This window comes from Phasianus colchicus, chromosome 3, assembly GCF_987193195.1.
Source record: "Phasianus colchicus chromosome 3, bPhaCol1.hap1.1, whole genome shotgun sequence".
Taxonomy (NCBI): Eukaryota; Metazoa; Chordata; class Aves; order Galliformes; family Phasianidae; genus Phasianus; species Phasianus colchicus.
The window spans coordinates 27,470,131-27,529,367 of NC_143438.1; the positions used below are offsets into that span (position 1 = coordinate 27,470,131).

The 59,237-nt window shown below is 38.3% G+C and overlaps 2 protein-coding genes and 1 long non-coding RNA gene across 4 annotated transcripts; 1 reads left to right on the plus strand and 2 right to left on the minus strand.

Annotated features, from left to right (window-relative positions):
* Positions 1–1,239: 1,239 nt before the first annotated feature.
* On the minus strand, positions 1,240–8,043 carry FIGNL1 (fidgetin like 1). Of its 2 annotated transcripts, none has more exons than XM_031589169.2 (2): positions 7,963–8,043; positions 1,240–6,210 (listed from the first exon to the last, which is right to left on the minus strand). In XM_031589169.2, exon 2 carries the CDS (start codon positions 6,200–6,202, stop codon positions 4,136–4,138), a length of 2,067 nt encoding a protein of 688 aa, XP_031445029.2. In that variant the 5' UTR covers positions 6,203–6,210; positions 7,963–8,043; the 3' UTR covers positions 1,240–4,135. The 2 variants fall into 2 exon arrangements, with proteins under 2 accessions (XP_031445029.2, XP_031445028.2); XM_031589168.2 differs by having other exon boundaries at positions 7,773–8,027.
* Positions 8,044–8,345: 302 nt separating this feature from the next.
* Positions 8,346–15,952, plus strand: LOC116226328 (uncharacterized). The gene is made up of 3 exons (XR_004166303.2): positions 8,346–8,437; positions 9,882–9,951; positions 15,865–15,952. It is a non-coding gene; the product is annotated as an uncharacterized LOC116226328 (long non-coding RNA).
* Positions 8,431–57,663, minus strand: DDC (dopa decarboxylase). The gene is made up of 13 exons (XM_031589167.2): positions 57,450–57,663; positions 51,810–51,923; positions 51,046–51,165; positions 46,265–46,399; positions 42,838–42,981; positions 37,428–37,494; positions 34,753–34,847; positions 32,911–32,978; positions 27,742–27,818; positions 23,756–23,775; positions 22,926–23,024; positions 15,918–16,019; positions 8,431–11,836 (listed from the first exon to the last, which is right to left on the minus strand). Exons 1-13 carry the CDS (start codon positions 57,648–57,650, stop codon positions 11,621–11,623), a joined length of 1,458 nt encoding a protein of 485 aa, XP_031445027.1. The 5' UTR covers positions 57,651–57,663; the 3' UTR covers positions 8,431–11,620.
* Between the last annotated feature and the right edge of the window lie 1,574 nt (positions 57,664–59,237).

The window sequence follows — 59,237 nt, forward strand, 5'->3', positions numbered from 1 at the left end:
GTGAGTTGTTCCCCTGAAGGCATCTATATTGGGTGCAGGCGTCAAGGTTTTGGTAGTGGGTGGGGCAGTATGGGTGGCCTCCCATGTGAAGAGGTCAGGGTTTGCCCAGTGCCAGATACTGCTGGTTCCAGTTGTCATCACAGTGAACCCTCTACAGAACACAGCTGAGCTCATCAGCTACATGTATGGTGTTTCTGGGAAAACATATTTAAGGAACAGGACAGGGGGAAACAAGCCAAAGAGAGCTCTAGGAGGAGGAAATGAAAAGAGTGAGAAACAGCAAAATGAATGCAAAGTTCAAAGAGAAAGGAAGAGATGCAGATATTTGCTCAACTGCAAAGCAATACTGTTGACCATACAGAGCCCATGCTGGACTAGATATCAGATATCCCTGAAAAAAACTGGCACGCTGGAGCCTATGCTAGAGCAGAGAGAAAGCGTAAGAGGGAAGGCACTACAGAGAGGAACCTCTGTGTGCTGACCACAACATCTCTGCTGCACCACCTGGAGAGAAGAGTGGAAGTGAAGTTGAGTTTAAAGCAGCAGGGAAGAAGCGGTTGTTAGAATGCTTGCCTTTGTTTTTCACTACCCAAATCTCTTCTGACAATAAACTGATTTTCCCTAGATTTAATCAGTTTTGCTCACAACACTAACTGATAAGCCATCTGTCATTATCTGAACCCACTACCTCCCTTTTCTGCTCTATCCCATAGGCAGGGGAACAAACAAGCAGGTGTGTGTCACGTGGCTCTTAGCAAAGCTAACCCACCAGTATCTCTTTAGTTAAAGGAACTGCTCCTAAGGCTTCTTTCAAAAGCGTCCCAAACCTGAGCTGTCATTTAAATGTAAAAGGAAAGTGTGCTAATGAGTTTGAAGACAAGTGCAAGCATTCTTTGTGTAACTGTAGTTCTCAGCATCTTCTTAGTAAACACAAGTGCTCACTATGACCAGTCTGCTATTTCCAACAAAATTATAACTTTTATAGGAAGCTTCTTTCTCTTCTTTTTTTTCTTTTTTTCTTTTTTTTTTTTTTTTTTTTTTGCTTGTTCATTTGGTGCTTTTGTTGCTGATGTTTGTTTTTTGTCTTTTTTTTTTCTTTTTTCCAATTACATGGTGGTTTGGGAGTAGTAATTTCTAATAGAAAACCAAAAATTGCATTGTTTCAATTGGACAATCTTACCAACACTCTTAGAGGCCAGTCTGTTTTTCATCCACGTGCCATTAGTAAATGACAATCATTGCTGCTTCATCAGCTTTTTCCCTACTTGTGTTGGCACAGTTTTCTATAAATGAGCATTCAGCTACAGATTTCAAAATGCTCCAAGACAATTTAGCTAACTCAAATACAAGATGCACCGACAGAGTGTAAAGAGTGTGGATTGCAATGATTATTAAAAAGAGCTCACCTTTCCAGGACTGAAATTATTCACCTTTATTTAAGAGAAACTAAGAGATTGTGCAACAATTGTTGCTGAACCACAAAACCAAAGGAGAGTTCTGCATTTCTAAGTTCAGCCAGCCAAAAAGAATAAATAATGAAGTACGTAAGTTTCTGCATACAATAAACAGGTCCATTAAAGTGGATTTATCTGCACCATTTCCCTTAAATTGCAATGATGCCCTACTTTTGTGCAATTTTCTCTATTTTTGTGAAATTATGGTACAAGAGAATCAAATTTTGGGTGGCACTATTATAGTGGGTTATGAAATACGTATTGGGCTAAAATTGGAAGTCCTGCTCACTTGAATCCCGCAGCAAAGACTGAATATTGCTAGATGGCTGAAGAGATTGCCGTACAGTTGCATCAGTACAAAGAAAAGAAGAAAGTTTCCTTTCTTCTACATGAACTTCATGGTCATGACATGAACAAAGCATGTTCATGTCGTTCAAGATGACAAAGTAATAAACAGCGTAAGCAGCTGGAGGATGAATGCTGCTATCTGGTGTTACGGTTCCATCTTTTCTCTCTTTCACAAGTTCTCTTTTGCAGAAAATAAATGCAGCAGCGCAGTATTTCTTTCCCAGTCCTTGCCATCTTAGGAGCCACTTTACTGTCTATCGTCGCATGCATTCTCACTAGTCTTTCCAGTAGAGCTCTCTATTAAAAATGAAGTTTTCAGCATAAAGATAGCAATTAGTTAAGATGATGAAGTTTTTATTACTCTTGAACAACTCTTGAGTTTTACTAAAACAGTTAAAATTCTCCAGGGTTTTCACTCAGATTTTAAAGAACATATTTTCACTGGGGTTTTGGAGACAGCAGACGTATTCCCTAAAGCACGTTTATGACTCCCCAGCGTGAGCTATAAGAGCCTAAAGTGACACAAACTGTTTATTTTTATAACCAAACCCTTCTACTTCCACTATTTCAAAAATTAAGATAAATTCACAAAGCTGAATTTTTATATCTCTGCAAAACAATCCCTAACACAGCCCATGCTTCTGAAGACACAAGCTAGAACTGATTCTTAGGGCTTATTGTGATTAAACAAAAAGAAATGCTAAACTTTCCAAATTATTCCAAAATTAAGCTTCACTCATCTCATAGCTTTCTGCAGTTCCCGAATGGCTTTAAATAATGTTAACCAAACAGCATCAATAACTTATCCCACTTTAGAAAAATCTTATGACTAGCTTTTAAGTTCAGCTTTTTCCTAATAGAAGGAAAAGTGCTTTAGAGAAAGTGAAAATAAACCCCAGATACCACCATAGCTCTACAAAAATGAAAGCATTTCACGTATTTTCAGTTCAACTCTATCCAGCCAGTAAGGATGGATTATTTGAACAAAATGGCAGAGTCTTTCTTCAAGCCCTTAGGTAAGAATACAAAATAGAAGCTAGTTAATAATTTTATCACAGTTATTAGAAAACATTTTAAGTAGTTTACTTTGGGACACAGCATTTCTTCTTCCTATCTAATAGCATAAACTCAACACTATAGACAGCCCTATTTCATTCCTTGTCTCCATGTGAACAGGAGTGAAGCTCACCAGCAGTACACCCAGGCCTCCTCACTCTCCCACTTCACAAGAACACCATGTTCACAGGTCCTTCAAGCATTGCCATGGGATCTAAGTTCATGCAATAGTCGTAGCAAATGAGCCCCCTCTTCATAGAATAGCCTAGGTTGAAAAGGATCATAATGATCATCTAGTTTCAACCCCCTGCTATGTGCAGGGTCACCAACCACCCAGGCTGCCCAGAGCCACATCCAGCCTGGCCTTGAATGCCTCCAGGGATGGAGGCAACTTCCCTGCTAACAGGCCGTACTTTGGCTCATTCCAGATGCTACTTTCCTCCCACTTGCCAGATAGTCCAACCTGAAGTTTGCTACTAATTTTTTCTAGTTAAGTTTGCGCAGACATGAGGATCACATCACCCCACCCCACACAATATAGCAAGTCCATGGCCAGCCCTGAGAGCCTACAGCCTGTGACCCTTGGCCTCTTCTAGAGTTGTTGGTACCCTCCTGGTGAGGCACGGCATGCACGCAGACACAGAACAGAAAACAAAGTCAAATGGAAAAGCAATCAGAAAGAGAGTTTAATAACCTGGGAATAGGCTACAGTGATGTGGGCAGGGTTCAGTCAAACAACACCACTATTTACATGACACTATTCTCTTTCCTCCCCCGTCCTATTTTTCCATATGAGTTTCTTCCCTAATCCACCACTGTTCTTTCCTTCCTGCATTCCTGTCTCCTTTCAATTCAGTGTGCCCCCTAGTCACTTTCCCCATCAGCTCCAGCTTTGCTACACCCCTAACCAAATTATTTAGTTCTGTTATCATTACCTGGGTACTGTCAGGCTTATATTACTGATACAGCACAGCTGGCTGTGCAAGACTGCACCCCCAGGTAGCCCAATATTCCCTTCAGTTATAGAGAAAGTTCTGTCATATTCCCCTTAACATCAGTGAAACTCATCCATCCATCCTTCACAGCAGATCTCTGTAATTCCTCAGTTTTTTCAGTTAGCTACACTTCAGGCCAGTACCTGCACATCTGGCTGCGTAAATTTAGAGGGCTTATTACAAAGACAGATAAAAACAAAAAGCAGCGTAGATACACTAAACGATCACAGGTTTAATACATGACAGTGCTAAAGAACTGTTTCTGCAAAAGCTACAGTGCAACTATCTGCCACAGCCAAATGTCTGGTTCCAGGTTTCATACAGCTCCAGGTCCTTCGAGGACACGCTAGGCCGCACGGTTCCAAAGGCACTCTCAAAGTCAACAAAAGCAATGGGTCGTACTTGCTCTGGCAGGATGGTTGTGATATCCATGGACTGAAGACTGCGAATAGGGCCCAGAGAAGCTTCACGACATAGCTGTGTCATGTCTGCCCCAGAAAACCCATCTGATTGCTTAACTATAAGTTCAATTTCCTCTTCACTGAGACAGTTGTGCTCCTTTGACATCAGACGAGTAACAATCTGCTTCCTAGCTGAAGCTTCTGGAAGAGGAATGTAGAGTCTCTTCACAAGTCTCCTTCTGGCAGCCTCATCGATTTCCTGGGGCCGATTCGTTGCACCAACCACCAGAATACGATCTTCAGAGGAGGTTGTTGCTCCATCTAACTGAACCAGAAACTCAGTTTTTATTCTTCTTGAAGACTCGTGCTCCCCATCCCCACGCTGAGACAACAGAGAATCAATTTCATCAATGAAAATCACTGCTGGCTGTTGACATCGTGCCACAGCAAACAGTGCACGGACCATCTTTTCCCCCTCGCCTACCCATTTGGAAGTCAGAGAAGAGGCACTGATGCTAAAAAAAGTAGCTCCAGACTGGCAAGCAATGCACTTGCCTATGAGAGTCTTCCCAGTTCCAGGGGGACCAAAGAGAAGAATTCCTTTAGGAGGACCACGTAACCCAGTAAAGATGTCTGGCCTCAGCATAGGCCAGACTACAATTTCTTTTATTGTAGCTTTAGCAAATTCAACTCCAGCAATGTCATCCCAGTTCACAGGAGGCCCGTGGTCCATGATTTCATGCATAATGAGTTCCACCATTTTTGGTTCTATACTTTTCAGTCGTTCATCTACAGGAAGTAAAGGATCTGTTGGCCCTCTGGCATGAGGCTTACACTGCACTCCTCCGTTTTCATTTCCATCCTGTTTTGGGACTGGAGGAACAAACTTGCTAAATGGACCCCGAGATCTACCAGCACCCAATGACTTTTTTACACCTCCATATGTTGAGACTGGCGCACGCTGTTGTAGGCTTTGAGGTTTCTTTTGCTGATCCACCCACAGCTGTTCTTTTGCAGTTCTAAAACCAGGAGCACTACTCTCTTCACTTCCGTTTCTATTCCCGGAAGAACTGTTGGCTTCCATAGTACTGGAAGCCTGGCATGGAGCAAGGCTAGAAGTGGAAGTGCTGCCTTTATCAGTCAAGCCATAAAATGCTTTTCTTTTCCCAGACCATGCTTGTACAGCTGACTGATTGGGAAGAGACAAATTTTGTCCATCACTACAGTTACCTGTAATTTTCAGAGAAGCACCATTTGTCATTTCTTTATTTCCAAACAGCGGTGCTGCCTGGAACCCTGTATGAATCTGTTCGCTTAAGGAGGCAGAAGACACAGGAAGTATATCTGAAGTTTTGGTCACAGGAGGCACACTGCTTTGGAGAGACTTTGAAGACAAGGGATGCTCAAAGAAATGTGGGCCCCGACCTGTACATTTTGATGAGCTAGCACAGCGTTCACTCTCACCGGTGCTGCTGAAAGCACTGGGCCTGGGAAGGCCTGGAGCAGCAGAGGCACTGACCCCTTTATCAGCTAGTACAAGGGCATCTGCTGGTGCCATCGGAGAGCTCTGGACATTTTTGCCAGCCTGTATCCTCTCTTGCACACACTTCAAACCAAATACATTCTCTGTTGTCAAGGCAGATTGCCACTTGTCACTGTCATTTTGCTGACACTTTGCCAAAGTCAAAATGTTTTCGGCATAGTTATTCAAGCCAGTCTCTATGTTGTCAGAGTCAATAATTGCAGAGTATTTCTCTGCGTATTTTTTAAAGAGGTTGGCAGCACAGACCTGAGAGATCTCAGAGCTTGCCCATGCATACTGAATACGCAGAATTTTGGCACGGTACTCATCAGCCTTCTGTCCGGGTGTGCAGGTGCCAGAGGCAATAGCAAAGTAACTTTTCTGCCAGTCGCTCAGGTGCACGGTGCCATGCATTGGGGCCTCCATCACTGACACTGAAACATACATAAAAATACCTGTTGTTACAAAAAATGTTTCACAGCTGCTTATTTGGCTGCTTGCCCCTTTTCAAACTGCAAATAAATGAAAACACACATCATTTTTAATTGAGCGCAGCAGAACTTGTAAGTTGCTTAGCCAGAATGGACACTTTACAAAAAGGAAGCAGCACTGTAGGAAAAGCCACTTAGACTGAGGAGCTCCTTTTCTTCCTTGTTCAAAGAAAGAAAAGAAGAATAAAAAAAAAAATAAAGAAGAAAAAAAGAGAGGAAAAGTTTGCTTCTAACCTGTGGTCTCCTGGGGAAGTAAGTAGACTGCAAAGAATGCTAACAGATGGCCAAGCAAAAACTGACCTTGTTAAATGAAATCAGCAATGCTTTTTCTCCTATTTGACAAGATACTGCACAGTGCAGAGGAGGTTTGAGTACAGGTCATTGTTAAAAAGATGACAGTGATGGCAATAAAACAGAAACAACAAAGTTATTGAGTAGAACTATACGCAAACTGTGAGGGGAGGAAAAAGTGCAATGAATAGGCTTGATTAAATAGATTTGTAGCAAATGTTTGTAACCACTTATTCCATTTAGAACGTACTAAAACCACCCCTCAGCTTTATATTTTTGAGAAAGAAAGGTCTTGTCTGCTTACAGTAATGTTCACTTTTCAATTTTATATTTTAGAATTTAAATTCCTTCTGCTGCTGTTAAGTTCAAAAAATAAGAAAGACGGCCCTTAGCTCAGAAGGGGCATTTTACTAGCTTTGAAAGGATCAGACCATGTTTTTGACGTGATTTCACAGCAGTCTCTCTCTGTGGTCACGTGCAGAAATATCTCTGATAAGGTCAGGACTCAGTAGTTTATGAAGAAGCAAAAGCAAAATTAGAGAAGTCTACTGCTGCTTCTGCAGGGTTTACACTGTTCTGATCAGCAATTCTCATATCTGCTCATAAAGCACTTCCTCAACACAGCTGAAATACATCAAATCCTATCTTCTATCTGTTCATCTCAACCTGCACGGGGTTTTTCCAATGAGAAAAAAAAAAAAAAAGAAAAAAACAACTGTTAAGGTGGAGGTCGGTATGTTATCTCTCTCAGCAAACAGGACACAAGTCTCTGCGCCCAGCAGCATATTCAAGCAGAGATTCACACCGGTAGAAGCAGCACACGAATGCAGATTAATAACAAAGTGTGCAGAATACAAGGTTGCCAAGAAACGCTGGAGAGGGGAGACGTTCCACAGTTTTTACTTAAAAAACAAAACAAAACAAAACAAACAAACAAACAAAACAAAAACAAAAAACAAAAAAAAAAAACCACTTTGCCCAGCGATTTCATCACCGAAGCACCACAGGGAGCATAACAATATGGTTTTCAGCCCAACTCTGTAGGGTTGTTTAGGGAAACCAACACAAGACAGGAGCCAACACACGCGCCGGGCCGGCAGCAGGCACCACTCCAGCAGGCTGCAGCCAGCCGCCGTGCCGCGCCGTGCCGCCCCGCTCCGGGCAGGCTCCAGGACCCGTCCCGCCCGCACCCCAGGGCAGGGGCAGTCCCTCACCGGCACCGCTCCCAGCAGGCCAAGCCCGCCCAGCCAGGACTCGCTTCTCCATCCCTGGCCGCAGGGAAGCCCCGAACCCTGCTCCTCACTCCTGAGGTGAGGAGGCGTAACGGTCACCAAGCGCTGCAGCGGGCGGAGCACAGCGCGCCGCGATACATCCGCGCACCCAGCCCGCACCACGAGCACCCACCGGCCACGGCGGCCGACAGCCGCCCCTGTAGATCCCGCGCGCGCTCTGCCTCAGGCCCCGCCCCCCACGTCCCGCCCTACCAATCGGATAGCAGCGTTCTGGCAGACGCAACCAATCGGAAGGAAGGGCAGGGAGGAAGGGGGAAGGTTCGCTGCTGCCAACGTCATCAACTCGGGCTTAGCGCGGCCAGGAGGCGGGCGCGTGGGCCTTCCCGCTCCCTATTGGCCGTGGCTGCGGCGGGCGCCCACCAATGGGCGCGGACTGCGCGCCTCGCGGTAACGCCTTCCGCGGCGCTGTGGCGGCTGGTGCCGGATGGGCCGCGCTGTGCTGTGGCGTGACGGCGAGCTGTTCAGAAGGGTTCTGCTAAAAAGGAAACGTCCCGCAGCAGCTCCTGGGTGCCCCGCAGTTGGCTCAGAGAACGAGTTAAAAGTCACTGGTGGTGAAAGTTGGGATGCCAGAGTGCTCTGAGGAGATGGTACCCCTTACGATGGGTCTGGCATGGGCAAAATGGGAAAGGTTGGGCTTAACAGCAGAGACAGACAACTGCTGTGGTTTTCTTTGCAAGCAGATTTTATTCACAGTTGCAATGGTGGGCCTCCTGCAAGCAGGAGCGTGCAGAGAAAACAGTGTTACATCTTTTATCCCCTACTGCCCCACGCTTCTCTTTCTCCCCTGGTTCCTCACTGGCTGAGTACTGCAGGTTCACACTCTTCGCGACGCTTCACTAATCATACAAATACCAAGTAAACATAAATCCTCACCACCCAAACACAGATATCTTAATTGGTTAATTGCCTTCTAACAATTGCTTTCTTAACAAACATTTGGTTGTAACTTTCGGATGTCTGTTTTACAACATAAACATAAACACAGCCTCTTGTTTAATTACCCCCCTAACATTTTGTGCCACTTTTACACTGGGTCATTGTTCTGGTCATTCATCTGTCCTTGCATAGAGATAAGCTCGGAAGGAGGACAGAAGGGAGTATCTTGGAGCCTGCCTGTGGCATCCTTACATTCCCACAGAGTGGGACAGTTCTGCTTTGTGTAAAGGCCCTGACTCCTTGAAAGTTTGTTAAATGTATTTCACTTCTGCCGGTCTAATGAACAACCTTACAGTATGTTTCCTAGTTCAGAATACTTATACCCACAGTGTTTAGAACAATTAAAATCTATTGCAGCTTTGTGAGAAAGAATTTGTTAGGTAATTCGGTAACTATGTTTCTAAAATATGTTACGAATATGTATATGGTATTCTTACTTTCCACATCAGCTATTTCTAAGGATATGTTACAGCTTAATTCTTTAGATCAACTGCCCTTTTTCAATGTTCAATGCAGAAACAACACTTTCACTTTCCATACTTATAAAACCAACATGTAGGTTTGACAGACTTTGGACAGAGATTTAAAGGAACCACACGGCTCACAAAAAAGCACCAAACATGAGATGACTTTTCCAGTTGGGTTACAGGGTCTCCACAGATGTCACTTATGTACCACCATCCCATGCTTATGTGACAGACACAGTGACAACACTGACAACCAACCATGGGCATAATCTGACACACAGAAGCAAGAGGAAACTAGACATAACAATTTCAGTGCAGTGCAGTCTGGGGTAGAATCATGGAATCATTGAGGTTGGAAAAGACCCCTAAGATCATCCAGTCCGACCATCAGCTCATCCCACCATGCCCACTGACCATGTCCCTCAGTGCCACATCCACTCACTTACTGAACACCACCACTTCCCTGGGCAACTTACTGCCACTACCCCTCATGCTAAGCATATTAACAACACCTTTCATAACTACATATTTTCATATCTCACCATCAGTAATAAAACAATCTGCCATGATGAAGAGTGTAGGTGTTGTAGCCTTCCACTCTTTTACTCTTTTTTTTTTTTAATTACAGAATCTACGTGGTTACTGAAAAGTTATGTTTTTCCTTTCTTCTCCAGTAGCTGCACTGCATCCTTTGAGAGGTGGGTATTCTACTGAAGTGCTTTGCTGAGATTTTGTAATTATTTTTAACAGCATCAATCAGAACAGACAGCATTAGCTTTTGAACACAAGGTACAGAGATAAAGGTTCACATATTAACTATTCATAAATACAGTGTTTCCCCCACCAAAAGTCATTTCACTTACAAATATGTTGCAAAGCTACAGAACAGAAACAGCAGAAAGGTCCTTCTTTCAAAAACATTCTTTTAAACAATTTTGTTCTTGAGTTGATTACATAGCCCAGATTTTTATTTTTTTTTTTTTCTGAGATGACTTAACGTCAATGTTCTTAACACGACTTAACATTAATGTTCTGCAAAGCACATGGGGGGAAGAGGCAGTGGGAGACTGATTGCTAAAAAAGCCTTCATTGACTGCAGCTTCAAATCATCCCCAGATTTCAGGAAAAAGTATATATATATAGAACTGTGAAATTCAGATTTCTGTATTGTGCTGACCGTGAGGAAATGCACTTCTGTGGGTATTAGAATTAGGAAGGGACTTTCAGAGATCATGTAATAGGCCAACAGTCTGATCACTTAAGGGGACACCAAAAATTAAAGCATGTTACTGGGGGGCACTGTGCAAATGCCACTGAACACTGACAGGCACAGGGCGTCAGCCACCTCTCTAGGAAGCCTGTTCCAGTATTTGACCACCCTCACAGTAAAGAAATTTTTCCTCGTGTCCAGTCTGACTCTCCCTTGGGATGTCGCAGAGACAAAATGTGGCCAGCAGCAGTCTGCATCCCATGCCAGCTGTTCCTGGTACACGTTTTATTTTGACAAATATTTTTTTATCAAACAATGATAGCATAGATTACAGATTATTTTCAAGTAATTACTGCTTATAATAACTGAGTTGAAAATACAGAACATCAGGTAGCACATGGATTTTGGCAGAATTCTGAAGACAGAGCATCAATATGGATGACTGAAGTGAAAAGCAATAAGCAGCATAAACAATTTGCTGAGATTTGACAAAATCACTGTCTTAGAAGGAAAATTCTAAGGAGAGAGAACCTGCCATAAGGGCAGTGAGCACTCACTCCCTCAGTTTGACTGTATAATTAAAGGACTCTTGAAGTTCTAACTTCATTTGCAAAAATACAGACCACGTGTGTCATAGCATGTTAGTGACCCAGCTCGTTACATTTGTGCTTGCCTGGTTAGAATATGACCCAAACAGTATTATAACCGGGTGACTAAGCTTCCTACAACTTGTTTTTTCCTGAAGTCACTATAATGTCAAATTATTTGGTGATGACACCTTACATTTTTATCTCTGGAGTAGAGTTTTTGTGCTGGGGGCTTAATGTCAGCAACAGAGGGAATACTAACCCTCTGTTTCCATTGCTGGGATCAGTGAATGCTCTTGATAACTAACAGGAAAGAAATGACAGCTCGAGATGCCATGGATATGTCCCTTCTGGAAACAGGCAAGATGAAAATGCAGTGCAGAGAATGAATCACTAAGGTTAGAACACAACTTGCTGGCAAGGATTTTGCTACTGCAGCTGGGCTATGTAGCAACAGCTTCTCATTTTTTTCCCCTCATAACTCAACTTTCCCACCTGCCCCTAAAATTAAACTTGGCAACACAGAGAAAGCCAGCTAATTACCTCCTCCCTGCTGCTACCTCACCACTGTTACTGCTGGTGGTGGTTTTGTTCCCATGTTTTCAGGAGCTCGGTCGCCAGCTGTGAGATGTGCTGCCAGGCAAACTTGACGTGGGTGGATTCCACTGTGCGGGAGCAAATAGCAAAGCGTAGCACAAACTTTTCTCGCAGGTGGCACGGAACCAGATGAATCTTCTTGGCCTCATTTATGCTTTCAAGAAGTGCTTTATTTAGTTCATTTGAGCCCTGAAATCATTGTAATGCAACAGATAAGGTAATGAATTTCAGAAATCTGGAATATGTAAATCCCACCAAGCAGCCAAGCCTGTCACCAGTATCATTTAGCCACTTTCTCATCTGTAAATGCTTTGCCATCAAAGGATTATACAAAAAGTTGATGGCTCTAGAGATCATTTTTTCAGCCCAAAGAGATTTATAAATTAACTGTGGTTTAGAAGCTGTGTTCACTCTATGGCATTTGCAATAGCTGGGTACTTTCTCGTGACCTAAAGTCATAAGCTAAGTAGCTTCATTTAAAATCATTGATTATTGTATCCATTTCATTACAATTTTCTTAGATCTAATTCATAGAATCACAGAGTCATAGAATGGCTTGGGCTGGAAAGGACCTCAAGGATCATGAATCTCCAACCCAGGGGCCACCAACCTCCATATGTAATACTAGACCAGCCTGCCCAGGGCCTCATCCAACCTGTCCATGAATACCTCCAGGGACAGGGCATCCACAGCCTCTCTGGGCAGCCTGTTCCAGCACCTCATCACTCTCTCTGTAAAGAACTTAAATAAAAATGCAAGGCAGTTTTACAATGAACTCTATCAACATTTATAAAACAAATCTTCCAGTCTTCACTTTAGCATGGTTGCCTTTAGAGAATCTTTGGAATATGAAGATGAAAATCTTGTTCTTAGTTAAGTAATAATTAAGGTAATGTATCCCTGGCATGAGTAAAATTAAGGAACCAAAATTTGGGTTGCCCTATTAGAAAGCACCGTAAAAAAAGTATTCATTTAAGTTTCTATAGGAAGTGTCCTTCTCAGAATTTCAGTGTTTTCTACTTGAATTTAGAAATGCAGTAAACTAACCCTCTTCCCACTGGCAGGAACCATTCTCCTTATGAATCCAGGGACACAAAGGTACAGGTGCTAAATAACTTGTAGAAAGTCAGAGGGACTCTACATGCATGCAATATTGAATTTTATCTCCTTCTGTTGTATTTAATTCTTCTTGTACTCAACTACTGAATATGAGGATTTCCTTTAGAGCAGCTGTATGCTTCTAATACCAAGTCCTAAAAGAAACAGGACTGCACAGAAGAGCAGTGATTCTTTTCCAGGTTCAGCTGATGTTGAATTAATGGTTTTCTTAGTTATCTTCATCAGCAGTTAAGAATAAAGCAAAAGATGTGATCAGTTTTTCCAAAACAGCAGTAAATTGTTTTAAATGAAAACAGTGACAGCAGTGTCTTGGGATTTTGGTTCTGATTTAGCAACGCAGGTTGAAATGCTGACTGCGTATCCTTGACAGTCTTTATTACCTAAGTTAAAGGAACCCATATGTCTAATTTTGTATATCAACAGCCTGATGCCTTCAGATTTGCTGGCAGCTTGCCATAACAATGTAAGATATACTGCGTTGATCTCTAGTGCTATAATTTTACTCTTTGGAGAAATATCTATTATGCCACCACTGCTCTTTCCATTACACTGCCGGTAACACAGAATTGTAAGAGATGCTGGGAGTTCCGGTGTTCCCTTACTGACCATTGCAGTATTAGAGCTACAAAAGAACAAATTCATCTGCAACATGCAAAAGAGTACAGTTTTTTTCACTGTAGCAGCCATGGTTCTTCTTGAAAGTATCTCCATTAGAAAATGTTATCTCAAATCTACAGTTGTGACTTGCCCTTCTTAGCCTTCTCCAAAAGAAAACAAAGCATAAGGGAGACATGGCTTCCCTTTGGCAGTAAGGACAAATAAATTCTTTGTGTGCTTTTGGATCATATTACAATTGGAACTGAACCCAAGTCAAAGCCTTGTTTTGACTTAGCATGAGCTGTAAGGGAATTTGGGTGGGAGCCTGAAATTCATGACTGAGGTTTTTAGGAGCTATTCACACAACTTTTCTTAGAGTATCATGAACATTCCTACCTAAGAGATGGACCAACATCAACGTTTTCCATGTCCCTGCATTCCCCCCCCCCGCCTGCCATGGGACAATCACTGGTGACAATGATTCCCTACTTTTTTATTGAATGTAATCTATCATTAAAATGATGATCTTTGCTTATAATATGAAATGCCTGTTGCTAACTTTTAAGCAGTACAAGCAGTAATATGATGTTAATGCCCTTGGCAGGGGTAAGAGGAAGAAGGAGAAAGGTTTCTGTATCTTTCTTCTGTTCTACTCTCGCAGCTGCACCCAGGGGCTGCTGTGACACTCAAATGTCACATCAAATTGAAGTTAGTAGTGACAAATCATCTCCCAGAGCTTTGAGAAGAAAGAAGCCAGCTCTGATCGAGTCTGTCAGTTTTAATAAGCCAGTGTTCTCACTCCCTTGGAGGAATGACTAGCTTGGCTTGTATTCATCTACAGACATGACAAGAAGGCCAAACATTAACCCTTTGGCATGATACTTGGATTCCTTCTCTGACATTTGATGAAACAGTTATAATATGAAAGTCATAGATTATTACTGCATCTCTCTTCAGCATGGAGAAAGAAAACAAAAGCTAAAAAAAAAAAAAAAAAAAAAAAAGGATATATCAAGAACAAAGGAAGGAAAAATACTGCTGTTATTTTACAGCTGTGCAGCGTTACAGTTCAAGTTTCCTGTCCCTCAGCATTACTCTAACTATATAAAAATTACACATAGATTAGGTTTGGGTTGTTTTGTTTTGTTTTGTTTTTGTACAGGGAAGACAAGTGATGCAAACACTGCTCTCTCAGCATTAGATTTCAGAAGAATCATGCCTTTGTTCTACAACTTGCCTGAAAGTTTACTAGCTAGGTATCCAGTATTGTACCTTCACTTGTTTAACTGTCTTTCCCTGTGGACTTGTTTTCTTCCTATGGAGCACCAAGGATAGGAGACCAGATGTGAATGAACCACTGATCTGATCACAAGTGACAATTCCTGTGTAGCTAAGCTCTGTTTCACCAGGACCAACTGTTTCTTTAAACTAAACACAGAGCACTGACAGCTGACTCTGAATCTGCAAAACTGGTGTTTGCTTGACCAAGTCAGCGAGCAGACTCCAACCACCTCTTGTAACTGAGCAGTAAGTGCCACAGAACCTATTCCTCAACAATTTTGAAAAGTTCTCACTACGAAAAAAAATAGATTCACATTTCCACTCATTAGAACAACCCCACATTATCTAGTATGTCTGATCCCCTAGTAGCAGATCTTTTTTTTTTTTTTCTTTTAAACACCATAACTTCAAATGAAACCATTTTCCTATTGCATTTCCCCATTTACCATTGCCTTATTGTTACTGATATGTTAAACTATCAAACGGTAGTAACTAGGGCAACTGAATGACTGAGAAAAGAATTTGAGAAAAGGGGTAATATCACACTACCTAGAAGGTGCCAAGATGTGCTTCTGGGCTTTCAGAAAAGCCAAAAGCTCATTTGGAGACCTAAACTAAAAACCACGTGAAACAGAAAACACCACAGAAAGTGCCATTTTTCTTATTGTTTGGTGTTCAGATTCAGGGTCACAACACAGCCCTTTACAGCAGCTTTAGCTGCAAGCTCCTTTATTAAATGAGTTCCTTATCTGAAACAAGACACTGATCTCCTTTTAATGTCTGATATTTTCTTTAAAGAACAACAACAATAACAAAACTTTATTACTTTATCTTCATCCATGAAAAATGTTAAACATATATAAAATTGTTTATTAAATTTACACACATATAAAATCAATAAGACAAGAAGCATTTAATGCACACACAGACACATCATAAATAAATGCCTTGGGAAATATATTAAAACTACCACCTAAATCAAAGTCCATCCAGCACAGACTACAACAGCTATTTGATATGACTGGGTAGACTAAGACTACTTGTTTGCCTTGACTACAGATTTCCATGCTCTATTATGCTTAAATTTCTTGCAAGCATTTGATTTTAAGAAAAATGTCTAAGGCTTCTTTCTTTAATCCACTTTGATCTACATAAATTTTCCTTGCTTTTCTTAAAAAATAATTAACTGTATAAACTACAAAGACTGTATTCTACTGCAGGTGATTGTATTGCTATAAAACATAATAGAAGTATGAAGTCTCAGCTGCCTTACCTTCAGTCGAAAGCAGACTAGTCCCAAGACAACTTCAGCGCAGATCTCAAATCTTTCATCCTGAAGGACTAAATGTTCAAACTGGTGCGACAGCCTGACATGCTGAGAAGAAAAAAAGTGTCTCTATTGCATAAATTTGATTCATTAAAAGAAATGATTTGCTAAATTGCTTCCATCCTTAATCTCTTTCCTCATTTCCCTCTTCTAATAGGTGATGATACTCACACACTGCCATCTGCTTATGTTAACTTATATCATGTTTATGACTGTCTGAGACCATACTGAGCTATAACAATATTGGTTGCTCAGTTTATCTTAGGGATTATAGGTCTGTTTCTTAATGAAATGTTTTATACCTTTCAGGATGCCATATTAATAGTAAACCTTTGAAAGAATTCTGTTTTACATTTTCTGCCATTCTCAGTTTTGGTTGAAAATGGCTGCACAGTCTGAAAAGAGGAAAAGGGAGGATGCATGATTTATATAGAAAAAATGACCACAATTCCAGTGGACAACAAGATGGACAGAGACAGATGGGCTTTTTAGAGTAGTTCACTTGACATGAGAATAACTGTGAGGGAGGTAACCTGCTCACCCTTTCTGGCCTGGGTGCTCAGGTCTCATTGAAAAGAACAGTGGTGACAGTAAAATAAAGAAAACAGACAGCACACCTCAGCCTGATATACAGTTACATCAGATACCAACCTAGATCTATTATTCCAAAACGTACGAAGACTGATGCTCTTCCAAAAATCAAACAAATACAAAAAATACTAACAGGCATATTAACAACCAGCAAGGAAGTTCTAATGTCAGTCAGTGAAGCTTGTAAACGTATACAGCAGATTTTGCTTCCTCCCAAACAGAAAATGAATATAAAAGCACTTTGAACAAAAGATCCCACATTCACATCAGGTACCTGCAGTATTATATATATATATATATTTTCAGCCCCCCCAACAGGCTGTCATCAATTTCATGCTCATTATCCAGAAAAAAGAAGATAACAAAAGTATCTGGCTACTAGAATTTATTTGTATGTCTGTAGTAGCTGATCTACATAGAAAATTATCACAGTTTTCCTATAAACAAAAAACAAAACAAAACAAAAATTAAACAACAGTTCTAACATTTTTCCCTAATGTTTATTTCTTACAATAGAAAAACACTGTTTCTATGGAATAAGAACAGTGATTCAAGGTGCTCTGCCTGGGATGCCAATACCCTCTGCAACCAGCCAGTCCTACTGCTGTTACCACTTACTCTCTGCTGTTTGTTGCATCCATCTTTCATCTCTCTCTAAAATTAGACTGAGCACTCTTTGAGTCAGAAGCAAGAACAATAGCATGCCCAATCCCTTCCAAGGTATTTGAATGTTTTGCTAACATAAATAGCATGGTTTTACAACTATGAAATTTGACCAGAATATACATCCATACATTTGTATGCATAAGTGCACAGGAAGCATATATGCAATATGCACAAAAGCTGCAACAATCTTTTACTGTCTCCTCCTTCCCTCATTTCTATAGCATTGGACAAATTATGCCTTTGCAAAATTCCACACTGCATATACCAAGTCTTGGAAATCAAGATCATAAGAAATTTCTGTTCAATATGATGATAGTTTCACAGCTGTTTATCTGAGTGCAGCCACCAAGTGAATTTAATCAAAATCTGCCTGTCGATAACTGAATAAAAGAATAATTTAAGGTTTGGCTTACTGCAGGTAGTTTTTAAAAGGATACTACAGATGCTGTACACTTTTTAGCAGATATTTCTGTCCTTTTTGTTTTATTTTATTTTATATTAAGAGATTTTTCAGGAATTTGAAAGAGATAAAATCAGGGAAAAACGGACTATTCAGTAAAACACAAATCAAAATTCTATGAATTTAGTATTCATGTATGGAAGCAATTTTATCCACAGCAGGCTGTAAGAAATAGCAATAACTGTGAAAGCCACTGGGGGGCACCACGTGTATTAGATTTTTAGAGCACGGGGAAGCAGAGAAAGCTGGGACCGACAAGATTCACCTGTGCAGCTCTGCTTAACAGAGTGATCCAAGACCCTGCAGCTTTGAACTCCTGCACCTTTGTAAGCTCTTAGCCTGAATTGCTCTTACAAAGATTACTGACACTAAGCATAAATAAATTCCATAAAGTTAAACGTTACCAAGCCTGGAGAATTCAAATGGCTTGTAGGTTTCACATCTGCCTCTGCAACTCAAAGAGCTGTACCCCATTCTGGACATGGGTATGTTAATAGCTCACAGGGGTACACACATGGTTTCAGTACTCCTGCTTTTCAAGATGTGCAAGTAAACTATGAAAATCAAGTCTTGTTTCGAAAACTGAAAATCAAGCTGTTCTCAGATTTCTGCTGAATGTGTACAAACCTGATCCGTGGTTATTGTAACCCTCCAAATGCATTTGGTTTTGACACAATCACCAAGCTGCACCCTTAGCACCATTAATTTAAAGTTGACGTTCAAGCTGCATTTAACCTTTAAAAAGTATTTTACCTTGTATATTTTGACTTAAAAAAGTATGTACACAAACCAACTCACATACTGTTTCTAGTAATGTCATTTGGAAAAGCCCTTTATCAGTGGGTTCCTAAAGTAAAATTATATGTATTGTGTTAGTGAAAAATGTCAGTATGTAGGAGCTGAACACCGGCACTTCTCTTCACAGTGACATTTAGCAGATGGAAACATTGAAGCTCGCAAGGGATTTCTGTGTCTCACTACCTCTGGTAAATAACTATTGCCTTTTTGCAGTGAGATAGGAAAAAAATGGCAACTAACTCGTGATTCATCAGGATTAGAGAAAATGCCTTACATAATCACTGATGGGAAGAGTAAGCTATGTGACATTATGGTGCAGTCCATACAGAAGATCTGTACTTATCATAGAACGGCCTGGGTTGAAAAGGACCACAATGATCATCTAGTTTCAACTTCCCTGCTAGACCAGGCTGCCCAGAACCACAGCCAGCCTGGCTTTGAATGCCTCCAGGTCTGGGGCACATATAAACATGCGTGGGTTCCAGCATTTAGATACTTCACTGTATTGAGAATTCACTGTAGGACAAATCCTTCCAGAACTAAAGTAGTTTCTGTTTCAAAGGAGTTTCTTAGAAGCACCACAATAAGTACACATATCTGCGTAACCTTGACAGTTTTCTTCCTAGATTTTACCCCTGTGCCTGCTTGAGCTCACATCTCACTACAGCTGTCCGAATGCTGCAGAAAGTGTCTTCTGAACAGCCACTTGGACTATGCCACTCCCCAGCTGTAGTTCTCTCTCTGGCATCGCTTTCTGTGCTGTGTCAGTTTCTTGGTTGCACAATTTTAAGAGTTCATTGTCATTGATGAGAAGAGGAGAAGATGGTAAAGTGATTTCTTCTGGCCTCCAGAGGATTTATCTGACTCAGAATGTTCAAGAGAATTACCTAAAAGAATGTTAATTTCTAATTTTTCAGATGACTTCTGAGAAATTTGAGATGACTTAAAAGGACAAAGGAGTAATATATGGTCAAGAAGTTTATAGTGTGCTGTTTACAAATGGGCTGTTTGGGTTTCACATCTATATCGATTTTGAGTGTTTGGAATCAGACTTTTATTGTTGTTTTTGCCCTGTTTACATCTCTTCCATAGCTGTGAGCTTTCCACCAAAATTCATGTTTTTCTCTCCCCATATCCATCAGAAATGACTCCCTTTGCCATGGCTTTAAAGTCTATTCTTTACAACAGGTTGTAAAATATTACATGTTTTCTGGGAAGAAAGTGCATAGCTGGAAGATTCGGAAAACAAAACAAGTTACTGTATCTAAATCAAAATCACTCATTCTCATCTCTTACAAATATTTTGTTTCTAAATGCTTCAGTAAAAACAAATGCCAGGTGGCAGTGCTTATCCAGTCATTTTGATGCAGACATTGAAGGCTGCAACATAACAAACATATTTTTCCCACATTTAACTACTGATGAAGAAAAAAGAAAGATTTTGCATGACAGTTTATATTAAAAAAAAATTTTAAAACTTGAACTTAGTTGCATATGTCTTTGACCCGTATAGAATCTCACTAATCAAACTGCCAATATGGTGGCTTCTTATGGACAAGCAGTGTTTCTTCCCTCCTTATCATGTCGTGGCTCATCACCATTGAAAACATCAAATCATTTTGTAAGTATAACCTGGCTGTGCAAAGGAAGCCTGACTAGAAGTCTATGAACACTAGATAAATCTTCCTAGTGCTCTGTGACTGAGGAGCTCAGTTGTCATTTTTGCTAGGCAATTACAGCATTCACACTGAGATTCATATAAACCCAGAAAGGAATTGAAACTCCTGGTCCCCAATCTCTTAACGAGGCCCAGTCATGCACCTGAACAGTCACGCCCTGGCTGCAATTGTATGGGGTGAACAGGCACAACATGGCCTACACACAGGAACGTTGACGTATGAGAACTACCTGCTGCACAAGTGCACATGCATCCTCTTCCCCACATATCAGCTCAAGAAACTGTTTGAAAACTGATTTTCTTCCTGATTCTATTAGCAAGGCCTGTTCCTTGGGGCACATTAGAAAGAGATAACTTCCCACTCCCCGGCTCGACTCCATTCTCTACCTGAAGTTTGCAATACTTGTACCTGCCATTGCAACCTAGATCTCATGCTAGGAATGGCCTCTCTATGACCTACTGTTATAAATATAGCCTTAGAAATAATTCTGGCACTACAGGATTTCCCTTAAGACAGAAGTACCACAAGATACAATAGTGGCTATTCTCTTCAAAGATTGCCTTTGCCAGCAGTGGAAACATAAATACATAAATTCTGTCCCTTGCACAATATTATGGTGTGTTTAAATGAAAGCATCTTTTCAAGGCTGAGTGCTAGGACAAGCAATGTTAAAGTGAAGAGAACAAGTTTAGTTAAATTCCAATTTACTTTTTCTTTTAAAACTTGTCTGTAGATTAGAAAATGTGAACCAGCATTGGGTTGGTTTCATTAGCACACGATCAAAATTTATCAAAATACATTTGGAACCCAGGATAATTCCTGAGAAGAGGGAAAAATGGGTAAGATACAAAACATATTCATAATTGTTATTTTGCAACTACTGATAAAACTTTACCAACACATCTGCAAACTTGCAAGTCATATTTTACGGAAATTCTACAAAAGTAAGAAGCAAATGAAATGCAATTTCTTCTTGAAATGTAAGTTCAGCTAAGAGTTGCTGGAGATAGAAATGACTGTTTTTTGTTGGTTTTTTTTTAAAGCTGCTTTGAAATGCACCAAATTTAATTAGCTCTCATCAAGGGGGGTGGTGAGGAAAAGTGGACTTAAAGGCTCCAGTTTGACAGATGTATACAGTGGCTCAAATTCAGCCCTTAGTTACCCTTACTAGTTTTCCAAAGTTGCAAAAAAAAAGTTGATAACTTTTTTTCCCTCTGTATACAGAGGAACACTTTCATCCATAAAGAAATATTAAACACACACTCAGTTCAACAAGGCCTTGGAAATCTAGCTTTCTGATTATCTTCACAAATAAGGGATCATACGATGGTTCCGACTTAGCAGTCAGCATCTTTAAGAAAGAATTGATTTGCTTTTCCTTCCTGGACTGCGCTGTCATACAAAATATAAAAACAGCTAAGATTATGAGAACACGAGCACTTTTTCTCTGGGCAGCCAGGAAGGCGGGGAACGAGAAAACTGCAAATCTTCTTGCTGAATGTGAGTATTAAATTGCAGAAATCTGCCTGATCAAGGCCATATAGTTAACATGGGGCTTCCAATCCTGTTTTTGCATGGAGAGATTACGCCTACTTAAAAACTTGGTATCATGCTGAAATAATTGCAGTCTCCAAAAATCTAACCTGAGAGAGCAAAGCACTATGAACTGTAGTGGCAATCTAGTAAAACAGTAACAAATTATACATCAATTTTTCATCAGAAGGTATGTATCAGGTTGCCACAAGGACAATAGAACATCAGGCTTGCCACTGTTGTCAGAATTTGCTTCTGACAACCTTATGAGGAATAAAAATATAATTTAAGTCACTGAGTCAGTTGAGAGTTAAGAGTCAGTTGAAAAATATACTGTAATAAAAATGAGGACATTGTCCATTCCAGAACCTTCCCAAATTGGAAGAGATATTTTCATGCAGCTGTTTTACAATGACAGGAGAAGCCTTTCTTAGGGCTTAATCTGTTTAGTACCACAACAGAAAGGAATGTGTGTCTGCAGAGAGTTTGGTATATGAGACCAGATTCTCAGCTAATGGATATTTTTGTAAATATTTACAGCCAAGTCATAGAGCTCCTCTCACTAGAAGTTTCCCTAAACTTCATAAAAAAAGGAAAAGCATGCTTGAATTTGATTTTACTGCCACAGAGGAAGTATATATATGATTTAGACTGGTGCCAGGTCTAAATCAAGACTAAACTTAGTACTTTTTCACAGCAATGCTAACAAACTGTAAACTGTACACATCATGGCTTTTGATTTTTTTTTTAAATCCATTTTAAACAGGAAGCAGAACCAGCAGAAATTATCACTTCAAGGATAGGCAGACATGCCCTGTAAGTTAGTGCAGCATGAATGCAGCCCAATGACCTTAATTATAATCTAAACATGCAATCAATGCATGCCTATTCATAACACAGAGTGATAATGTGTTTTCATGTCTTTTCTCCCCCCAAAAAAACCCATCAATATATTCTGGCTTAATTTGAGATGGACCTGTGGTGCTGCATTGTATAAATTTCAAATTCTGACACTTGTATTCTCTAAAGAGTAATACAAAACAAGTGACAATTTTGATCCTGCTATCATTTAGAATCAGGGCAAACAAGCAATACTCTTACTGACCTGAGCTCTATTAAAGCCATTGGTTTCTGACGCATACAAAAGTTTTAGAAAACAGACAGGGACAAAGTTCATTTTCCCTTGCTATTCCAAGCAGACCACCCAAGAAAACACACTGCAGTTACCTTGCGGATGTGCTCCTGCAGTCCTGTGACACCGTACATCCTCAGCACAAACCAGAGCTTCAGGGAACGGAACCTCCTCCCCAGGGGGATCTGCCAGTGCTGTGGCAAGAGGGAGGTATCCACATTAGAAGTCAGCCTTGCAGTGATACTGCAGAAATTGTACATATTGCAGTGACTTCTGAGTTCATTTCAGATATTAGGGGCCATAGCTAGGGTTGGGCCCAGTAATAACAGAAATGGCGATTCTTGGCTCGTGCCCTACTATGACTATTTAATACTCAAATTTCTCAATTGAGAAGTAGCAAAGAAGGTTGTTGGCAGAATGAAAGGGTCACAAGCCAAATCCAATTGTCTATTTGCATCCTGAATTCTCTTCAAAGGCTTTGGAAAAAGTAAGGCTTGGCTTGCAGCTGTGGGGCTAGCTTCTAGTACGACTGACCTGTTTTCTACTTCAGAATAAAAGATCTTCTATTGTCAAGGTTAAAAAGTGCATTTAAAAAAAAGGTATTATCCACTACTCTAAAAAATAAAATCTTTAGGCAACTTCTTTCTACTGATTAAACCTTGAAATATTACATATGCAAGACACATTCTGCCTTTAAATTGTTTTTTTTTGTTAAAAAACAAAAGCCAAATGGTGTGGCTTTTGTTTTGTTTCCCAAAAAGAGAGTTTACAGTTTCAGCTTGAGTAACGTTAAAAATTTAGCAAGCTGAATGCATCCTGAAAAGAAAGGCAACGTTTTAAGTTTATGAAATCAATGGAAAATAAAATCCCTGGACAAATCAGTGTATACAAGCAGCAATATTAGTGATTATATTGATGTACTTACCCGGTAATCTGTTACAAGGCCTGGAAGTTAAAGAAAAAAAAATTGCATTGCTTCATCATAACAGCCAAAACCTACAGTCATTCTAGTACTATTGCACATGCTGCTCTTTAGCTAGATGTTTTCTACAAACAAGCATCCCTAGCATCAATGGGTAATACACATAATTCCTTGGCTAGCCAGAATATACCACTTACAAATTAAACATTTTTCCTTTTTGTTACACTTATGATCCTGTAGTGATCACAGACTCAATACTGTGTTTATTTTCCTCTTGTAAAGAAAGAGTAGAGAAAGCCGCTTTTATTAATTTTGTTCTGTAGAATCCCCAAACTCATGCTTTTCAAAATAATGCATTCCTGACTACCTTTTATACCCCTTCATGCATTTGTTGCTTGTTCTTCAGGACATCTAATAAGTGACTGGAAAATGTGACTGAGGAATTTGCCTCTCTTCCTGTTTGGAGAATAATATTCTGCATGTTTATGACTTTTTATTTCATGTACTGAAAACAACCTTTTACAAACACAGCCTGACCAAGCCCCAAAGCAGTCCAAGGAGGCAAGCAGAAGGTATTATTTGTTGTCTTTTGTATGACCACACAGAGTCAAGATGCTTCTACCTTTGCTTCGAATCAGGTAATTAGGCTAATTTCATAGTAAAGCTGGATTACTTGCAGTAAGCCAGTGACAAAAATTAAATTGACCTAAAATCTTAAGCAGTTCTTTAGCAACATGTGGAAGCATCTGCTTAGCTTTTTTATTCTGCTTTATTTTTCTACAGTGGAGCATAAGCTTCACAGGAAAGTATATACTTAAATTCCATGGAAAAGTGCAGTCCAAGTGCTCCCAGGTACTAAATAGAACTGTGGCTTATGAATTGACCAGTTTATGTCATTTGTGTAATACCCTTCCAATTTCCTGGGACTCTTAAAAAAAAAAAAAAAAACACAAAGAGACTCAATTTACTGAGTTACAAGCTCCCTTGCCAACATTCTCATATGCATGCAGCCAAAACACATGATCCTTCCTCCCTGAAACACCCAGCCATTTGGTTCTTTAGCATGTTCCTAAGTTAACTTCCAAAAGGGGAAAAAAAAAAAATAACAATCGTTATTCTGTTTCTGGACTTCAGAGAATTAACATGGCTGTCTCAGCTCAGCAACAGGGTAATTTGATAACATTCGTGCTCTGCATTGTCACAGCCATTTTTATTTGATAGCTGCAAGGCTGGTAGCGAAGAAAGTAAAGCAACTGGTGATAGATAAATAATCCTACGCTGCTGCAAGGGGCTATGTCTAATGATCCACAACAACGCCTTTCACAAGCTGTGAAGCAGAATGCAGTCAATGATTAGTCTTTGATTACAAGCCTTAGCCTTACATCTGTATTTAAGCAGGAGGAATTGCATTGTGGGAGTACATGCAGCATTTACAATAGAGTATGGAGCTCACTATTCTTACACTGCCAGTAGGATTTGACCTATATCCTGGGCTCCCAGGCAAGCTAGTATAATCTTCCTGGTGGGATGATGCAAATCACATAAAATTATAATTAATGACAAAATAAAGACTTTCCTCTTGAGGGCACACATAATTGCCATATGGTTATTAAGACTAATTGCTCACAGATAGATATATTTTTCCACTCATTTAAATTCTTGAGTGAGAGATGAGTGAATTCAAAAATGCTACTTCATTTGCCTTGTAAACCACGATGGGAATTCTCAGTCCTGAGACATACTCAGAAAATAATATCCTCCATTAGACAAATCTTATTTCCAGGAGTGCTGATGCCATAAATCACGCAGGGATCAACAGTGACTGTAACAGCCTCGCACCCTTGAAACTCTGGACATTTTGATTGAAGGCATATGTGTGGATTGGATTTGACAACTAGAGGTGTTGGCATTTGGAAAGTTGTCCAGATCTTTGGAAAACTGTCAGCAAATAGGAATAGAGCAGAGAAAATATTAACGTTGCTTGACTGCTAATTATCAGCTGATCTACTTGGAATCTTTATGTCCAGATCTAATGAAATACTAACACAGCTAGGGAAGGCAATGCAAAGGCTGGATGATTTTTTATCCACCTGGGAGATAAAGTTTTCAGACCAACTAAGAAAGGTTTCATTTCCCTTTGGTGTTATTTAACCTGGGGAAGCCCTAATATGCTTGTATCAGTGCTGTCGATTTTCACAAGAATGTATTTTCACCTTCATTTTAACTTCAGATTTTTTTTCTCAAAAGAAACATTTTTCTCATTTTTCTAATACATTAATTAAAAGCTAGTGACAAGTATATTTGCAATAATTAGCACTTTTCATTTTGAAAGGTAAAAAAAAAAAAATGTATATTTTTTTTCTTAATAATTCTAGCCTTCGTTAGGTGAACCTCAGCTTCAGAGTTACTACATTTTCCTGTTTATTGCCAAGTTCCATAATTGCATTGCCTGGAAATGTAGAAAAATAAAATGTAGAAAAAGGTATAAAATACAAAAGCTCTGACAGGTCAGAATTAAGGCACAGGAATAGATATTTGTGAACAGTGGAATTCTAGATGGCATCAATTAAGGCCTCATAGTGACCTACAGCCCTTCACAAGGAGGATTAGAAGGGCAGAGCTGATCTCATCTCTCTGTTGGCAGCAACAGGACCTGAAGGAACGGCATGGAACCACATCAGGGGAGGGTCAGACCTGGTATCAGGAAAATATTCTTCATCAGAAGGGTGGAAGGCACCTGAACAGACTCCCCAGGGCAGTGGTCATCGCCCCAACCTGACAGAGTTCAAGAAGTGCCTGGAAAATGGTCTCAGTCATATAGTTTGATTTTTGGGTGGTCCTGTGTGGAGACAGGAGCTGAACTCAATGAACCTTATGGGTCTCAGGATATGCAATGATTCTGTGCTTCTTATTTAAATGCCAGTGAGTTTATGGTTATAACAGAAAGAAGTGGACTCAGAATACACTTCTGAGCATAGATCAGCACCACCAACTCCAGGAAATAGATGAGATACAATAAATGAAAAGAATATGCACAGGCCCCTTGAGGTGATGCACCTACTTGAGAAAGTTTACCTTGAAGGCTGACAGAACACTGGAAGAAGCTGCCCAGAGAGGCTGTATCTCCTTCTCTGGAGATACTCAAAACCTACCTGGATGTTTTCCTGTGCAACCCACTGTAGGGAACCTGCTTTAGCAAGGGGGTTATAATGATTTCCAGAGGTCCTCTCCAACACCTGTCATTCTGTAATTCTGTCATTATGAATGAACTGGTCAATCACTTAAACTACATTGCTGTGACATTCACAATTAATCACTTACCAACTGAATGTGCACAGACAACCTTCAGAATAGCAAATGCCACTTTGCAGCTGCTAGGCATGTGCAAGGAGCAACACTAATCTGTAAAGGAGCTTTGTACAGGTCTAAGATCTATACCTCAAGCAAAGCACACCAGGAGGAGCTTTTGTGAGAACTTTGTACAAGACCAATAACCTGCACCTCCTTTGCTACAATCAATTCAAGAACATGAGTGCAACAGGACAGTGTCTCAGATAGCTATCACAGAAAACAGAGCACAGATACCAAACACAGCCCATCCTTTCTTCGCAGTTTCAGAGAATGTTTGTTCCTGGCACGAGTATTTGGAAATATGAGTTAGAACTTGAATCCATAGCTTGGAAGAAGATTCAGTGGTAAATATGGAGTGGAAGAAATCCTAATACAAAATGATTTATACAATGTCTCATGAAATGGCTTTCCCTCAGTTGTTTTTTCTACAAACTAAAATCTCACTAGATGTGTTTGCACTTCAATAAACTTCACTTCCTAAGGCATTTTGAATATGGAAATAGGCTGCTAAACAACTTAGCTTTTTAGTTTTTTTTAGTTTTAAGAATTTCAGTTGTCATCTTAAACCATTTTTTTTTTTATGTTAAATATCATTGTGTAAATAAAATAATGGTAATTGTATTTAACAATAAAATTACCAGACTCCTGGTGCTGATGCTGCAGGTAAAGAGGTTCTAATTTAAAAGCACCGATTAAATCTGATCTTTTTTTCACCCTGTATGAAAGGAAGAAAAAAAAAAGAGAAATATAAGAATTAAAATTTAAAGCATTAGATTTCCAGAAGCAAAGAAAACTAAATGTGTTTAAACTGGCATATTTCCTGAGCACAGCCTGTGCCATTTTCAGTACTTTTTCACAGCAATATCAGTACTGTACTTACAAGCAGTAAGTGTAAGGCTCAGCAGGAACGGGCAGCATGACTGCATAACTGCATGTTTAAAAACAGATAAGAAACAGACGCAGAGGATCTTTTTATGGTGATAGACAATCACACCAGAATGTGAGACTAGTTAAAGCAGTGTTCATGTTTGCAGTCAACAGAAGTTGCCTGCAAATTACTGCAGTACAAAGCAGTGTGGGAAGAGCTGTCGCTTCCCAGACATCATGCGGAGCAGTGCTGGGGCCCTGAGGATGCTGGCCGCTGTCTCCCCATGCTGCAGCCATGGTGTAGCCACCTCAGACAGAAAATAAGCTCAATTTCACCGGTGGGAAGCACACTATGTATAAGACTGACTCACCTTTACAAAGGCAGACAGAAAGAACTAGAAATCAAAAAAGGAGAAACCACTACGTAATTCCATTAGGCCTATAAATATTTCACAAAGCAAGCAAAAATTATTTCAATGTGGGGGTACTCTAAACAGCAAAAGTCCTAACCTTTTGTCATTTTTTCTGTATCGTTTTTTATGTTTGTTTGATTGTTTTAATGTAAAATTGCGCATAAAACTACTCACATGAAACATTTTACTCACACAAACCTTCATCTCACTTTAAGAGTAAAGAAGGCACTGAAGTTACCTTGACTTCAGGTATGGGAAGTATATAACTGAAGATACATAAGTTCATGCACATTTAAAAAATAGTAAAAGACATTCAGAATATTTTTGATTATATATATACACATATATATATATGAAGAAGTAAACTACTGTCTAAAAGCAATTTTAATTAGGTAATTAGGTTTAATTAGGTTTTATTGTAAAAAATCTCTAAATTGCTCTATTGTCTTCATATGTTTGATTACTTTGATATATTTGTGTAGCTCATTCCATAGGCAACAAACCCAAGTTATAAACAGTATTATTAGTTGTATTCTGAGAGATTCATTCCTTCTCCTGTAATATGCTGTGCTAAACAATAGAACAGATAACAACTATGCAGGCATATCTGTTCAGTTAGAAGATATTAGCATCCCTATCAACTGTGGATTGATGTATGGGCTGCTATTAAAGTGGCATTAGTGATCTTTGTGATGTTCCTGCATTTTTAAAAGATGGTGGCTGTTCCAGCTCAGACTTTGTAGGTCATAATCTGGCAACCATAAAAAACTATCTAATAGGATTACTAAAATAAATCCAAAGCTTGGACATAAATGTATATGAATCAGTTGAACTGCGCCTCTATACACCCTGTCTAGATTTCACCCTTTGTGTTTAACCTTCTTTGCAGTAAGTGCTTGTGTGGTCTGGTAACAGAGAGAAGTGGTATTCTTTACTTTCTCTGCAAATACCCAAGATTGACTGAAGAGCCCTGAACATATATTTCAAAAATTTTCTTCATAAACTTGATTTTAAGGTTTGATGTGTAATAATAGGCTATTAAGATCTATTTTCAATGGCATAAAATTCACATATTAAGTACGCATAATATGAAATACATAGTGAAAGTTATAGTGGATAAAGCAGTGAAAATATGTGAAAAGGAAACTATTTGGATTGCACATTGGAAGTTTTTAGCAGCCTAATTCTATTCTGTATATTTTAATGATGTTTACAATTTTAATAGATTAAAAAAAACAGAGATGGCTTGATATTACAAGCCAACAAGGACACTTTGCTTCCACTTACAGAAGGACATTTCCTATTAGCACCTGCCTTTAAACACAAAACAAACTTTCTGAACAAAAGCTAACACTTAAACCCTGAAAAGAGCAATAGAAAAGCAAAATTAACAAAACTTTTGTAAGAGGATTACTTTTACCCTCTCTGAAAGAAGAAATTTCTTCTTTTATAATATACCAGACCATTGACTAAACAGGCCAGACAAAACTGCCTGGTAGTTTCAAAGCAGAGTATTTTAAAAGACCTCAATATATAAATATGGAGAACATACTCTTCTAAGAGACATTATATTGAATTCTTTTTTTTTTTCCTCTTAGGATCTGTTTTTTCTGTATATCAAGAAGTTTTATAATATTTTGCAAAAGACTGATAACGAAATTACCTCCAAATTCCAGGTGACACCAGTGCTTCATAGTGCACCAAGTAGTTCAATAATTACATTACAGATCCAGTGGCTGGATTTTCTTAATCAACTTGCAAGGAAAATAAATGTGTTCATTGGAGAAAGTGCTGAAACCACTAAATAAGTGTGGGTGAAATAGAAACCTTCAGTGGAATTCAGTTTGACTTTGACACATCGTTTATTGAACTCTTTCTGTATTATTACAAAATCATGGTTAATACTTCCCATGGATCCTAAAAGGACTATGTAGCTATCACATTTATTTCTTCTTACCAGGCTTCTCCATCCCTTATTATCACATTCCAAATGAGTTTTCATCTTTTCAGTCAGCATTTCAGTCCAATAACTGAGCTGAATACCAGTCATAGGCCTCAGAAATAGTTGGTCTTTTGGTTACGTATATGACTTCAAGACGAAGAGCTTGACTTTAATTATATACCTCATTCCATATCAAGCAAATAACACCAATATATAAATGCCTTGATGAAATGAAACCTTAGTATTAGGCTACAGTTGTGCAGCTTTCAGTAAGGAAACATTTTGCAAGGTCTCTTAAGATTGCTTGAAATGAAATCTTCATACCTACAAAAATATGCATTCTACGTGATGATTCACCATAAAAAAAAAAAAAAGGCAGGAAACAAACTGAGAAAAGCACTTCGAAAGTATACTCCCTTACATCTGACGTCTAAGATTTGATAGGAAAAAGCTACAATCTCCTGAAATGGGAACATAAGTATGTTTGTATATATCTTGTTTTCCTAGAAAACTAGGTAAAAAGTGCTAACATGGTTCCATAGGGGTATAAGTGAGAGCAGAATTAATGAGAAATTTAACTTGTAGGGACAAGACTGGCTCCTAATTGTCCTGCAAACATTAAAGAGAATGATGACGAATTTTATCATTTCTGAGAGTGGCTACTTTGCTACCAATGTCTTCAAATAACAGGAAAAAGATGGGAGAAATTGGCAAAGGAGTTCCATCTTCTCCCTGTTTTCAAATGAAGAGACAGCTAGCTATGAGGAACTTATAAATTGGAGCCTTGGTTAATCACTGCCATTGCTAATGAATGAGTTGAATCTAAGCTATTCATCTAAGGAAAAGAAAAAAAAAAAATTAGGCTTGGAATATTTGAAGTGTTTTTGTCAGGAACAATCTTACATTCAAAAATGTACCATATAAGCTGAATAATATGCATATTTGTGCAAAAGTCAACTTCATTAAGGATTTCAAAAGAGCCAAAGATTAACCAAAAGCAACTGAATAACCACTGTCACAAACTTACTCTTCTTTTCTTCCAGGAAAAGGTGACTTTTTTCTGGATGATTTCTTAAAGTTCTCTTTTTAAAGGAAGTTTTCAGTTTTCCCTCCTGTTTCAATTCTACAAAAATCTTCAATTATAACTGATGTTATAATTGAAAGTCATGTTTTAATTTATCTTGATAAATAGTCTGCATTTACTGATCTGCTGTTCTGATAATAAGTACCATTAGTCGTGATGCTGGTAGACATTAGGTCCTGGAAATTCCACTCTGGGACACAATAGGATCATCTTTATGGAATGTTATTACTACTGCTGTGGTTAATTTGCTTTGTTTCAAAGTATATCTACAAGATTCTACACTAGCATCCTTTCATATCAAAATGTAATCTCTACATTGTCATCTGGGGAAATTGAAAAATCAGTACCAAATTGCAAAAATACTCCTTTTTGAAATTAAATGCTGTTCATTAGCTAAATCACAACCATTCTTAGAGAAGCTTTTGAAAGAATCAAGGCTCCAACATGAAGCTAAATGGAAAAGAAGGAAAAGATATTTTAGCATACTATTCACTGTATTAACATCCTTAAAGGGAGTTTTTTTATTTGTATTTTAAATAAGGCATGTCTATGGGCCATGTGTGGCCATGTACAGCTGGTAAGATGGACCCACAAGATTGTAAACTTCTAACATTATTTTGTGAACTTTAATTGTATTTGTTATGAGCCACTTGCACACAGCTTGAGCACAGACTATGTAGTTGACAATGGAACCCTGTAGAGGGGAGGGAGTAGTGCAGTGCTAACTCCACCTCTCACTCCCACCACACACACAGTCAAATCAGTACACTGTCACGTCACGCATGCTTGTTCTGTAAAACACAGTGATGGTCAGAAATGTTAATTCAGCCTACTCACATTTGTGTCTGTTTCTGAAAATATATCTTTTGTTTTTAAGCAGACATGTAAGTTTTCTTATTTAATTATTAAACTTGGACTTGTGTTATTTCATAAATTGGTTTAATAAGTTAGCACATTCACTGCAGAAGAAATGGAATTTATAGACTTGCAATCAGACATTCATCTCAAAGAAAAAAATGATCATATCTCTTTACTAGGCTTGTATAATCCCTCTCTTATCAGAGAAGAATACCCCTCGCTTCACAACCACACTTCACTCATGACAAGGCTTTTTGGCAGTAGATAGAATTGTGAGCAACTGTTTTCAAAAATGAAGCACAGAAGGAGTAAAATTAGATCAAAAATCTCTGTCGAGCACCTTGAGAGCTCAGTAAGAATTGCAGCCACTACCACTGAACCAGTCTGATGCATTAGTTTCACAAGAGCAAGGCCACATATCCCTCTAGTTTTATGCTTTGTTGCCCTCTTTTCCTCTTTTAAATTGTACTTGTTATAAAATAGGATTATATGAAATAGAGAATGTTGTAAATTACAAGAGTTAAAGCTATCCACAGCTCTTTTCAATACAGAAGCATAAATAAACGTCTATTACAAGAAAGGTGAATTCATTTAACATGTGGTTTTTGTATCTCATAATATTTCCTTTTTCTGTAATACTTACCACATAGCAGAGCAGTCAAAATTCACTAGGAGCCACTTGTGGGGATTAAAGTTAAATGAATCTGCGAACTGAGAACAGATAAATAAATAAAAAAGAATTATGACAATGTGCCAATGATTTAACTTAATCAAATTATCTGAGTAGGCCTTAACTATGAATGCATCCCTGAACAGGAGCTTTATAGGCAACGTTCATACTGATAGCACCTTACTTATTAACTACTGAAGTTATATCTTCATTTCATTTTGGAAATTGAATTTAGGTTTATTGTGCAGTTAAACTACTGTTATCATCAAAATTTGGAGCATCTGCTAAAAATTACACCTTTCAGATACGTATGGTATGCAGAAGTAGATATTTCAGTATAAACTAAGCAATTTCTCACATAATAAACATAAACATAGTCAGCAATAGCTGCTGCAGTTCACATCAAATTTCCAAAGTGATTCACTGAGCTTTCTATTTCCAAGATTATTTGACATATAAACACAAAATTCAAGTAGAGAAACAAATGATATATTTTGTTCAGAATCCGTGAATCATGTTTAACCATCAAATTACAAATGAGCGGGAAATTATTTTTTTAGGGCCAAGGTATTCTCTTTTAATGGAAATCATCTTTTCTTCTAAAGCTGAAAGAAAAAGTATAGACAGAACAAACAGGCATTCACAATACATTATATAAATCATGGGAAAGGCCAGTTTTACTTGAGGCATCATCAGAGGAAACTCAGACAGGTGAGACTGACATCATGTGGAAATGGCTTCTTCTGTAGGCTGTGTGTTAGGAAAGGCACAGGCAATCTGCCATCAAATGTAAGGAGAGATGGGGGCCTGGAAGCACCAGGGTCTGACTACTCTATGCAGCACTGTTCATTCTCATTTGCTTCTCAGAACCTTCATTGTTACTTGTAAACAATTAACAATTTATCCCGTAAGAGATTATCTATCTTTCTGGCTACTGACCTATCTCCCCACACTGCACAAGGCAAGAAACCTATCTGTGGTTGTTAAATATTTACTTTTATGGCAAATGCTAGACCAGACAAGGGATGCTGTTTCATTTCCTTCAGGAACCAATAACAATAAGTTAAAATATATCCCCCCACAGGAAATTACAACAAGCTTCATTTGCTGATAAAAAAGAGACAGAAAGAAATGCTTTATTTGCTGGGGGTGGGGGGAGGGGTTCCCTCCTCTTCTTTATTAGTCACTATCTATCTGTGCTGTGTTTAAACTTCTGCCTTCACCAAACAGCAATATTTTCTCCACTGACATGGAAGACAAGGACTTATCTGACTGCCTGAGGGGAGCAGCAGGAAATTGAAGTATCCTTATCTAAGCAACTGAATGCCAAGTAGCTCAGCAAGTGAGGAGGAGAAAAGGGACACAAGAGCTGATGGGGGAATATTTCATTTAGCTCTCTTGGTTATTAAACTCTCTCTTTTTGAGATACAGCTACTTGCTATATTCTACATGACTCTCATGATGCAAGTAAAAATCAGGCATAATGAGCACATTACTTTTTTTTCTTCTTCTTCTTTTTTTTTTTTTTTTTTGTAATATAGAATTAGGGTGTTACAGATGTGCTTTTTTGAGGGTATTTGGTTTACTACCATTTGCCATTCTTGAGTGACTTTCACATATGGTAATAATTCGCATACTTCCAGAATAAACCAGTAATACATAAACATAAGTAAGGTAATAGAATATGCAGGGATTTGTAGTGTAAGCTGAAGTGCAGAATACTTTGAGATTCTAGAAAAGCCATTAATATTGGATGTTTCTATAAACAGAAAGAGCCTACAAAAGAGCAAGGTTTTAACAGGTGGCTCACTTCACCTCCACTCCATTTAAAAGATGCCTGAATTCAGGACAGATGAATGCACTCCCAGCATAGGCTGCATCAATATGCATCCAGATGTTTTCCTTAATACCTAAAAAAAAAAAAAAAAGAATAATTGAATGAAAAATAAATTAAGCAGAAGATTAAAAAGTATAAAACAAAGTTCTTGAGAGATTTTCTTTGATGCTAGTATTTTCCCAATTTAAACTTAAAACATGAAACATTGCTGCTGTTTGGGTTTCCATTACTACATTAAGATGTATACATAAAATGTTATTCTTTCTCTCCAGTTTTTCTAGAGCAGCAGAGTCCCTATATATTTAGTTTTTTCTTATTACTATTAAACAGTATAAAATACTAAAAATTTTAATGGAAGAACCACTAAAACATACTTAAAAATATGTATCTAGAGATGTAGTCATTCATTCCTGTGGTAATAACACCACATTAGCAAGAGAGAACTAGAGTTCTAGCTCTGCTCCCTGCTTTTAACTCATAAGTCACAAATAAACACACATTTTTAAACAGGTTTTTGTCACATATTGGTATGTGTATATACAGGCTTTTGAACCATGTGAAACAAACTACTTCTTCTGAGGACTGATATCCAAGAGCAAGTACTAAAAGGGTAAGAAAGGACCAGTTTTGATTACTCACTGCAGAAATACTTCAGCATTTGAGCAGCTCACATACCTTCTGCAATTATGTAATCACCCTCTGCTATTAATCGTCTGTATTAATTCACACTGTAAATGCACTAGTCCATGAACTGATGACTGAAAGACATAAAATCTTAACACTGGTCACAAACTAATTCTAATGCATATTTGTACATACAATGGTATGGCCATTCAGATCTACAGTGGGGTACCAAGGTCATGCAGGAATTTGCATTCTTGCAAACTACATTTTGCATAATATTATTCTTTTCGTCATCAAAAAAGAGGTGGCCAGCAGGGTGAGGGAGGTGATCGTCATCGTTCCCCTCTACTCTGCACTCGTGAGGGAGTACTACATCCAGGTCTTGGACCCAAGTGCCAGAAATACGTGGAGCTGCTGGAGCAGTTCCAGCACGGCCATGAACATGAATAAGGACAGATGGCTGGAACACTTCTACTGCAAAGAGAGGTTGAGGGAGCTGGACCTGTTCAGCCTGAAGAAGAGAAGGCCCAAGAGAAATCTCATTGCAGCCTTTCAGTACTTAAAGGGAACTTATGAGGAAAGGGGAGAATGACTTTTCAAATGTATGGATAGTGACAGGACACATGGGAATAGTTTTAAACTAAAATAAGAGAGATCTAGGTCAGATGTTAGGAGGAAATTCTTCACTGAGAGGGCGGTGAGGCCCTGGCACAGCTGCACAGAGAAGCTGTGGGTACCCCATCCCTGGAGGCGTTCAAGGCCAGGTGGGATGGGGCTGCCCTGGGCAACCTGAGCTAGGGGAAAGCGTCTCTGCCCACAGTATGGGAGTTGGAACTGAATGGTCTTTAAGGTCCCTTCCAACCCAGACCATTCTACGGTAAGGTAGACATATTTGAAGAAATGCTCAAAGCTCATTTGATTATTTATTTTTGGCTGTATTTGGTTTGAGACATTGCCTTTATTTTATAGAACTTCCGGTCATTTATATTAACAAGAAGATTCCTCTACACAAAAATAAATAAATAAATAAAATGCTAATTTAAGACTTATGATGTGATTAGTATGTAATCCTGCTGGACTCCATTGCATAAGCAGGAAGACACTGGGAGCGCTTGGCGAAACAGTCACAATTAGTTGCTATCCAAGGAGTATTGGTATTACTGTTTTATTAGATCAGGTCTGTTGGAATCACCTGAAGAGCAAAATAATTTCAAGCTGCTAAGCAGGCTACTAGAAAACCTTTCCAGAAAGGAGAACACTGAGTCTTTGGGGGTTGAGCTGAGAAGCAGGGAACTTAAAGCACATCATCACCACCTAAACTCTGTTTTAGGCTCTGCTTGAATAAATGAACAAAAGATCAAAGTTCCATGCCTATAAATAGCCTGTTCTAAAGATACACTGAAATATATGAGATGCAATTCTGTCAAATTTTCATCAGCCAGCAAGTGTATTCTTTTGACCAACCCTCTTTGCAGATCAAAGCTTCCCTCAGCAGATCACTAACGCAGAAAACACAGGAAGAGCCCATGGCTTGTCCACTGTATTCAGCACACTGGTATTTGTCCTGTCTTCTTGCAAGAAGGAAATAGCATAGAAGAGAGGAAGGACTACAAATACATTCGGATTTTTGGTGCATAATTTTCCTGCCTTTTGTAGTCAGCTACAGAAACAAAACTTTGGGTGCAAAGGAGACTCAGAGGTCAGCTTTTCCATGATCTTCTCCATTGCTCTAGACAATCTTGGCAGGTAGAAAGGCCTAAAGAAGAAATGTTACAAACTAAAATGCAGTGTGTTTTCATTGAAAGCATTCAAATATGCTCCTTCAAAAACCTTGAGTCAGTGTCCTCAGTCCTCTTTAGTGGTCAGAGACTGTTTGATCTAATATTAGAAAGAAAATTGTAACTTAAAGTCTCATCTGTAAGTAGCTTTACTGAATTCAGGCTGACACTACACAATAACCTCAAGATGACTCAGCATAGCTTAAACTGGTATCTGCAATTTTAGAAAGTAGCAGCTGATAAAGACTTACAAATAGGACCCAGTTCTAGCAGTTTGTCAAAGGAGCAGCAAGGTGTGGTTCCAAGTGTTGCACAGAACTGAAGAGCCGAAAAAAGAAAAAAAAAAAAGAGAAGCAAAAAATTGTTAAGTGTCGCAGCAAAGAAAATTATTAAGTCAGAAGAACTGTCTGGAAAGGCAACTGTAAAGAGAAAGAATAGATGTTATAGGATAAAATCATTTGTTTTTAACCAATACGTGTCCTACAGTATAGCTTTTGTGAATCTAGGTGGTGTTTTTTTTCCCCTCAAAGCTCTCCCATTTCTTATGGAGTCAAATGCATAAAATCAAGTGTCCTTGTAAAGCTGTCTGATTAATCAGTCACAGTATTATATTAACATAAATTTTATATATTTTCTGTATTTTCCTTGTTTATCATGTGGCCCGATTCCAGTCTCACATTCAAAATTATCATCAAAATGATTTTCAGTTAATGCTACACCGGAAATCTTGGAACTTGAGCAAAATAGAAGTTATTGCCTGAACTGAAGAGTCGCAGATATTTGTAACTGATTTACACTCCAGGGATCTGCAGCCTGGGACCTGTCCTCTAGTAGCTTATGTTCATTGTCAAGTTTGCAAAATTTAATCCCAGATAAATTTTTTCTCCTTGATTCATCCTAGAATTCTATTAATTTCTCACTTAGCATCTCCTGCTGCAAGTCCAAAAGCAGGGGCAACACAAATACTGAAGAAAGTATCACAGTAAGAATGTAATTAGGTGAAAATGAGCTATAGTAATTTACTGAGAATATCCAGATAGAACTATAACCCAGAAAACAACTTCCAAGCACATTTAAGCTGACATTATTCTATTTTTATTGCTTCTCTTACATTTAAACATCTAGTCTTATTTTTGTAGCTTCTGATAAAGGCTGGGAGTCAGTTTTGCCTATGATAATGATGATAAAATACACTTTACAGTTTATATAAGCAAATAAATTATGCTGTTTTATAGTTAGAATAGTACAAAGTAATTAGATCATTCATCCAAGGTTACATGCAGACCATAGCCCAGCCAGATGACTATGAATATATCACCATCAGAATTTTGTAACTTTTTATTTTTGTACTTGGGGTTTTTTTGGCTGTTATTCATTTGTTTCTGCCAGCACTGTCAAGGCACCACCTTCTGTTTCCTCTGTTTTTCCCTGTACACCTACAGTTAGCCATGTTTTGCAGAGGTTTTCTATTGTGTGTATATGCAAGTCCCCCCATGAACTCATGAGAAATCCTGATAAAAGAATAAGGAACAGCTACGTGATGCTTGTCCATCTTCTACACTGTTCAGAAAACAAACACTCTGTCTTAGCAAAATATACAAACAGTTGTATGTTACAAGTTCATACAGTGCATTTGTCACACAGCTCCGTAATGGCTAGACAGACGGGGCCTTTGGGTTCAGGAGGAGCAGGGGACTTTTCCGATGAAAATACCAAGAGAAAGAGTGAACTACAGACTTAGATCTGCTCTTATGCATAAATTTTATAATAATAGGCAGTGGACTTTCTGATAAGATTAGAGTGAATTGCTAGTCAGTTCGGCAATTAAAGTACTCACAGCAATTTCACAAGAGAAACTTAGAAACAGTTGTTATTTGTGTTGTACTGCAGCTAAATCAGTGCCCTCTGATCAGTGTAAGGAGTATGCTGTTTCAGTGAGAGGTTATACGAGTCCAAACATATGCTTAAGTCATTTGAATAATGCCTTATTCTGTAAAGGATACCTCAGTTACTGAAATAATTTTGTTGTCCTCTCTGTAGGTGTCTAAGCCTCAAAGCTACTTATTTTAATTCTCAGAAGCCCCTTAAAATGACAGCACCTGCTCTTGTCATGGCTCTCATTACCCTGCCTCAGTGCTAACCAACAAATCTAACTCAATTTGTAACCTGTACAACATCAGGAAAATCACATTTGTGCAGGGGACAGGCTGAATCACAGAAATGGGGCTGATGGCTTAGTATAGCCTGAAGGCCTTCTCCATCACAGGAGGTTGTGCACTTCAGACTTGACTCAGAGTCAGCTGCAAATGCAAAGCAGCTAAAATGCTTGAATCAGTCTTCTCACATATTACTTTCCTGAAATCGAGAGTTATGCTGGGGATAATACACGAACCTTTATGACGCCTGAGAGCAATGACTCAATCTTCTCAACTGGAAGACCTCTGACAGCTTCTTAGAAAGATACAGATACATTTTGCATACTTTCACCACAGAGATTTCCATTTGCAGTCCACTAAAATGAGGCAGAAATTCCAATGTTCTTACTTTTATTTTCTCCAACTCAGCTCTTTCCCAGCTTGCACCATGTACTGTGGGTTAAGAAACATTGCCCTGGGTACCTGTATGTGCCTCAAGAATACTTCTTCCAAATGGAAATCTGCAGTTAGGGTCTTAGAGCTAACACCTACTGAAAAGATGTCCCCTCTTTCTGTCCAACTGATTTGATGCTTCCTGAATGTGTCCAGATATAAACAGCCTTTCCTGCAGATCATCCTTCAGAAGAGTCATTTCAGAAGAATCTGAGAGATTTTGTGCTGGGCCTTTGTTAAGCAGGAAAAACATCTCACTGCAGCAGAATGACATTGGATGAGCTTGTTGAAATATATTGTACAATATATACACCAGTTGCAATATAGCTGTGCTGATTTATGACAGACAGGATAAAGCCCACAGACTATCACACACTTCAAGTAAAGGAGGCTCTAAAGCAGTGCACCTTACCTCTGAATTTAGCAGTGCATGACTCACCACATTTGGGCATCTCTCATTAACACTCATCCAATTTAAGGCCTATCTCAAACTGGGAGCATAGGGCCTAAAGGAGAATAGTATGTAAGCATGCACTTAACCTTTAGTTAGTGTTCATAAGTAATGAAAGGAACACGACTTCAGCACAGGATTTCAGGACACAGCTCCCCCTTCACTGATGGCCAGATGCAGGGCTGAGTATCACACTTGGAAACTGCACCATGATAAATCATGACAACTTCAGTTCCCCCATACCTGACACAGAAACATCTCAGTCTGGTTGCTTCTAACTGTATCAAAATATGTCTGTATTTCAATTTCTTCACAAGTATGTTGAAAGAGAGAAATCAACACAAGTTTGAATTTTTTTTTGTAAAGGAAACAAAAGCAGCATTCTGAGTCCACTGTTTGGCAGCAGCTTACTCTGAACAAAGTAGCATACACATTACTAATGCTAAAAGATGGTGGATAGAAGATAGAAATTCAAAGGCTCTTTCTAAATGTCTCACCCCGCCCTTCCCTCCCCCCCCCCCCAAAAAAAAAAGCTTGATTACCAAATCTTATGTATGTGGAAAACAAACTTGTAATTAACAGGTTGCTGTAATGACAGAACCTCCTTCATATCATGGATATGCACTCCTGATTCTCCATTCACTTCTACAAGAAACTTCAATATAACAACTTCTCATTTGTTCAGTGAATACAAGAGCAAGATTCTGTATAAAAAGCACTGAAATTTGCTTGCAACTGTTAAAGTTTTTGCTTTGATGTTGAATCATTCTCCTTAGTGAAAGATCAGTGAATATAGGGAGACAAGGAATAAAGTGGCATAAGGAGTTTCCTTGGCAATGTGCATAACTTTGTAACCAGAACTAAATAAAATAGCACCAAAAGAACAAAAGAAATGGAAAGGTTTTTGAAATCTGCAAGGCCGAAAAGGGAGCATTAATAGAGTGCATGGATTACTGTTCAGCATGACAAAGAATTAACACACCTTTGGAGTTAAGAGGCCAGCCATAAGATAATGAGATCTAGTTTAATCTAAGCTGACATGTTTTATGTATACAAATAAATGGAAGACCTGGCACAGGCCACATTAACACAGACTGAGCCTGTGCCACCTTTGAAAGCTCTTGCACAGCTAAGCAAACAGAGGAAGAAATAAACAACAGTTAAATTACCCTTTGTAAAGGTGCTGCTGAATGCATAAAACAGAACTTTTGATTTCCTCTTGCTACACACAGGAATATTAATAAGAAATGAATATTCATGAGGGGCAAGATGCTTTTTCTTTGGCAAATGGAGAAAAGATAAGGAGAAAGCATTAACTTTGTTGTTAGTGCATAGAAATGTGATGTAGTGCTATATTTGGAATCATATAAAATTTATAGTAAGATAGAAAAAGTAGGACTTTGCATCATATTACGAGCTGTTACAATATAACAGACATGAAACCTTATGGCACATCTCCACTTCAAAAGAAGAAAGTCCATTCAGCCAACTCTACAGATGCTTTGTTTCTCTGTCATAATCTCATCATGTAGGAAAGCAGCTGATGGGGTGTGCTTGGTTATCCCAACAATTTGCTAATTCTTGACACCCTGGCTTATATGAAAAACATTTTTCACTCTGCTCATCCTCATAATACATAAGATCAGACACTAAAGGTTAATAACAACAGTAGAAAGATTACATTTTCAAAAGGTTTGGTGAAATATAAGCTACCTCATCCCCATTTGGCAAAAAAGCTATTTTTTCCAAAAACAGTTCAAAGAAATCTAAGTCACATTAGCACTTTTCAAAATGTTACCACATGAAAGAAAAGAACAACTGTTGTCAGACATGACTTTTCTGGGGGGAAAAAAGTGACATTTTTTATTCTCCTTAAAAAAATCCATTTCTAGAGTTCTCAGTTTCTAAGAGATACTCTTTCAGCTCTAATTTTTATATAATGGAAAGTCAATAGAAAATATCTTATTGCTGACACATTGCATCCCTTTTTAAATCTATGCAGATCATGGTCTTTATCAAGTTTTGTACAGGTATAATGCTTGGAAATGAGCAAATCATTTTGTTGATGATATATGGAAACAAAGCAGAGGTTACTTCTTCCATGAAAAAAAAAAAAATTAAAAAGAGGTAAAATATCCTTTTAACTTGAAATGATGAGATGGTGTTCTGAACTGAAAGGAGTTGATCTGACAAATAAACAAATATTCTTTGAATAAGAGGCAATTTGGAACTCAAGTGTTAGGAGACCATAACGTTGCAGGATTAGATAAATACAACTAGAAAATTCACCTGCACTTATTTAAATGTCTAGTACAAATGCATCTCCTTTTAAAAGTTTTTCTGCTCAGAACTGCAGCTAGCTGCTCAAATGTGTTGCTCCTCCTGCAAATTAATGCTTCTTTAGCTTCAAGAATGCCTCTAGTTACAATTATTTTTTCTGCACATATAAATATTTGAAATGTCTCTAGCAAAGCTCACGTGTGCGAAGAACATTCATGGAAACTACCGTAATATTCTAACCAGACTGCCTGTTAAACCCTCTCTTAGGAATAAGATCATCTACTCCTCCCAAAAATAACTGATGAGAATAAATCCACTGATGACTTAAAATCCAGTACTCACAAAGAATGGGATAAGACCAGAAGCTTTGTCTTCATCCAAAACTTTCTTTAGGGCTGAACCACAAACAGCAAATGTATCATCTGAAGGAACACTTTTGATCTTCACACCACCGATCAGTGCAGCCCTTTCCACAGATGAATGAGCCTGCAAGGAAATAGGCAAGTTTTAAGACAGCCATTTGTTATTGGAATTTAAGAAGTTTATTTGAATGTGAAAAATAGAAAAATTTCTTTCAAGTAAAGCAACATTTGAGATTCTGGGACTGTTGCTGGTATCTAACAGTTACTATAAAAAGTCTTTCTTTCTTTTCAGATAGGTAGACAAACGAGAACACACACATATACACATTTACTCACACGTGCACACACACAAATACACCACTAGAAACCTTGAAGTATTCTTGAAACTATTGCTGTGGTCTCATTCAGACAAGTATTCAATAAATGTTAGTGAGATCTTTAATTAACATATTTTCAATTAGGTAGAATTGATTAAAAGCTTCAGGATTTGGCTCCAAATCAACCAAAAACTACGCAGATAATCATCATGCCTCAAAATAATTTAGTTGATCAAGAGCACATTTTTATGGTATACACCTTTGCTGAACCATAAAAAGAATATATACAACAAAGTGTGATATAGATTAAGATACTTTCTTATGTGATCATTTTATTTTAATTAACTACTGAATAAATTCTGATTCAGTCATTCATTTATTTTGCTAGGTAATTAAGGAATATTTCCAATAATTCATTTTATTTATAACACATCTTATTTTAATTCCCTGAAAATAATATTTTTTTAAGAACACAAAGCAAATCTCAGAAAAGTAAAATAAAGAAACCACATAGAAATGTTCAAAAGTTAAAAGTATAATATAATAATAATTCTATTAATAGTAAAAGGCATGGTTAGCCACAAAATGCTCATTTAAGGCATGGGTAAACAAGAACAACAACAACAAAAAAACAACCAATTTTACCTTTCGCCTTTCTAATATTTCATTAATCATCAATCAATTGAAAGTGAAGTGTTTCTCACCTTTTCATATCCTGACTATTCTCACTCATAACCTCCATGCTATCCTTGTTGAGCATTGCTAGCACCTACAAGAGCACTTAACAATTCTGTTCTAATTTAGCATACAAACATGGAGAAGATTAAGCCAAAACATAGGCTGAAAAATACCAGATGAAATAGTTTCTGCCTTTCAACTTCACCTATCCATGGAATTATACATTTTAAAGGTAGATTTACTGTTAACTTGTACCTCAACAGCACTTCTTGTTAAAGTACTTTGGTAAATTGATTAGGCTCCAGCCTGACAAGATGTGGAAGTCTAGACACAGAGTCTGCCTTTGAAGTAGAACACGGCGTGCTTACCATAGCAATACCTTACTTCATTTAAGTATACAATGTAAAGAGGTGTTTTATAAACAATTTATACAAGAAAGAATTTTAAATAAGTAAACTACAGTAATACACAGAGGTTCTTAGCTGGTGAGAACTTAAGAATTGCTTCCTCAAGTCCCTCACATTGGAACTAGTCTCTCTATATAACTATAGCCATTCACAAGCTGGCTTTGAATGATGACTTTGGCTTACAGCAAATCTTTAGTGACGTGCTGCTGACCTAGTGCTCAGCAATGTACCCAGAAATCTCCCACTATCCTCTATGAGAAAAATGAACTAAAAAGGAAATGAGTGGGCAGCTGCTTAAGGTAGCTAGAGGAAGCAAAGCAATAAATAAATAAATAAATAAGTATTTTTAAAAAGTCAATGAAGGTAATGGTCTGAGAAAATTGGAAGATATCAAATAACTTCCCAGACTTCTGTCCTGGTCCCAGTCAGATGTCTGCTGTCAGGGGTAATTGGGTGCTTCTTCAAGCTCTTAGTCTCACTTTCAATGGCCTTGCAGTAGGTGCCTCAGCCAGGGCAGCCCAGGCACTTACGTTGTCCCCATGCCTCAAGTAGTTACTAGGAAAAGTCACTGGCCCTGCTCTGTGCTCATTTATACAGAGCAGAACTCAGTGAGACTTCCTGAAATACATAAAAGCTAAAATGATCTCCCGAGATGAATGAGATCTGAGTCTCCCTAATGACCAGCTTTCTGCCACCCTGCTACTGCAGTCTTGCACTGTTTTGCTCTGCTGGCGCACAGTTTTCTCTCCCTCAGAATGGCTTAGGCTTACTTTCTTTTGTGGATTATTGCTATGAGTCACACAGGTCTGTTCTTAATGCAGAAGGACCAGTGAGCTCTGCAACAATCTGCTTTTAAAGGTCAGCAATATCTTAAGGCAAATCCTTCTGTAAACACAAGATCCCCTGACCTTCAGCATACACGGAGGCCTGTCAGTCCTCATTTCAAGTCATTCATTTACATGGGGCAAAAAAAATCGAAACAAGTAGCAGGCTTTGTGCATCACTGGGTCAAAGTTTGAGCAGAACAAAGACCTTAGGGTCCAGACAAAAAAAGAACAAATATCTTGTACCTTTTGAAAACAGTTATCTGTCCTTATATTTACTTGTCCTGACTGACCTCATGCAACAAGTCCTTTTTTCCCTCCTAATGCACTCTTAAATTGCTTTCCAATGCTTTTCAACTAACAGTAATAAATGAAGGCAAACTTGAAACCTGGCTATTTTATTCTGCATAATCAGATATTACTTTGAATTAAACATCAAGTGCTAAGAAATTTCCCTCTATCTCACTGACATTTAACTAAGAAAATGTCACAGCTGTTGAGAGGAGCAACACTTCTTGGCCCTTCAATAGGATTAGAGTGTTAGGAAGGCAGGAGCAGCAGAACTCACAAAACTACAATTTGCTTTAATTAACAGTAAAAGCCTCTCACAGTTCTGACCTGCTGAGAGTTTAGCTTCATTCAGTCTGCTAAATACCACTCGCAGAAACCAAGGATTATGCTTTTTTGTTTTCTGAGATTTCTCAGCTAGATTTTAGGAACTCGAGAATGTTTTGGATTTCCTGAAGTAGTACAACAAATTTGTCTTATATTCATGCAGTGGGCTTGTCTGTGTGCAAGCATCTGCACCCATGCACGCAGGGGGAGGATATACGTGTGTCTATTTGTTTGTGCAGACATGGACACACAGGCCTATAAGTGACAAAATATGATCAAGACTTACTCACCACAACTGAAAATTAACCTCTTGCTCAAATATCTTGATTTACTTCAAGAGAAGCAATACTTCCATGACATTGACCTCCAGTTAGTTACTATTCGTATTATGGTAGCACATGCAGATTCCAGCCCACTTATGCTGTATGATAAGATTTAAGCAAGCAAAACCAAATAGTCCCTAATCCAAAGAGCTCGTACGTTAATTCATCTGCCAATTGAGACAGCCTAATTATTTTAAGCATGAACACCATGATTCGAGGTTTATGCTTTTGAAGGACACTCACCTGATCAGAAGTGTAGGCCACTAGCCTGCCCATGATATCTGCCTCTGTTAGCTCAGGCTTTTCTGACTGTACCCGTCTGATGGTTTTTGTTCTTGCAGCAAGCAGTGCAACAAGGGTGGCCTCACTTGCACTTCCCTGTGATAAATCAAAGAAAATTTCAAAAGGAAGACGTTTTCAAAAGGAAGACGTTTCAGAGGAAAAGCACCATCTTCTTTTATATGAATTTGCAAAGTTGGTAACAGAAACTGCGTTTGAGAAATTGCATGATCCAATGCTTTCTAAGAGTAGGTGTGACAGCAAGCGAGGAATCTCTTTTCGACCTTTGTCTTCTCTTCTGCAATGCCTCTGCTTGTCTGTTCAATGTTTATTCATTTTAGGCACCAATCTTGCAGTCAGTGCTAGAAAGCCAGACTCACAGACTTAAGGGTACATGAAAACGCTCTCAACAATCAGACGTTGATCATCTGTTGACCAGTAGCCATAGTAGTGCAACTGTTGATTTCTGTTACTCTAGATTTCATGTTTAACTTCAATCAGAATCTAACAACTCCCATTCCTGTCAGGCAACATGCCTAACTATAGTGCTTATTTAATACTTAAAGTTACCCTGAGTCAAGAGAGTTACCTTGTAGTCAAGAGAAAAAATACTAAAAAAGCAAAAAAGTTCTGACTCAGTATAGATGACTGCTTTTCAAAGGATTCTTTATATAATTTCCTTTCATCAAAAACATAAGGATACTCCTAAATTGCATTTTGACTTAAAAAAAAAAAAAAGAAGGAAAAAAAGAATTTCAGTTGTTCATTAGGCAATCTGCGGCTATAAAGATAGGGAATTTTTTTTGTATCAACTGATCTGTAAATTTCACAGCAGAATACAAGTTTCCACAAATTACGTTGTAAGCTTTTCTCTAGAACAGGCAGATGAAATGTGCTGTAAACTGCTCTTTTAAACTATAAGAAACCTTCTGTAAACATATATTCATAAATGCCCATATTTTAGGTTTGCATACTCAAGTGAAAGGTTTTAGGTAGACTGTCATGCAAGTCTTCCTCTGCCAAGCATGTAATACTGCAATGAATACGCCTCCTTATATTGAGTATACCTCAGAAAAATCCAGTGTCAACAAGTTAATTTTGGAGTGATGTTTCTTACTCTGTACCAAAATTCTATCCTCCCTCTACTAAAGATCTGTGCATACTTACTAATTATAAAGTAATTAAGTATTTAGGAAGTCTTAATTCTTCGTTGGTAATAGACCTCATACTACAGATTTTATATATGAGAACGATCCCAGTGAACTTAATTTCCTCCTAACTAATACTGAAGTTAGTTGAGCTGTTATCAAGAGACAGAGCTGCCTTTTACACATCAACAGTGAGTAAGCCCTTACAGCAGCTGAACAGAGTGAGCAGGAAAAAGTACAGTCCCTAAATATTTAATAAATGCATTGCCCTGATTAAGAGGTTTTATCTGTCTTCCCAGGGGTGTGGGATTTGAGGATGTAAACCCCAGAGGCTGCAGCAAAATAGAAAGATGAATAGGAAACACTCCTAGCTGCTGATGCTGCTCATAGCCTCACAGCAGCTCAAAGAAATCTTACAGAATAATATACGCAGAACATTACAGGAAAGCATACATCCTACACAGAATGTTGTAAGAAGATATATATCAATCCTGGCTCAAGTAAAGCAGCACTTTTATGTGAGGCAAAGGATGAAAGAAATTTTGTCCATTAACTACAAAAAGTATTACGGTAGAATCCCCATGCCAGACTATACTGTCCAAAACATATTTCCAGTAGATGAAAATACTTCATATTTGTGTAAACTGTTGCAACTTATTGTGATGCTCACACAGCCTTTCAGGTGTTATATGTCTACAGAAATAAGCTGGGCAGCATAAAACCTATCTGCAGGTTTTATCTTAATTCCACAAATCACTGAGAGCAACCTTTCCAAACCAGAGTTCTTCACCGTTAAGTTTCCTCTAGCATCCCTGCATTTAGTATCTGGGAGGAAGTATAACTTATTATTAAAATACTTGATTATGAGGACACATCTTTCAAGTATATATGGAAAAATCCATTTACAATTTTTTCTTTGTTTTTGGCAATGATAAGGCCTTGTAAAACACTTAGTATCTTTCTAGGACATACAAGGAATTTGTATTTTTAATAAATGCACAAAAGTATATGCAGGAAAGTGGCTGTAGGGAATTCCAAAAGTTAAAGCATTAATTTGATATTTGGAAACCTAAGCCCCCACTATTCTAAGGGCTTAATCAGGGCAAATCACTTGGGCTCAGGAAAAGCCTCCGTCTTCAGAGGAGTGCCATGATCTGTTCTGGTATCCTGACTATCTTTCACCCATCTGGTGCCTAGACACGAAATAAATCAGCTCTTGTCTAAATCTTATTTCATGGAAGCATGGTTAGACAGAAAGAGGCCATCTATGTGGCTGGATCTTGCCCACTGGCTGGAAAAACTGGAATATGGCCTAAAAGCAACCTGAAAATGCATTTTGATGGCTCATAACATTCCACCTCTCCCCCGATTCCATTAGTCCCCTTTTTTAACTAAAAATGTTTGCAAACGTGGTTTGTAGGTTTCCTCTATTCACTTGGCACCACAGTCGTGCCCTAGATGATTTTGAGTAAAAAGTCCCCTGGTTCTCGGACCACTGTTTACTGATGGGAAAATCAGGATGTTTCACACCAAACCAAAGATAGGCTGAGTCTAATTTTATTTCACTCTTAAAATACTTTTTCTTTGCAGAGTTTAAAGAAAACTCTTTAAAATTCAAACTTTTCAGCAGTTCATCTAGAATGAACAACAGGATGCATGTGCTCTATTTAGACAAGCTTCACGAAGAAAGTAGCTTTATCATTTTTAAAAGTTGTTTTTTTCTTCTCTTGAATGCTGCATTCTGCATTAAGTGAAGGATGATGATACCTTTCCTTTTACCGCAAGCAAACAAAGGTTGCCATGGCAAGCAGGCTGAAGAGGCAGAAGAAATATCAGTAAGAGCTGATGTTCATGTCCACCAGAGCTCTGAACTGAAATTTTCTTTCATCTTTTGCCATTTTCAAGTGTCATCCTGCTCACAATAACACAGTGCTTCATATTGACATAGGCTTTCAGATGTAATTAAGAGCTAATTTTCACAGGCTCAGTTTTACCCAATACTACAATAATGACTTGGTATTTGCCAAGGGAATGACTGGCAGTTTCACACTCTCACGTTGCTTTTGCTTCACGCTCTCTTATTTGTACCATTATTGTTTCAAGAGCAAGACAAGATCTGCACCATAAATGACTTCATTGTAAGCAAGAACACAGAACATACTTTTGATTCTTGAAACCGACTTGTGTCTGATGAAAATTATAGGCAATCCAGCACTGTCAGCCTGGAAGGGCAATTTTTCCTGCCAATAACCATCAGGCATAATTGCTTGCTTTTACTGGTACCAAACAAATGCCAGAGATGCACAAAAGCTTCATTTCTCAAACACAATCCTCTGCCTCGTAATTGTAATAGAAAAGGTCCCAACAGAGCAAGCAGGATGAGTAAAGAAAAATACACAGGTGTAGGTGCAGGTCCACCTATGAGAATTATAGCAGTTGGGTTAAATTCAGAATTACCGGAAGATGTTGGCAGAATTTTCTGAAATATGCCTCAAGTGGTTACAGCTGAGATCAATGAAAGAAGCTCCTGGTTTTAGCATGTAGTTCAAATATGCTAAGATTGGCTTCTAAAACATAAAACAGACTGTACCTATATCTCCAATCACTGGACTTCAGAAATTATCAAATGAGCAAAGAATAAATATTTAAAGTTCCGTCTTTCCCATGTCCAACATCTATTTTAATTAGGTGAATAACCACAACCAAATTCTGTGCATTTGAATAGAGATCATGCACTAGAGGAGCAAGCCATAGTAGACAATCTATATAGCTTTATTATGCATGCAAAATCACACATTGATAATATATTCATTATCATACAGATACTCTGTTCAGATAATGTAGGCTTTCATTAAGGACACAACAAAAGTTTGGAGGGGTGTTTTTATGTTGGATATGGAACTGTAGACTGAAAACTGTGCTAATGACAAAACATTTTTGGTTCAAATTTTAAGCAGCTTCATTTTATTCTAACTATCTAGTTCTAAGCTTTCCATTTTTTTAATGTAAGGAAAACTTCTTAAAATCATGTCAATTTCTTTGAAGAAGATTAACAGAGTTTCTACTTCACTGAGTTACTTCTACTTTAAGTAGTTTCTCTGCTATATTCTTATCCATTGTTTGATCTCTGACAAAAATGAAAAAAAAAGGAAGGCTGTTTTGGAAACTGAAACAAATACTCAAAGATGTCTAAAGTGAACTTCACATAAGCTTTTGTAAACCCTTTTGCTTTATTTATAATCCTCACATATATTTCTACTTAGGAAGATTTTTTATTGTCATTTTCAGGCATTAAACATTACTGCACATTGTTGATAGCTTTCTTAAATTGTTGATAACAATTTTTCATTTCGAGTATTCAAGTATTTCAGAGCTTTTTTTGTTGTTTGTTTGTTTCCATTACTGCCATGAATGTTCCTACCCACCCATGGACATTCTCCCTGTGCATCAGTCTTTCTGAAAACCTAAAAAAAAAATCCCACCCAAGTGACAACAGAAATACTCTTTATTAATATTTTGGTATGGTGGTTTTTATAAAATCATAAAGATCAGAAATTCATCTTTTTTTTTTTTTTTCACTTGTATCCCTTCTCTTACCTGAATGACTCCTCCACCTTGTCCATCCTTTCCAGCTAAAAACTCTTCAGGCAAGTTAATCATCTTCCCTAGCCAATCCAGCATGACAGTTTCCAGCTCTGTGCAAGCTGGACTTGCAGCCTGCAATGAAAAAAAGAACAGAGAGAATAACCTCACTAGGGTATGAAGAGAAACAAAAGCCTTGCCGTGGTGGATCATTTTCCCGCTATCTTTGGAATACAGAGGAAGAGACTCACTTTCTTTACTAGCTAAATTAGGGACCTAGCAACCAGTTCATGAATGGTGTGCCTAATTATTTAAAAATGTCAAATTGGACTTCATATAGAAGAACTGTGACTGTCAAATGTCAAAGCTAGGACTTGTATCTTCAGAACTCTTCTTTTCTTCCACATCCAATACCAGCCTTTTCTGAGAAGAGCCCATCTGGCATGAACTTTTTTTTTTAAAAAAAACATAATTTTCCACAATACAAGAAATAACATAACCAGAGAGTAAGCAACGGTCATACTATGCAGTGAGTAACCAGTCAGCTTGCACTATTACTATTAATTGTAAATGGTGGTAATTTTTCTAGGACAGAACTTCCATGAGGAAATAGTGCTCTGTGAAAGCACTTAATAAGTCAAGGAAATGTAGTTATAAAAAATAGTCCTGTGACTTCATTGCTATTAATAATTTCACTGAAGACTGTCATTGAAACACTTAAAATCTTGGCAAGGGGAAGTGTCGTTATCTCATAGCTATATATACCCCAATAAACTTACCCAAGAGAAGCCCACACATCCTATTCCACCACATAACATGTCTGCAAGAAGAGCTGGGAAGGAACTGGCTGAAGGGAAGTAGGCAAAAAAGTACGGACTGTGCCAGTGAGTCACCTGTAGTAAGAGAAAAACAGTCATTTATAACCAATGCAGGAAGCAGAAACAAGTGGTGACAAAATCAGAAGAGGACTGGAGGTAAGGACTAGTCAACAGTTCTTCATTACACGGCTATAACATAGGATCCAATTTTTTAGAGAACCTTAGCTTGTTTTTCTCTTTAAAAAAATAAAAATAAAAATCTCCTTTTTACTCAAAATAGAAAGAAAATGTTAGCTGAATTTAGTTCTTGCCCCTACCTCTTGACAGTCCCATAATCAGAGCTCTATTTTTGTCAGCCTAGAAGAGAAGTGTTTGCGCAGTGGCAGCATGAGTTTCTGTGCAGGGTATTGTTCTTGATCCTCTGTTTTCAGGGACTCCTCCAGAGTTCTCTATTTAATCTGTCATGGAATTAACTTAGCAAATGTGTCTTTAATTGCACAAACCTCTCTCGTCCATGCCTCTATTTGCTCAAATTCATGCACCAAATCTGACCAAATAGCCCCTCCCCCAAAATGAAAGAATCCATTCCAGTACCCAGTGCTTTCTCCAGAAAATTACACTATCATCTTCCAGTAACAGATTATGATGTATATACAATTTTAATTTGTGCTTATTAATAAGAACACAATAACTGCACAAAACTATTATTGACTATTTTGCAGCAGCCATATTTAGAACTATCTTTTGCAGTACCTAAGCAATTTTAAAGACTATAAGACACTCAATAGGGCTCCACAACTCCAATCTAATAAAATTTGAAAACACGAAATGGACTGCCACACTGTAATGCTCAGTGGAAGTAATAAGGTACGAAATGCTTATCTCATTCAAGATAAAAGGTAAATTTAAGAAAAAAATGCTTTTAGATAATTAGGTGAAGTATAAGCAAAAATTCAACAGAACACTTACAAGAGCTTTCCCTCAGCTAGGAATCCAGAGGCTGCTGAGTTACTGAAGCAAGCCTTGTCTTAAACTGTTAGGTTTTTTGTTTGTTTTGTTATTTAATATTGGAGTTCCTCTGTTATAAGTGAAGAATAGCAAGAACATACATTATCTCTTGCCTGAACTCAGTGTCTTTCTTACTGATTTGTTCTGCATGCATTCCCACTATTCCACAAGCTGCAAACATCCTTTTTTTTTTTTCCTTGCCTAACCTTCTTTATGCCAACAAGCAGCTCTTCCTTGGGAACACACCCCTTGTTAAGGGAAACTGTCTTAGATGTATATAATGAATCAGATGTCACTTTCTATGCTGCAGTATACCATATACACCTTTCAGATGCCCCTGCCTTTTCACATGAAACCATCTCATTACATTTTCTATTGCCTAAAAGAGCCATGCATATGGTATGCTCAAAATTTTACTCTTACGGGTCACTAAGTCCAAACCTGCCCAAATCACAAATTCAAAAGCAAGCTACAGTATATGTTTTTGTCCGTCTCTGCTCTATACAGTAGGGATATTTCTTTGCTGTAATGAAGATTTAGAGCACTTGTGGTAGACATTTTCTTTTAGAAATCAGAAAAAAAAATGGGTTGGGACATGGTTATTAACAGCAAAACACAAAACAGATTGAAATTACCCAATAAAGAGCAGTCCCTGATAGGACCCGCATGCACAGAGTTTCAATGACGTTCATAATGAACCACGTTCATAATGAACCAGGGCTGCTACTGTTCATCTACCCAGCTATAATCCTTTGTGATCTGCAAGACTTTTGACATTCATCTAGGGTTAATTAGGTTAAACTGCCTACTTGCTGGGAGCCATTCATTTGATGAAGCACAGCAGATACAATTTGCACCACTTTCACAAAGTGAAAAAGCCAAAAGCCCCAGGGCAAGTGCAGCTGTGACTCTTCCTCTCTGCCTCCCTTTCATGTGAATCAGCTCTAAAATTCATCTCTTTTGCCAACAGACACACTTAGTCAAATATTGCAAAGGCCGTGACACCACTGATGCTTGTTTATTTAGCCCTCTACTGATAAACTGTGATACACAAGTGTCTTGGGTTCAATAATTATCATACTAGTGTTTCTCAGAGACATTTTTTTTTCCCTCAGATCTCATCTAAGGATGTCTTTTTTTTTCCCCCGTGGCTTACTTAGTCTGAACAAGAGTCTTCCTTCACCACACAGTAGCAATAGGTGCTTCAGCTGAAAGTTCGTAGATTAAGGAATCCAGTTTTTCAGCAAATTATTGTCTTGGCACAATGTGCACTAACAGATAAACTTGAGTGTTTTTAGCTCCAAAAAAAGAGGACAAATATTTCCAAAGAACAAAGCAAGTCTGATATTTTTGTACCCAGATTCCTTCCACCTTGGCTTCCTGCTGTAGAAATCAAAGTCTAGCTGTCCCCTCAGTTCCTGGGTTAATAATATTAGGAACTTAGCACTATTTTGTTTATTATCATTTAGTGAACTGCTCTACACCCAATATCACAAAAAGTCTTCATAATGAGTTTTTCCACTCAAGAATGCTTGTTCTCCTATTGGAGAAAGGCAGCAATGGATACTGTATTATTGCTTTACACAACTGATTGATCCTTTGTGTTCTGGAGGCATGCCATACCCACACGTGCTCTGCAGTGTGGCTGAGGATTGGGGAAAAAAAACAAATAAACAAAGAACAGTAAACTTGGCCATGTCTTCAAAGGGAAGGGAAGGGAAGAACCAGTATTCAGTAAGTAACAGGCCTCACCTCAACCCCACAGAAGATGATGGAACCCTTGACGCTATTTCCAAATATATTAATGGCAAGACTGAACAAGGTGAATGAGACTAAGCAGCAAAGATTTATGAAGGGAAAGCTATGTCTAAGCAGCCTGACAGCCTTCTACACATTGTCTGGCTTGGCAGACAAAAAGAGACCAGAAGATACCATTATCTTGAATTTAGCAAGACTTTTGATAGTGTCTCCTGCAACATCCTCACTGATGAACTATGTCCTAGAGAAGTTAACAATGAAGTAGACTGAAAAGTGGCTAAACTGCCAGCAACATCAAGCCCAGCAGGAGACTAGTCATGACTAGTATACTCAAAACAATGTCTAGTACTCTTCAGTATCTCCACTAATTCCTGGATGACAGGACAGAGTGCTCCCTCAGAAGGTTTGCAGATGATACGAATTTCTTCTAGTTCTCCGCACCGTTAGGTCACCTTAAAATTCAGCAGGTCTTCAACAGGTTGGAGAGATGAGCCAAGAGGAATCCCATGAAATTCAGAGATACATGCTAAAACCTGTAGTTGGGTAGGAACTCCACCCTGAACTACTATAGGCCAGGGGTCAACTATCTGGAACGCAACTGCAGAACTGGATTTAGGGGTAATGGGAAAAATACATTGGAACATGGCTTATTAATGAGCCCTTCTGGCAAAGAAAAGGCTAACAGCATCCTGGCTACATCAGGAAAACTGTTACCAGCAGGTCAAGAGAGACGATCCTTTCCCTTTACTCAGTGCTGGTGAGGCCACATCAGCAGTCTGTATCCAACTCTGGACTTCTTCAAAACAAGAAATACGTGGACATTCTGAAGTGAGTCCAATGAAGGGCCATTAAGTCAATTAGTGGATTAGAGTATCACTCATATGTATAAAAAGAAGCTGAGAAGCTAAGATTGTTCAGCATGTAAAAGCTCAGGCGAGGGATCTTGTGAAAGTGTACAAATGCCTCATTGAAGCACATGAAGATGTAGCCATATTCTTTTCAGAGGTATCCAGTTTCAAGACAAGATGTCAACAAATTGAAACAAAGGAAATTCCACCTAAATATAAGAATTTCTTTTACTGCAAGGATGATCAAACTTTGGAACAGGAAAGAGAGATAGCAAAGACATAATCCTTGGAGATGTTCAACACTCAATTTGCCACAATCCAGTCTGACTGACTCTGCTTTTGGCATGGAGGTGGACTATGTGATCTTCAGAGATGCTATCCATCCTAAGCTATCCTGTGACACAGTCCTCAGGAGATTTCAGTACTTAATTTAAACAACACAGGCACAGTCAGAGTTACCATTAGAACTAGGATTTATGTACTCATGCTCATTGCGTCACAAACACTAACATTTCATACCAGATAAAAGTTTTGAATTAAACATTTTTTTGTTCAAAATGCAACTTTCACTAAGTCAATAGTTATTTGCTATTTATTTGCAAACCAAGTTAGGGAACATGACAAAATGAAATAATTGGAATTCAATGTCTCATGTTCTAGTCTCAAATGATTCATCTCTTATTTTTTTAATTTGTTATTATTTCACTGAGCATTCTGAAGTATTCTGATTAGCAAAGTGTTGTCTGTTCTACTTCAAGAAAAAAAAAGAATGGTTAACATTTTCCTCCAGTGAAAAAGAAAAGGCTAGATGTATTTTCATATTTAACATTTTTATTATCATCAGATAGTATGAACATTTGGTTTAAACTGCCTTTAAAATGAACTGCAGTGTATTATTATACACTTCATATTTAAACAACAATACTATAAGCAATAATCAAAGTATTTGCATGCATTGGTCATAACTCCCTTATTGAATTTACACTAATTTAATTATGTTGGATTTAAGACCTTATCCACAGATCCTTGTGAAGAGTGGAGCAATTTCCATTAAATTCAGTGGAGTTTTAGTCAGCAAAAGGACAGCAGGGTTGGCACCGAGGGAAACGATAAGAAAATGCATCAAATATTTACACTGGTCAATGAAAAGGAATTGATATTAAAGTACACTGACGCAAAACATCTACAGAGCAGTGATTCCGTGTTTAGTCACATAATAATCGTATCACCTATCTAAAAATACTATTGCAGGGATCCAAAAGATACTTTTTAATTAACATCTATTAATCATCCAGTCCTTTTTAAGCTGTTTCAAGTCATTAGACGACATATATTTAAAATAAGAAAGTATAGCATGACTGGAGAAAAAAGAAAGATTCAGAGCTGAACAAATGCCAGATGCTTCGATTTACATTGTCTGTTCAACACTAATCTATCCAAAGACTAATATTTAGGCAGTGACCATCTGCCTTAAAATGTACTAGAAGAAGTCAGCATTTAGGAGAATATGTCAACATGACAAGTATTGAAGAGAATCCTTTCTAGTCAGATCTGTAATAAAAAGAAATCTCAAAGGAGAACTTCAATATTTAAAGATCAGTTTGAAGGAACATTTTATGTACAGTAGACTAATAAAAATTCCATTTTAGAAAATATTCACTGTGCTGTGCAAGCAGCAAATGTAGTACATAAAATGGAATGGTAGGAAGCTCTGCCTTAACCCATTCAAGATAGAAAAGGGGATTATCTCCGAAAGCAAGCCCTACATGAAGCAAAATAATCATTTTATTATTTCTAGAAAGAGCAGAAAGTGTTGGATCATGTTTAACTACAGATATATAGCAGATTCCTCCCTTTTAAAATTTAAGCAACATGGGTACTTCTGTTTGTAAAGTTTATCTGCACAACTTTCATCCACACTTTTCTTTTTGCTTCTGAATTCCCAGATGCAGCATTGAATATTACACTACAAATCTGTTTTCCTTACCCCTGGCATAATGATCTTCTCAATGTCCTTAAAGACATCCTCAAAGCTCTCAGGATCCTGTGGTGCACAGTCTGGAATGAGAGTCCTCAGATATCCTGGTTCCACATCTGGGAAGACCTGTCTTTTTTCTATTTTCTCCAGGTAATCTGCAACGTAGTCCACCATCTCCTTTCCTCTCTTGCGGAACTCTGCAGCATCCATGGGTATCAGTTTAGGACTTAGCAGGAAAAAACAAACAAACAAACCTAAAAAGAAAAAAAAAGAGTCCCATTTGAAAAAAATATATATATCACTGGTTTCAGACTGTGATGCTGTGCTTCCCCGCACACTTCTTTCAACTTCCTGCTTTGGCCTGACCCTACTCTCCTGCATGGCAGGCTACATGACAGGATCTCCCTTCCGCTGGGACCACTCTGGAGGTTACACTTGCTGCAGAGATCCCCCACACTCTGATGAGAAAATGTCTTGTTGACACAGATCCTCACTATGTAATTAATAGTTTAGTTCAAGCTTCACTGGCTTTACTATTTATTTGATTGTGCACATATAATCCCTTAGATGTAAACTGCTCACCAAGTCTGAGAATAAGAGTGGATTCTGGCACACTTGGGCTCATTAACTTCATGGGTCAAGGAGTTCAGAAAGCAAGGGTGTCCACTCTGAACCTTATGACTCAATAAGAGGGTCTCTTGTGTGTGCTTAACCTTAACCTATACACAGTAAATAATTAAGCATATCAAGCTACCTCAAATCTTGGTAAGTTGCTATTAAATCACTAGGTTATATTTAAAATATATCAGAAAATGTATTCCTGCTTCTCTCTTACTAGTGAAATATATAGTGTAGCTGTTTCTGTCCACAATACAGACCTCTTATTCAGGTGATTTATAAGATCACTCTCACAGTCCTTTGGAAAAAACAAGACTATATGTTCTTTTATTTCTGCATATTATGTCAGTATCCATACAGCACTGCATTCTGCTCCACTCCAGTTTTGCTGGACACTGCATGGGAGTAAACAAGGGTGCTAAAGCTTTGACATCTACATTATGAACTACATTAGATTAACACAGGCAGAGGCACACTGATGAAGATTCAGAAATCACAGATGTAACCCCTGCTGCAGCTGGTCAACACAAGAATGTGGCACTGCTCACATTGTAATCAGCTTTCTCTTGCCTTTTAAGTAAGAGGCCTAAGGAAATAGCATGCAACACGTCTCTATTATAATCCATAACACCAACCTATAGTAATCACAGTTATATTGGCTGCCCTGTCATTTTATCTACTTCTTGCCTCCTGTCTTGCTTCAACATTCAGCAGCCTTACTGTAAATACACACACGTGCTTAAAATAAAACCTTATTTCTTACTGAGGTTTCAGTACAAATTCACTTAGAGTTATCTGTGTTGCATTTTGCAGGATGCAAAGAAGCTCTGTCTGGGGCAATCCCTGTTTCCAAGACATCAGGAAACATATGCTCTGAGCCAGGAAGAAACTGGGTGAGCACACCCAAGGTGCTGTATAGCTGAGATGACTAGGCTGGAGCTGTGCAGACAAGCTTGTATTGCTAGGGTGCCTGCTCCTGCCATTCCAGCCCACCCAGCTTTTGTGCTTTATATGGGTGTACATTTTGGGAGCTCAGTGAATACAACACTGACTAAAAAGCTCCTAAGCATCTTTATGAACTCACATGGAGTGAGTAATGTCGTTCTTCGGGATCCAGAAAGAAAACTGGCAAGAGAAACAAGGATACTCACTGCTGCTATAAATAATTACTATGCTTAG

What these genes read in the sequence shown, in the direction of transcription:
- FIGNL1 (XM_031589168.2), bottom strand. Translation starts at nt 7,824, where the DNA reads ATGGAGAAGCGAGTCCTGGCTGGGCGGGCTTGGCCTGCTGGGAGCGGT. An exon ending in GCCTGCTGGGAGCGGTGCCG is followed by an intron (nt 6,211 to 7,772) that starts GTGAGGGACTGC and finishes TGTATGTTTCAG; the next exon opens with TGTCAGTGATGGAGGCCCCA.
- DDC (XM_031589167.2), bottom strand. Translation starts at nt 57,650, where the DNA reads ATGGATGCTGCAGAGTTCCGCAAGAGAGGAAAGGAGATGGTGGACTAC. An exon ending in AGAAGATCATTATGCCAGGG is followed by an intron (nt 51,924 to 57,449) that starts GTAAGGAAAACA and finishes CTCTTACTACAG; the next exon opens with GTGACTCACTGGCACAGTCC. An exon ending in GCCTTGTAACAGATTACCGG is followed by an intron (nt 23,025 to 23,755) that starts GTAAGTACATCA and finishes CTCTTGCCACAG; the next exon opens with CACTGGCAGATCCCCCTGGG.